The sequence below is a fragment of the Strongylocentrotus purpuratus genome, unplaced genomic scaffold (genome assembly GCF_000002235.5).
Source record: "Strongylocentrotus purpuratus isolate Spur 01 unplaced genomic scaffold, Spur_5.0 spur5_scaffold_9, whole genome shotgun sequence".
NCBI classification, from domain to species: domain Eukaryota; kingdom Metazoa; phylum Echinodermata; class Echinoidea; order Camarodonta; family Strongylocentrotidae; genus Strongylocentrotus; species Strongylocentrotus purpuratus.
The window spans coordinates 25,873,094-25,945,182 of record NW_022145615.1 but is presented as its reverse complement, the minus strand read 5'-3'; the positions used below and the strand labels follow the sequence as shown (position 1 = coordinate 25,945,182).

Here is a 72,089-nt window from a genome sequence, read left to right as displayed (position 1 = left end):
CACATCATCATATCTGTAGTTTCCATGTGACAAGCCTAGCTACGTTTGTACAACAATTCCAGTCAATCTACGATATCCTCAAAACAAAAACTAAATTTGGCTTCTTATATCTTGATCCTTACATTCCTCCCCCCAGTTGCAGCTAGAGGATGCAACGATTAACACCTATTTAACCAAAACTTAATTGTCCACCACTGATGTAAATTAACAAAATATCAACTGTTATCTACATGTACATGTATTATCAAATGTTTACAACCATTTTCTACATATTGTCTCATAACCTAGGTAAAATTAAATTCAAACACTTTCTATTTATATAATACCTAACTGTTTCCAAAACAAATCATAATCACAATAAGATGTAACACTTATATCTCTATACTCTGTCAATTTCTACTATCTAAATGCACAGAATACACTAAATTCTGCAAAATCAAGCTTTATCCCTGGATTACTATAAACATTCCTGTATCAACTCAACAAAAGCATCCAATACAAAATAATCATGAATCAATGATAACTTTAAATCAAAATATTTTCAATGTTTACTCATAGCTGTCAAACTTTTGTCAAAATATAATACCTATGGTAATTAAATTATCAAAAACACAATTTTCGTTATAATTGCCTTTCAAAAAATAACTCTGGAAATAGACCAGTAATATGAAATCCAAACACAAGAATTGTTCTTCCAAAACAAGAATAATTAGTGGCTGTATTTACTACCTTTAACATTTTTCCTTTTGTTTTTACTTAAACATAAAACAATTTCTGAACACCTTCAATTGAACTGAACTGATGTACATGTACATCAACATAAAGGAACATCGAAATAACGTAGATGCACATGTACTTTCAGACAATAGAGAAAAGGAAATATTTAGCATTGTGCATAATACCATCTTCATACATGTAATACTTATACTTCCGCTTGAACATTAACCTTGTTCTTTCTATTTGCATATATCAATCTATCCGAAGTTTACCTGCATGACTGAAGTCACATTGTGGATTGACGACTAAGCACATGCAAATATCCTTGCCATTTGCACATAAACTAAATAACATTCCTTACTTCACTTAAACATGTTAATCCTCAATTTAAATATAACACAATCTGAACTTCCTTATAATGCTCTACACTGCAGAGTGCAGCCACATATATTTAAATCTTTTCATTCATGTTAATGTTCTGAACATCTAATAAAATGAAATTTCTAACTTTCTATGTCAACAAATACACTGTTTTCATAACACTTTCTCCCTTTAACCCTATTTGAGTTCTCTCTTTCTGGTATGTTTTATATTAACAAAATGTATCTGATTTTAACTCTGAGGCTAATTCAATCATTACTTTGAACAAATTTTAACAAAATATTCTCTTTTAATTATTTGTGTACATGTATGTTCAATCATCCTCAATTTAAACATCCCAATTGTGATAACACAAAGAAATATTGAAACTCAACAAACTTACATAATGTACATATATGAATATAAAACATCAAATTTCAAAACAAACATTTCAGTCATGAATAGCATTTCACAGAGTTCAACTTAAACAGTTTGAAAGTTCACTAGTTCGTTCCAGGTCATGTTCATATCCTTTATCGTTCTTGCAAAGCATAAACAATATTCGGTGCTGACTTATCATAATTAAATGTCTTAAATTGACATCCTTTCATGGAAGCGTCCTCTCTTGAAATCGCGTAAAACTTTGCTCTCTTGCAATTCGCGTGTTGACAAAATCATCCTGTGTAAATTCGCGACTTGACATATGTTGATCCAATGCAAATTCGCGATAAAACATATGTTAATCCAATACAAATTCGTGATTAAACATGTGTTGATCCAATGCAAATTCGCGATTAAACATGTGTTGATCCAATGCAAATTCGCGATTAAAGATGTGTTGGTCCAATGCAAATTCGCGATTAAACATGTGTTGATCCAATGCAAATTCGCGATTAAAGATGTGTTGGTCCAATGCAAATTCGCGATTAAACATGTGTTGATCCAATGCAAATTCGCGATTAAACATGTTTTGATCCTGTATTGGCTCATTATCACAAATGATTACCAATTACTAGCCAAAGGGCTATTAATAATTTACTTTTCACTTTAACACAAACACAAAATTTCACTGGCGCTCTGAATTCCACTTGTTCGCTTGATCCAAACACAAATTGCTTCATTTGCTTGATATCCTCCTCCAATAATGATTCAAAGCACATCCATTTAAAGGCACTTTCACATATTATACATATAGATCCTTTCATAAATTTGAGACAAACTCCATTCAAATTTCCTGCTCCAGTAGAATACACAACTTGGTTACTGGTCTTACTAGCGATGTTGTTGCAGTTTTCACTTTCGCTCTGCGGACGAACCCCTTGTTGTCTGGCATAACCTCTTGCACTCGGGCCATGGACCAGGAACATCTGTGCGCTGTTTCGTCTATGACGAGTACAATGTCCCCCACCTGAAGGTTACGACTTGGCTGCAGCCACTTTTGTCGGCGTTGTAGAGAAGGCAGGTACTCTCGCACCCACCTCTTCCAGAATAGGTCTGCCAAGTACTGCATCTGTTTCCACCGCTTCTTTGCGTAGATGTCCTTGTCGTCGAAGATCCCTGGAGGTAGCGTCGTTGAACCCTTCATAGTCAGCAAGCTGTTTGGTGAGATTACATCCAGATCATTTGGGTTGTCTGAACATCGGGTAAGAGGCCTACTATTTATGACGGCCTCCACTTCACACATGAATGTATGGAGCTGCTCCTCATTCTGGTAGGACTTTAGATACTGCTCTCTCATGACTGCACACAGTATCTTTCTGACTGTTCTAATTTGGCGTTCCCATACTCCCCCCTGATGGGAAGCAGCAGGAGGATTGAAATGCCATTTCATGCCATGGTTTGCATGAAAGTTGATCAGCTGGTCTTGATTCAGCTCCTTTAATGCCTGCTTCAGTTCCCTTTCAGCTCCTACTAAATTTGTACCATTATCCGAGAACATCTCTTTCATAGGTCCTCGGCGGCTGATGAAGCGACGAATAGCCTCAATACAGGAGCTTGTGTCTAGACTCGATGCAACTTCAATGTGCACCCCTCTGCAGGACAGGCATGTGAAGATTACGCCATATCTTTTCCTTATGCTTCTTCCACACTTTATTTCAAAAGGACCAAAATAGTCCATGCCAACTCTGGTGAACGCCGGCTCGTCGCTCTGAACTCGACTTCTTGGAAGTTCTGCCATTTTCTGATGACCAGCCTTTCCTTGGTTCTTTCTGCAAATGATGCATTTCCTTGCTATGTTTCGTGCTAAAACTCCAGCTCCTACCACCCAGAATTTCTGTCGTAATTCAGCTACCATGTGATTTTGTCCCTGATGACCAACTCTCCTATGGATGTATTGCATTAAAAGAGTGGTTACATGGTGCTTCTTTGGTAGGATGTATTGATGTTTAGCACTGCTTGGAATCTGGGCATTCTGCAATCTTCCACCTACTTGAAGTAACCCATTGCTCAATTCTGGATCAAGGTTACTAAGGGTAGAGCGTTTTGGTACTCCTTTCTCTTCTCCGTGACCAGCCAGTCGTTTCATTTCCTCTGGGAATGATTCAAGTTGCAATTGTTTAACAATTGCGACTTCGGCATCTTCAATGTCCTTATTTGTCAGGCTGAACATTTCACTGGAATTGCCATCTATTCCTTTCCCCTTTCCTTGTAGCATTTTCTTGAACTTCAATATCCAGGCAACTCCTCGTTTCAGCTTATCCCAATCAGAATAGTGCGACAGGAGTGCACTTATTGGATCCTCCTTGTTTATCATTGTGGCATGAATGTGAGTCTCATCCAAATCTCCTGACATAGTATCATCAGCTTTCTCCATTCTTGCTGGAGCTTTCACACCCTCAGATGGCCATATTTCTTCAGACTGCTTTAGGAATTCTGGGCCTTCAAACCATTCCTTCTTCTTGGTTAGCTCACTGGCATCCAATCCCCTGGATGCATGATCTGCCGGGTTTAACTTGGTAGGAATGTACTTCCACTGATTTGTCTCTGATCCATCTCGGATGATACTCAGTCTGTTTGTCACAAATACTGGATATCTGGCAGTTTCGTTGGCAATGTATTTCAGAACTGTTTGACTGTCCGTCCAAAATACTGTCTCATCCAACTCCATATTCATTTCCCTCTTGATCATACTGTCTTGCTTTACTGCGAGTGTTGCAGCAGTTAACTCCATCTTAACAATAGTGTGAGGCTTCAGTGGGGCAACCCTGGCTTTGGCTGTCAAAAATGCCACATGAACCTCTTCATTCTCATCTGTCTGTCTCAAGTAGGTCACAACACCATAGCCATCCATGCTAGCATCGGCAAAGTGGTGCAGCTGTCTGTTTGTCACTATACCAAAGTTCTTTGGTTTTAGACATCTTTCAGTCTTCACCTTGTCAAGATTTTGTAGCTCATTCATCCAATGTTCCCATTCCATTTTCTGCTTTTCAGGGATTGACTGGTCCCAGTCCAATTTAGCTTGGCACAATTCTTGCAGAATTATCTTAGCCTTCAGAACGAATGGTGCTGCTAGCCCGAAGGGATCATAGACTGAGCTCATTACTGATAGGATGTTTCGGCGAGTAGCCTTTCTTGACATTTCTTTCAATTTGAAGCCTAACTGGTCATTTTCTGGATCCCATCTCACACCAAGAGCTCGTTCAGTTGGAAGAACTTCCCTTTGTAAGTCCAAATCCTTCAATTCAACGGCATGTTCCTCCTTTGGAATGGAATCCAAGACCTCTCGTCTGTTGCTTGACCATTTGGTTAACTTGAAGCCTCCCTTGGACAACACTTGTCTTAATGATTCAGCTAGATCAATGCCTTCTTGGGGTGTTGATACTGACTTCAGAAAATCATCAACGTAAAAGTCTTTCTGTATGGCATCTAGGACTTCTTCCTTTGCACAACCTTCATTGTCCGTTGCTGTTCTTTTCAGGGCATAATTCGAACAACTGGGAGAAGATGTAGCCCCAAAAAGATGGACTAGCATTCTGTAGGCTACTGGCTCTTTGGTGATATCCCCCTCAGGCCACCACAAGTAACGCAGCATGTCGCATTGGTCTGGTGTAACTTTCACCTGATAGAACATAGACTGTATATCTGCCATTATAGCCACTTTCTCTTTCCTCCACCTGAGGAGAACACCAAGCAATCTGTTGGTTAGATCTGGTCCTTGTAGGAGTTCCTGATTAAGAGACTTTCCTTTGTAGCTGATAGGACAATTGAAGACTACTCTAATCTTTCCTGGCTTTTGGGGATGATACACCCCATGGTGAGGGATATACCATACCTTCCCATCATGTCTGTCCAAGTCTGCTTCTGGAACCTTCTCTGCATAGCCTTGCTTTTCCAGATCATTCATGAATGTGGTGTACTGTTCATGGATTTCCTTGTTCTTTGATAACTTCTGTCCTTGTCTTTCCAGAAATCTTTCAGCTTGGTCCTTGTTGTTAGGCATAGCCACATCTCTCTGCTTTAAGGGCAGATCCATCTGATAATGATTGTCTTTCTTAGTGATAGATTTCTCCATTATGTCCAAGAAAGTCTTGTCGTCAACTGACAGGCCCTCTCTGTGATCACTTAGTCTCTCTGTAAATTCCATATTGCAGAAGTCTTTGAATTTCCGTTCTAACTCCTCTTGTCTAGGAATGATGGAAACTTCTTCCTGTTTACAAAAACAGACTTTGTGAATATCTGCTTGCTCTTGAGCTTGTATACCATACACGAGCCAACCTAGCCTTGAGCGGATAGCATATGGTTCTTCGATGTCACCAGCTTTAATTTCTAGAGGCATCGATGCTGACGGAACGTTGGCTCCAATCATGAGAGTTACCCTTGAAATAGAGTTGCGGTTACTTATTTCGGGCAATTCTATGTCCTTCAAATGTTTCCATCGTTTCAGATCCTTTTGAGTTGGAGCATCTGAAACTGTCACTGGTATACCATCTTTGACATAGATGGGCGGAAGATTGATGAATTCCTTCTCCTTTACTCCTGCGATCTGCAGCTCATCTACAGTGACTTCTGTATCTATCACTTCTTCAAGATTCAATGTCTTGACTATTAGCTTGGTTTTCCTGGTTCTTGCATGCAACCTTTGGGTAAGTTCTGTGTCACAGAAGACTGTTCCACATCCATTATCTATGAATGCATAAGTTGATATGCATCTGTCATTTCCTTTGTGCTTCACGATGACTGGAACTATCGTCATGCACGTCGATGTCTGGGGTTTTCCTCCAACACTTTTCTTCACATTGGTAGACCCTGAAGAGATCCTTCCAGCTTCACTTTGCACATCGGTAGATGTTGAAGCATCATTGGTGGTTTTCCTTGTATTTCCTTCTCCGTCTTTCATCCACCTGGGATCATGCATTAAAGTGTGGTGCATCCTGTCGCAGACATCACACTTGATCTTACTCTTGCATTCCCTTTTCAGATGTTTTGGTTTCAGGCATCGGAAGCAGAGGCCTTTCCTTTTACATTGCTCTGATCTTTCTTCAACTGTCAAGGCTTCAAATTTTCGGCACTCGTCAATAACATGCCTTGAGTTGGTGCCACAGAAAGTACATGTACAACTTGGTTCCCTCTTGTCCTTCTGCTCCCTATCCTGTTGTGTAGCTGTACCAAATGCCTTTGTGCTTCTTGATTTTTGTAGTTTTTCTTTCTCATCTTTATTGTAGGAAGCATTTTTCTCAGTCCTCTGATATCCCAATCCCTGTACCATGGGATCGTTAATGTTTCTTTCAGTCTGTATGACGAACTGTGCAAGGTCGTCCAGGGTGGGATTCCTATTGGCAATATCACGAGTCAGACCTACTCGTGAGATCCACTTCTGTTGGAGATACAAGGGTAGTTTGCTTGCCAGAACTCTCAGAAAACTTGCACTATCCATGCCTCCTAAGTCCCCTGCTGCTCTAACATGTGAGCAATTATTGAGGTATATTGCGAATTTTCGCAATCCTTGCCTATCTCCTGATCGTATCTGCTCCCAGGCAATTGCCCTTTCCTTGTATGCATTTATTATGTTACTCTGCTTTCCATAGTCTCTGTGTAGCATGGACTTGGCAGTCTCATATGCCCTCTTACTTGGTTGTATGTGGGGGCATTCTCGAATAAGCTCATGCGCTTCTCCTCGTGTGTATTTTAGTAGAAGCTCTAGTCTTCTGAAAGGTTCATCAGTTCTCTTTTCAACCACATATTCAAAATTCCTTATAAAGGTCAGGTAATCAAGTGGATCCCCATTGAACGGCTCGAGATCTGGCGATGGTAGACTGTTTTCTGCAGTGAATCTAATCATCTCCCTAAGCATCTGTTTGGTGGCTCCTTCTTCATTGCTCACAGGTTCCTTGCGAAAGGCTTGTTCTTGTTCTTGTCTACGACCACCGACAAAATCACCTCTAACTCGTTCTTGTCCACGATCACGGAAAGAGTCACCTCTAACTTGATCTCCTTCTTGTCCACGATCACGGAAAGAGTCACCTCTAACTTGATCTCGTTCTTGTCCATGATCACCGACAAAATCATCTCTAACTCGTTCTCGTTCTTGTCCACGATCACCGACAAAATCATCTCTAACTCGTTCTCGTTCTTGTCCACGATCACGGAAAGAATCACCTTCCACTTTCCATTTCTGTAGCTCTTCCTCTGAGTCTTGTTGTAGAAGCTTCAATTCTGCTTGCAAGAGAATAGCAGTCCTTTGTCTTTCAATCTCCGCTTCTTCATCCTTCAAAAGCTGACTCTTTCTCAAATTCTCAGCCTTTTCTTTTGCAATTCGTATTTCTTGTTCGGCTTGTTCCATTTCATGTTGTTTTTGAAGTGTTCTCAGTTTCTTCTCAAGTTCACTCGTTTGATGTAAGGCTATCAACTTTGCTTTAAGTTGTCTTTCCTTCTTTCTCTCTCTTTCTCTCCTCTTTGCAGTACTGGCAGAAGAGGCCGATGATCCACATAATGACAATGTGGATTCTGAGTCATCTTGATCTTCTTTCCCATTCTCTAGATCTCTTTCTCTAGTAAAGCTCCTTGTTGCACCACTCTCCTTATCATCAACATGATCAATATCATTGCCACTGGCATTGCTCAGTTCCTTATCTTTCACGACATGATCGATATCATTGCCATTGGCATTGCTCAGTTCCTTATCTTTCCCACCTGGGGATTTGGGAGTAGTATTCCCATCCAGCATAATTGCAATTTACTTGATAAACATTCCTTTCAAATCAGCAGTAACGTGTAGAGCTATAGAGTCTAGCCGATTTCACTTCAAAGTTTCATTTCATTCAGCCGATTTCACTTCTGAGTTTCATTTCATTGAATTACTCACTGTGTCACGTCACGTCAGACTTTAGTACTTGTGCGGTGTTCGCGAGTATCACGCCCGGGGGCTTTGCCGTGTCGAATTCCTTCATCCATGCAGTATCCGTTGAAGAATCGACTTTGTTTTACTAATGTAGAGATATCTACATATGATCCTTGAGACAATGTGGTAATTTCATGGTTCTTTGTTTATTAACACTCAACTGAACTCCAATCATTTCCATACACCGGAATGTACAAAGTAGCAATAGTAGTAGTAGTTTAGTAGGTAAAACAAAGTTTTCCTTCCTTGAATCCGTGCCCACATCATCATATCTGTAGTTTCCATGTGACAAGCCTAGCTACGTTTGTACAACAATTCCAGTCAATCTACGATATCCTCAAAACAAAAACTAAATTTGGCTTCTTATATCTTGATCCTTACAAAAGTCATAGCCAGACTTAGAATTAAATCATGACATGATGACATGGTCATGAAAGTCTGCCGCAGTGTGAGTGTTAGTGACTGTTAGTGTTACTGTTACTGTGCTGTGTTAGTCACAGAATTGCAGAAAGAGTCACAGAGCAATGTCAATGTCCAATGAAAACGACAAATGTCAATAGTAAGAATAATGTATTTAATATGTCCATTGTAGTAATGTTAATGTAAAGTTGTGACCAAACGTCTGTGTGTATTCCTTATCGAATGCTGTCTTTCAATGCGATGGCCTTCTCATGAAATAATCCACCCCTCATCTAGTGTATTCGTTGCATTGACATTGTGAGCACACACACCCTACACTGGTAAATGGACATGGAAAGCACATTACGGTAAGAACTAAAGGGTAGCATTGCCGTAGACGATGAACCGCAGGAATGGCACTAAACGTAGTCCCTCTCCCCCATCAATTGGCAAAAAAGAAAAAAAAAAAACCTGAAGAAAGAGGGAAAGGAAGGAAGCTTGTAAATAACCTGTGTGACATTTAACGTAACCCACTACTAATTATTACCCACTACCTCCAACCAACTACCTTGGCTTGGTATTTTTTCGCATTGTCTGTGTGTGAGACGTGCAAATGATTCAACTCCGGAGGGTGGGGAACTTTGGGTTGACCTTTACTTACCTAGTTACCAAATTTGTTTGTGTCCACTTTCCCCCCTTTTTTCACGTGTGCAGGCTTGACGATAGAGCCAGGGAAGCACTATTCCCAGACTGTGGATCAGTCGTTTCATGTGTCGATGGCAGCTCTTGAAAGCAGAGAAAAGTCAGGTTAGTAATCAACAAGTATCATTACCATCACTATCACTACTGCTGTCATCACCATTGTAATCATCATCACCATCATCTCTTTCAGCATCATCATCATCATCACCACAACTATCAATCATCAATCATCATCATCATCATCATCATCATCATCATCATCATCATCATCATCATCAATCATCAATCATCATCATCATCATCATCATCATCATCATCATCATCATCATCACCACCACAACCATCAAGGCATCAATCATCAGTCATCATCATCATCATCATAATCATCACCAGAACCATCAATCATCAATCATCATCATCATCATCATCATCATCATCATCACCACACCATCAATCATCAATCATCAATCATCATCATCATCATCATCATCATCATCATCATCATCATCATCATCATCACCAGAACCATTAATCATCAATCATCATCATCATCATCATCATCATCATCATCATCATCACCATCATCATCATCATCATCATCATCATCATCATCATCATCATCATCATCATCATCATCATCATCATCATCATCATCATCATCATCAATCATCATCATCATCATCATCATCATCAGCACCACAACCATCAATCATCAATCATCATCATCATCATCATCATCATCATCATCATCATCACCACAACCATCAATCATCAATCATCATCATCATCATCATCATCATCATCATCACCACAACCATCAATCATCAATCATCATCATCATCATCATCATCATCATCATCATCATCACCACAACCATCAATCATCAATCATCATCATCATCATCATCATCATCATCATCATCATCATCATCATCATCATCACCACAACCATCAATCATCATCATCATCATCATCATCATCATCATCATCATCATCATCATCATCAGCACCACAACCATCAATCATCATCATCACTTTTACCATTGTAATCATCATCACTTTCATCACCATCATCCCCATCATCCCATCATCTTCATCCTCTTCATCCTCAGCACCATCACCATCAATCATCATCTTCTTCATCACCTTTATCATCACCGTGATGAAGATCATCATCATCATCATCATTTTCAATCACCATAATTATTTACATCTTCTCAATATGATCTCCAAGTTCAAATCATCTTCATCACCACCACTTCATCATCAATTTTTGATTATCATCATGCGTAATCATAATCATCGTCATCATTAGTATCATTACCATCATCATTACCAATACCATCTTCACCATCTTCATCATCACCATATTGGAAACTGTCTAATCTAAGATAATTACAAACTAACCACTTAATTGAAAGGAATGTGAAATATGACTCTAGAAAATATGATGGGCTAGACGAAACATAGCACTCTTCATTAAATACAAAAGTATGAATTCATTCATGAAACTCTTTCTTTGTCTATGTAACTAACAATGTGTCATGTACAGACAACTGAATTATTCATACCCCTTGTAAATGTTATGATTTTGTTGTGTGTGTTTTCGTAACTCAAGAATGGAAGGTGGACTGCTGGAATTAGGACCTTATTTGTTGAATACTTTTTGACGTAAGCTTTGATAATGTCACATTCTCAAGAAACATAAATCGGGACAAGTCAACTTTTCACATACTGAAAAAATTAGAAAACTTGGTAAGGGTATGTTGATATAATGTTACATCATTACAGGTACGACACAACTGTTGGTACGCCATGAGAAAGCAGAGTTTCTCCTTTGCACTCTACAGTATGGTGATGATATTCCATATCCTTGCCTTCAACAAACTCTCGAACTCAACCTGTCAGAGGGGTCAGAAATCAGCTTTTATTCAGAGGGCAAAGGTGAGTGTAAAGGCTTGTTCTCCTCGTTACGAGAAATGCCATTTCATTTAAAGCCCCACTGCACTACTTATAGCTACTTGTGCCCTCTATATAGCAAATAATGCCTAAGCGGTACTTGTCGGTCCCCCATGGTCCCCTTTGTGTTAACTGAGAGCTGATTTGATGAGATAACCACCTATCAGTGACTATGCAGGGAGGTTTAATCCCTCCTGGCCAAACTAATGCAGATAGGCTTTAAAAGAGAGACTAAATTATATCTGTTATCTGAGCAATAGGTTGTCATCATTTTACCAGTTTGAATATTATTTTCATGTTCAATACCGTACCTCAAATCCCTTTTTTATACCTAATGTTACAACTTGTCCTTCCTTTTATTCTAAGGCTAAATGTTGTGTGATGGAATGTGAGAAGGAAAGGAAACAAAAACCAACATTATCATTTAATTGGAAGGGTTTAAAGTTGTCTAAATTTTCATTGACATGTTGGTGTAAAAATACAATGATCAGTATAACATCTTTTTAACATGTGAATACCTGTATGGTGTAAAACTTTCCATGGAGTGCAAAGTTAATTTGTCTTTTATAATGGTTGGTGTTATCAAGGCACGATTCATCTGACGGGGTACCTAGTGACCGATGAGCCCCTTCTGGAGGAGGATCCTGAACTTGTTGCCGAGGCCAACAGTCTTCTGGTTGGGTCTGATGAGGAAGAGGACTTCGACAGCGAGGAGGAGGATGATGATGGTGAGGAAGATGATGAAGAGTATTCCGATTCGGACATGGAAAGCACTTCCTCACAAGGTAAAGTAGTTGTTCCCTTTCTTGTGTGCGTAGCAAATCGGTTTTAGCACAGGCACTCCAAATACATTTTTCAATCTGCTGTGTTTCCAGCAGAAGAATGTGAACAGATATTTGTCAAATTTCAGAAATGCCTAGTTTTGTTTGCTGAAGTAATGATATCTCTGCTCACAATTTGGCTGATGTACAGATGGGTTGCAAAGATGGAGTGGAAGAGGGGAGATCCTGGGCCTTTGGTCAGGTACTAATCCTGATTACTTTAAGAGTCCCTCAGAGAGGACATAAAGCTGTCGGTCCCCCCAGTTGCTTACAATCATGCACATGCTTTCTTAGCAGTCAGATTCACACAAACTATCAAACCATTTAATCAAAGTCCAAAGAACTTTCAGAACACTTGTCTGCATGACTGAAGCAGGACCAATTTGCTTTTTCTCTGACATTTCTGCTTTCAATTGTAGAGGAGCAAGTCAAAGGTCTTTCTTTGTTTGCTTCATTTGCTTGCTGTGACATACATTACCTCAAGAAGCTGGAGAAAAAAACAATGTAAGAGCTAGGTTGCCTCCACTTTTATCATGCATGAAATTAATTTTATTGATAATTTTCTCTCATATTTTTGTCAGATGCTTCATGTAACTGGCAGCAGCTGATCAATGAGTTTGACGGGGAGGATGATGACGACAGCGAAGAGGAAGAATGGACTCCTGAATCAGGTGAGAGGTCAAAGGTCAAACTATCACAGAATGATGTGAGAGGTCAAAGGTCAAACTATCACAGAATGATGTGACAGACACATTAAACCATGCACTTGTTTAATAGGAAAGAAGTCTGTGGCAGAAGACTGTTTAGCCCTTTTCGTGGTTCACTCTGTATGTCCCCATGGCTGTTGTCTTTTTAGATGAAATTTTAGCACGTCATGTGATTGATTGTGTTAATGCATTTCTTGCACTCAACCCACAATATCATCTGTTGAGTATGTTTTCTTTGCATGCAGCACTAAATGGGGATAAATATCTGAATGATAAACAGAAATTAAACTTGAATTTTTAATTTTCCATCTTGAGGAAGGAAACATTCAAGTTCCATCTTCAGTGAAAGGAATAGGCATTTTGTTCAGAGTACTATATTCTAAATTAACCCTTTTGTACAATCTTGACATCTTTGAGTGGACTCTTCGAAAAACACTGTTTTTTCTTGACTTGTTCCTCCTTTTCTTGTTTCAAATATAACTACAGTAAATGCATTAATAATCAAAACAATGATAGTATAATAGATTTTGTGAAGTGCACATATTTGCATAGATTTGGCACCAAGGTGCACAAAACTATCAAGAACTTACAAGAGAATGCCAAAGTTAATAAAAATTAGCAAAATGACAATAATGGCAATACAATAATCTGATACATTGTCACTGTTATCATCATTGCGCCGCTGTAGGTTTGAGTGTCCACGAGGGAGAGTATTAATGTTTTTTGTGTGGAAGATCTAGCCTTTGCAGGATCAACATATCTTACAACTTGAAATCATTGAACCCATATTTTCTCTCAAACCAGCAAAGAAAAGTGCCAAGAAAGCAGGGCAAGAGAAGAAAAGGAAATCTCAAGATGATTCTATTTCAGATGATTTGAGTCTGTCGGCTTACAAGAAGAAAGAAAAGGTAAGTGGGCAGCCCGTACATATCCAGCATTGATCCGGGTCAACTTGGCACCAAGGTCAACTAACTTGTCCTTGGTGGAAATTGTGGTCAAGTTATCCGAGAGAGCTGACTTGATCCCAAATGCCTGCATCAGTTTTTGCATCGATTTCGTCTTTTTGACAACTCAAATTCAAAATTATTTGATGTGTTATGTAAAACAGTTACTAAAAGGGTAATGTTGAAAATCAAAAGTGGTTAATTTGGTGAAAATCATGAAAATTATAGCTATTTTATATTGGTTCGGTATGAAAGGAACATTTCCACTCGAGAAACCCTATTGCCTTGCGAGGCCAAGTTGCACCTAGTCTCCAGTAAGACTGAACGCTCCGGCATATACACTGACACTCTCTTGTATTTAACATGTTGAGTTGGCAAAGGCCAAGTCTTCTTTTGGTGAAAAATAGAAAGCAGGACATTGCACAAACAAGCTTCTTTTTTTTGGGGGGGGGGGGGAACTGCACCCATCTAATGAGGGTTGCATGCTTGATCTTGTAATTGAAAAACAAGTCAGAAATCTTGGATCCAGTGGGATTTGAACCTGCCATCTACTGCTTGCCGGCAGTCACTCAACAAGCTATATGTGGCGGTAGATGGCAGGTTCAACAACTCCTCTCTCACTCTACAAGCAGTAGATGGCAGGTTCAAATCCATGATTTTTTTCTGACTTGTTTTTTCCATTACAAAATGAGGCATGCGATCTTTATTTACTAGGTGCAAGCCCCCCCCCCCCCCCCCCCCTCCAAAAAATTCTTTACAAATTGAATTTACTCTCAAGAAGCCTGCATTCAAAGTAAATGTTAAATACCACACGTAACTGGGCACAGAGCTGACTGTCGATAGGAAGTAGTGATGGAAGAAACACTTAAGTGTTGGAGATGAGTTGAGCGAGACTAGTACTTTTGGTGTCACTTTGATTCCTGTCAATGCACCATCATAGTGTCAATTGTTGTTTATGCAGGCATTTTATTTCAGGTTAATTTTCATCATAGATTGATTTTAAAAGCATAGAGAATTACATCATGCATTTTAGAGTGCTGTGAAGGAAACCTACTTGTGCTGAAGTATTTTTATGCCTCCGTTACGAAGTAGCCGGAGGCATTATGTTTTCGGTTGTCCGTCCGTCCGTACGTCCGTACGTACGTCCGTCCGTACGTCCCGTTCTCGTGATAGCGTTATCTGAAGAACCGATTGATGGATTCCTGGCAAACTTTGGTCATGTATGTATCTTGCAGAGCCGATGAACTGATTAGATTTTGGGGTCACGAGGTCAAAGGTCAAAGGTCACAGGGCTCATTAGGTATGCAAAAACAGCTCGTGATCGCGTTATCTCAAGAACCGATAGATGGATTCCTGCCAAACATTGGTCATGTATGTATCTTGCAGAGCCAATGAACTGAATAGATTTTGGGGTCACGAGGTCAAAGGTCAAAGGTCACAGGGCTCATTATGTATGCAAAAACAGCTCGTGATCGCGTTATCTCAAGAACCAATTGATGGATTCCTGCCAAACTTAGGTCATGTATGTTACTTGCAGAGCCGATGAACTGAGTAGATTCTTGGGTCATGAGGTCAAAGGTCAAATGTCATGGGCTTATTATGTATGCAAAAATAGCTTGTGAACGCATTCTCATTAGAACTGACAGATGGATTACTATTTAACTCAGGACATCTTGCAGAGCCAATGAACTGAGTACATTTTAGGGTCATGAGGTCAAAGATCAAAGGGTCATATATGTATATGAGAAATTGCTTTTTGGTTTGTAAACTTGCTCTATGACGGAGGCATCATTTTCGACTGCGTGCAGTCGAAGTTCCATCTAGTTTATTAACTTTTAACCCTCTTTATTTGTTTATTAAAATCATTGATTCTCATGATTCCTTGTCTTTTAACAGCGGCTGTACAAGCAGAAACATTATCAAAAATGGAAATAGCTACAGATGAGGGCGGTGAGGAAGAGGAGGATGGAGACTTCAATCCAGTCGAAGAGAATGACAGCGATGACGACGAGGAAGATGAAGAGGAGTATGAGGAAGATGAAGAAGAAGTTGAAGGTTAGAGCACAACAAAAATGTTGATTGATGTCGCTCAGAGGCACTGGCTTGTGTACCGTAAATCTCTGTATATATGACACACTTTTTTCTGCCGGAAAAATTCAAAAGTCGTGGGTGCGTCTTATACACAGGTACAGGATATTTTGAGTCCTTAAAATGCTACTTTTTAGTGGTTTTCGAAAATCTCTGTGTCTCAACATGAATTATATTATGCGAATAAAGAATAGGATCTACTGAAGTTAAACTACATTTCTAATCTGAAGGGAAGAGGGTTTTTCTTTTTTTTTCAGTTTCGATAGATTATGACTCTCCACATGGGCAGTCCAAATTTCTGTTTGGACTTGGAGGAAAATTTCTCTGTAATCTTTAGTTTTAAAAACAGCATTGCTACTATTATTTGTGACAAGTTCACAAGCACTTCAAATGCATCTCGTAATAAATTAAAGTCCTTCCCTGCATGGCTTGGGTTTCCGAACGGGCTTACCGAACGCCGATATATGACGCGATCTGATCTTTCTTGTTTGTGTGTGTATTTATTTATGCAGAGGAGAAGCCCAAATCCTCTCCAAAGAAGAAAGCTCAGACTCCTAAAGGCAAAGCTGAGAAGTCACCTGCCGCCAGCCCTCAAAAGGTAACTGTAGTGTTGTCTTTGTGGTTGTACATTAACCCACCTGGTTATGGAATGCCAGGGTTTCCAACTGTCCTGCAAACCAACCAAAAACATAGAAAATGAATTGTGTTCTTCCAGTCAGGGAAGAGTCAGGAAATGTAATAAAATCCTTAAAATTGTGGGAAAATCTGGGGAATTTAGAAAGAAGATTTAGTTCTGGAGAGATGTGAAAAATAATTTGTGAGTGTTATCATTGTTTATTATGCAAGTGTGGAAGAACATCAGAGAAAAAACGTTCCCTGAAAAGCATGGCTCTTCAAATGCCTTCATATTCTAAATATGACAAGTAACAGCTTAAACTGAGGCCCACATTTTTATGCCACATGTTTGTGTAGTCCCACATACATCTTTCTTTGTGCAGTGCTCATTACTTGACCAAGACTGGGCCAAATTTCTATATCATTTTGAGTTTCTAGAACCTTGCAGTACACACCAATACATATATGCTAAATGATCAATTTTTCTCTGATCGATTCCATGCCGTTTCTTTCACAATGCAATCGCATGACCAGAACTCAACTTTATCTTTAATTCTTAACTTTATTTTTTCCTCAACACACTAAATGATTATCATTATGCTTGAAACTTCCATTAGGAATTATAAGATAAATAAGATAAAAACCATGCTTATAAAGCGCTTACCACCAAAGTTTTGCATAATGTTACTTCTTTCATTATTTCCAAGTAATTTTAAAAAATACTTAAGGGTCCATATTCATTCTAAAGAAAAACTGATTTCCCTTTTATTGTTCCAACTATTCCCAACACATCACTAATACATGTTTCTTTTGAATCCTTCTTATATATATATATATATGTACACACATGTTGATTGTATTTTTATTTTTTTAAACCGAAAATGGAAATAAACTTGAATTGAATTGAATTAAAGTATTGTAGGTTATGACACAGGGTGAATATGATTTGTATATTTGCTTTGTTAGGTTATCAAGAAGACAGAGGATGCCGATTCAGAAGCTCAGGAAAAGACAGAATCTCCTCTCAAGAAGAAAAAGAAGAAGAAGAAGCAGCAGGTAAAGGTAAAAGCTTGCCGAGAACATATTTTATTGGGTTCAGAGAAGAAGAAAAAATGAAGTATAGTGGTTTATCTGATAGGAAACATTGTTAACCCAACAGCAGTACAGTGACTACTTTTAGTGATGTTTTTGCTCATCTATTGAGCTAGAAGGGTAGGAACTACACTTTCATGAACAGAAAAAGCAAAAATCAATTTTAAAAAAATAGTATATTTCCATTGTTAAAACTTATCATTACACCGCGTAAGATATAAAATCATTGTTGCTTTACAAATTGGCAATTTTTGAATTTTCTTTCACATTGGTTCATTTGATAAACATTTTGTTTTCCTTCAAACTATAAAGGAGTGGAAAATATGTATAAAGGCGAAATGATATGTTGTCACTATAACTACGACAAATTTGACCCCTGTTGACCCATAATTTGGAGGGGTGGGGAAATTAGGTTTTTGCTTTTGTGCAACATTTAAAGGGAAATATTTGTTATTCCTTTATATTTGTATTTTACATTCATTCAGCTTTCTATTGATGTAAAGCTGTATTTTCATTGGATAAGGTATTTAATTTGCTCTCCCCCTTTTTTTCTTCCTGTATGCAGCAGGATGAGGAAACCAAAGAAGGAGAGCTGCCTTTGAAGAATCTCAAAACAAATAACAAAGAGAATATTGTTCAACAAAAGGAAAAACCTGCGAAGAAGGCACAAACTCCAGCCAAACCAGTGAGTATTGGTCAGATGTTGTTTGCAATGTAGTTCTGCTGTAAGCAAAATCTCCTAAATAATCATCTTTTATCCAAATGTACCATTTGAGGATGAGGCCATGTTTGTTTAGGTTTCAGTAAGATTCAACTAAGATTTTATCATAAAAATCATTTTTTCTGAATCTAGTATGCACCAATAGATTATTCATTGTCGCATAGTAATTTCATTATATATTAAAAAATGTACATTTAGAGCATCACTCATATAATTTTTGTGTAAGTTGTTTTCAGTCTATTCTCGAATGATATAAACCAATGTCTTAGAGTGTAGAACATGAAAGAATTAAAACTGTTTCACTAAGTAGAAGTTAGGTTTACATTGACTTGTGTCGGTACTGAATTTGTTGAACAAGCTGTGCAAATATTTGTTTCTTTCCCTTATTTTTTTTACAGAAAAAAATAAAATTACAAACAGGAACAACGATTGAAGATCTAAAAGTTGGAGAGGGCAAGTTGGCCAAGCCAGGCAAAAAGGTATTATTGTATGTCAACTCTGTGTAAATAGGTATTAGTTTATACAACTCATGCCTCAATCCTAATCCAATGATTGGTCAAACAAGGTCATGTGTGACTCATTTACTGAGACTATCACATGTTTTTTCATGAAAAAGTATGTTATAGTTTCCAGTACACGATACTCAGCATTGCATGTAGAGGGTAATGTACTTATACTGTGTGTGGGTTATTACATGCGCGGCACTGGGCGTTGATGCGTGTAGAAGTAAGTGCGCTTATTTCTGTGTGTTCATTAAAGTTTGCCTTTTAGATTGGGAGTTTATTTGTCAGCGATAATGACACATAATATATTAATAAATGTATGTATGACGATATCGCGATAATTCAAATTTTATTATTTTGCTTGTATGTTTTTTTTTCTTCATTTTTTCTTTTTTTCTTTTTTGCATTGAGAACTACCACTAGTACTTTCAGAGATTCACTTTCAAATGGGTATGGAGGGGCTTTATGGATTACACAGCGATTGGGACCAACCGGAGGATAATTGAATATGGTTATCACAGATGATAAGGCCATTAAAAAAATATACATGTTTAGCATCTCTGCTTGCTTTCTTTTTGGGGGCCGCCTCCTATTTGTTGTTGTTGTTGTTGTTGTTGAAAGTTTTAATTTTTTTTGGGGGGGGGGGGGGAAGAAAAAAAAATTAAAAGAAAAAAAACATGAAAAACACTGCTAGAATGGATCTATTTCTGATTTAAAAAATAAAAAAAATGTCAGTGGCCATCTTGAAAAAAAAGGGCCGCCTCCTTCCTATTTTTCAAAAAGGCAGGAGGCTAAACACTGTTTCTTATTTGGCCGAATACTGATGTGGTATGATTAACATCCGGGTGGTATACTGAAAAATATGTTCCATGTCATCGAAAGTATATTATCCTTTAAAAAAAAAATTCAAATTGGGACAAGTCATTGGTTATTGTCTGCGCAAATGGCTGGCTGCCTACATGTACGTTAAGAGATAGACATTTGTGCAAACACCAATGGTAAAAGCGTCTTCTTTGAAATTTCAAAGCAACATACTTTTCACTAGCATAGGAGGTAAAGTAATTTATGGCACGAGCTTGGTAATAGAAAAGTTGTACAAGAATGCTGTGGCATAGGAAAAGGAAAGACTAATAACTAATAGAAGTTTTGACCTAAAATTCTACTGTTTCAACATGTTTTGTTTAAAGGTGTTCATGTACTATCGCGGAGTACTAGCTAACAACCAGAAGGAGTTTGATTCTCAGTTGTCAGGGAAACCATTCATGTTCGGTCTCGGCAAGGGAGAAGTTATCCAAGGATGGGATGCTGGTATTATAGGTAAGATTTGTTCTCAAAATGATTGTTCGTGAGATAGGTGTAGTTGTACTAAATGAGAAAAATAGTTCGTGAGCTTTCTCTTCACTTATATGTTGGTAAGAAGAATATAATATAAGAAATGTCTGCTGAAAAGGACTGCGTTTGAAATACCCTCGTATCAAAATATGACAAATATCAGCCAACTAATTTGGACCCAACTCTCATGCCACGTGTGTGTAGTCCCATATACCCATTTCTGTGTGCATTACCTGTGATATTTCTTCATATTTTGATGATTTTTCCAAAAACTTTGTAGTATCCACCAATCTTATGCATGACTTGATCTTTAAGAGCTAGGATGCCAGTGCCATAGTTAAACTCCATCTGTAAATTACATTTGTCAACATCCTCTCAGATTTTGATATTGATTCAAGTCTTTCCTATTGTCCAAGTGTAATTCAATAAAGATTTTATTTGGTATGTTTGATATAAATTGATTTGTGTACCGGTAAATATCTATAATCATAAATTGGTTGTAATATCATAAAACATGTAAGAAAATTTAAAGTGTGTCTTGCAATGTTCAAAACACTACTTTAATGTATGTAAGCCGACTTACTTTAAATGTTTGGTATGAAGTACCAGTTTTGATGAATTTTTCCCCCTTGTTTTTTATTTCCTTTTTTAGGAATGAAAGTAGGAGGCAAGCGCAGGTTAACTGTTCCACCATCACAAGGGTAAGTCTGCAATATTTTAGATTCCTCTTAGTCTGTAAGGCACCCTGAAATTCTAGTATAATATATATAATATATAGTATGATTTATATACAGTCAACTTGATTTAGTGATCACTTGTCTACAAAGACCACCTGTCTACAAGGACCACATTTTTTCCCACTTGATAATGGTTTCTCATTGAAACATGTACTAAAGGAACCCGTCTACAAAGACCACTTTTTGTGTTTCCCTTGGGTGGTCGCTGTAGACAGGTTTGACTGTATACATGTCAGCCTTGTCAACCCCTCTTCCTCAATACATCTCCTCAATCTTTCAGTAGTAGAGAACATGATCTGCACCAGCTCTTTCCCTTATCATTCCAAAATCTCGAAAACAGGCTGGCTTCAAATCCTTTCAATCAGTTACTTCATGCCTATGAAAACAAACTCCCTGCATTTCTAAGAATTGCAGGGAGCTTGTTCTCTTGACTTCTTTAAAAAAACCATTTGAAAAATTCCTCTACAAATCTTCTTAAAGGTAATACAAAGTTTTGGGAAATTTGAAAATTGGGTGGATAGTGATCTTTACAATTTTGATATATTTGGATGCCCCTGTGGATGTATTATAAGCACTAAAAATATTAGCCCCTAAAACACTTCTGTTTTCAAGAAAAATTGAATATAAAAATTTACCGGTGCTCCCGGTAAATTTTGATAAATTTCAAATAGCGCCTATGGCCGTACAATGGTAGCTGCGACCATGAAATTCTCAGAATATGTAGTTGTGATGTATAATTTCCAAACAGGAATAGATAATCGGTCGAATTTAGTCAATAAACATTGTTTCATAGCTAAATTAATATCTTGACCTTGAGAGGGAGCTATACAACACAGAGAGTTTATTATTTATAATTTCATAACTTTAGACTTGATTTCAACCGCGACAACGATCAATGAATATTGTAGGAACGCATATGCTTCCAATATGTTAATTTAAACCAAATTCATGACCCCATACCAAAACTTTGTAATACCTTTAAGGGACAGCTCCTTGTATCCTCTGGAAAAGGTGCTATTTAAATCCAGTTAATATCATATTATCTATGAGATAGTAAGAAATAGATCATAAAGTCTATATTTTCCTATTCTAGCCCCTGAATCCACAACACTGATATAGATTCAACTACGGTACTTAAAATGATTGTTTGGTTTGTGAATTTTCACAGGTATGGATCACAGAGAACGGGCCCCATCCCTCCAAACAGCACCCTGATCTTTGATGTGGAGCTGAAGTCGGTCAGATAACTTGGAGAGATTTCCATACAAGCAGGACAAGTTGGATATAGTAGGCCATTTGCCTAACAAGTGGGGCAAGTCCTAAAGGTAGCACAACTTGCTGACAATCAGGACATGTGAGATAATTTGGACAACTTGCCCAACTGGCAGGACAAGTCAGCTAACTTAGACAACTTTCCCGAGGTGCAGGACAAGTGAGATAATTTGAGAACTTTCCCTACAAGAGGGACAAGTTTGGCAGTGTGGAGGGTTCGCCATACAAATGAGACAAGGCAGATTATGCGTGAGAGGTGGACTAGTCTGAAAGTAGACACATTCCTGAGTTTTTGATGGAGCTTGTTGCGATGACATTGGGCATCGCGAAGTGGAGTCTTGATATGCGCAACCATACCTTGCCAGAGTTGGGCTTCCATTTTAGGGAGGTGTTGCGGCAGATTGGACGAAAGCCTGTGTGTCAGGGTTGTACTCTTGGAGGAGAAAATATTTATATAGATGTATCCAAGAGTTACCAACTTTAAGTAACAGATATTTTTCATCAAACTATCAATTTTCTAGCAGATTTCCATTAAAAATATATGCTGTTGAATCCTCAGTAATCATGAATGTTTCAAACTTTTTTACTCTGTGTGTTTGCAAGTGTAAATCCATGAAGTTCATGAAACCTCAGTTTTGTAATTTTGCATATATATGTTTAGATAGTCAAGTGGGTCTGTCAACCAAATGAACACCTGAATTTCACTTATCCCAATTTATAAAAGTTACTGTTTAGCATTAAAGGGATTGGGTATCTTTGTCTCAGATTCTGAAACAAAATCCTGGATTTAGCTCTTGCTGCAATGATAATTATAAACCTTTAGGTCGGTCAGGAACCCAATGACTTTTACAAGCCGATCGCCTGTCTGATTATCAAGATATTTATGATTGGAAATCGAAATTTCAAAAACCATTTTTATAAGACTACAGTCTATTGGGGAAAATGAGTACTGGTATGGAAAAACCTGTCACTTGATTTTATTTTTTGAGGCACTTCATGATCATTTTGAAGCGCATTTTTTAGGGCTTCAATATAACACCTCATCACAGACACTGATAATACGTAGGGCCATGCATCTCAGATTTAACATTGTTAAACGATGCATTTAAATATTATACAAGTATCGCATGCTCCTGCATTCAATATAATCACATAATGAATCAACAAATTCTGAAGCTGCAGGCTGAGGTTGAAATGTAAGGCACAAGGGAGATTCAGAGTCCAAGAGGGAACGCGAGCATTCGAGTGTGGGGAGTCGGGGTGAAATGCAAAATAACATGGCCGAGAGGGTGTCGGAGGGGTGTATTACCTCCTTCTTACTTTGTTTTATGCTGCAGCCCATCGTTCTCTCTATTTGTCTTCTCTCCCTCCCCACTCCCTCTCCCCCCCCCCACTCCCCCACTCCCTCTCCCCCCCACTCCCTCTCCCTCCACTCCCTCTCCCCCACTCCCTCTCCCCCCACTCCCTCTCCCCCACTCCCTCTCCCCCCACTCCCTCTCCCCCACTCCCTCTCCCCCCACTCCCTCTCCCCCACTCCCTCTCCCCCCACTCCCTCTCCCCCACTCCCTCTCCCCCACTCCCTCTCCCCCCCACTCCCTCTCCCTCCACTCCCTCTCCCCCACTCCCTCTCCCCCCACTCCCTCTCCCCCCACTCCCTCTCCCCCACTCCCTCTCCCCCCACTCCCTCTCCCCCCCACTCCCTCTCCCTCCACTCCCTCTCCCCCACTCCCTCTCCCCCCACTCCCTCTCCCCCCCACTCCCTCTCCCCCCACTCCCTCTCCCCCACTCCCTCTCCCCCACTCCCTCTCCCCCCCTCCCTCTCCCCCACTCCCTCTCCCCCCACTCCCTCTCCCTCCACTCCCTCTCCCCCACTCCCTCTCCCCCCACTCCCTCTCCCCCCACTCCCTCTCCCCCACTCCCTCTCCCCCCACTCCCTCTCCCCCACTCCCTCTCCCCCCACTCCCTCTCCCTCTCCCCCCACTCCCTCTCCCCCACTCCCTCTCCCCCCCACTCCCTCTCCCCCCACTCCCTCTCCCCCACTCCCTCTCCCCCACTCCCTCTCCCCCCACTCCCTCTCCCTCCACTCCCTCTCCCCCACTCCCTCTCCCCCCACTCCCTCCCCCACTCCCTCTCCCCCACTCCCTCTCCCCCCACTCCCTCTCCCCCACTCCCTCTCCCCCCACTCCCTCTCCCTCCACTCCCTCTCCCCCACTCCCTCTCCCCCCACTCCCTCTCCCCCACTCCCTCTCCCCCCACTCCCTCTCCCCCACTCCCTCTCCCCCACTCCCTCTCCCCCCCACTCCCTCTCCCTCCACTCCCTCTCCCCCACTCCCTCTCCCCCCACTCCCTCTCCCTCCACTCCCTCTCCCCCACTCCCTCTCCCCCCACTCCCTCCCCCACTCCCTCTCCCCCACTCCCTCTCCCCCCACTCCCTCTCCCCCACTCCCTCTCCCCCCACTCCCTCTCCCCCCGACTCCCTCTCCCCCCACTCCCTCTCCCCCCACTCCCTCCCCCCCCCCACTCCCTCTCCCCCCACTCCCTCTCCCCCCACTCCCTCTCCCCCACTCCCTCTCCCCCCACTCCCTCTCCCCCACTCCCTCACCCCCACTCCCTCTCCCCCCACTCCCTCTCCCCCACTCCCTCTCCCCCCACTCCCTCTCCCCCCACTCCCTCTCCCCCACTCCCTCTCCCCCACTCCCTCTCCCCCCACTCCCTCTCCCCCACTCCCTCTCCCCCCACTCCCTCTCCCCCACTCCCTCTCCCCCCACTCCCTCTCCCCCCCACTCCCTCTCCCCCCACTCCCTCTCCCCCCACTCCCTCCCCCCCACTCCCTCTCCCCCCACTCCCTCTCCCCCCACTCCCTCTCCCCCACTCCCTCTCCCCCCACTCCCTCTCCCCCACTCCCTCTCCCCCCACTCCCTCCCCCACTCCCTCACCCTCACCTTTCACCCATTTGATTAGGGACCCCATGTGCCCGTCTGTAGCTACACCATTCACCACTGACTGTATGTAATGATAATGAATTTTGTGTAGTTACCAATTTCAGTCAGAAGCAACTTAGGAATGTCCTTTGTGTCTGCTATTATGAACCATGTTATATATATGTTTCTGCATAATTTTACATGTTCAATATCCATTACTCAAGGACACTTAATGATATTATATTAGAGTAAAAGGGCTGTACATTGTCTCTTTCTTTTGTAAGAAAAAAAATAGAAGACACAAAGAAGCAATAAACTCAGAAAAAAAGATAAAACAGAATTCATTTGCTTGAAATATTGTGTTTTTGTACTTATGTGAACCTATTCAGTACTGAAGTATGAGAATGGCATCTAGGTTTTATTACAAAATTGCACATGGATTGGAAACCTATAGGGATTTCAAAATGGTCTGTCAAAAATGTTATTTGATAGGAATCCCCAAACTTACTCCAAGGAATTAAAGCAGTAAGTCCACCCTGATATTAAGTTGGTTTTATTGGTATCTTGCAAGCTCCCCTCCTATTTGCTTTGTGCATAACATTTTATAAACCTTCATTTTCTTTATTATTGATGAAATAGATTTGTTTCCATATATGGGTTGCAAAGAAACATATTTGCAATAATTATATTAAGGTTGCATGTATGATTGAATATGTTTTTTTTAATACAGAGCAGAGGGGAGGGGAGCTCGCAAGATACATCACAGAGTTGCCAATTTGTGTTTGATTGTTCAAAACTTAAAAACTTCATAACTTTCTTATCTTGAATCGGAATTTGCTCTAACTTTCATGGACCTGTTCTCTCATCTTTCTACTTCTATTAAAACCAACTTAACATCAGGGTGGACTTCCCCTTTAAAGATCATATTTAACATAGGAAACCTTTGACCTTAGACTAGCTGTTTTTGTTATACCTGATTTTGAACAAATTAGAATTGGGTTTGAATTTGAGTATATTTCACCTTTTTAAATGACTTAAATTTGTATTCCTTAAATTCTATTATAAACGACTGATGTGGAAGACTAATCACTCACCCTTTCGTCAAATCGGGGGGGGGGGGGGGGGGGGGGGGGGTCGGCATAAGCCGTTTTTAAGTAGGGGGCTTTTCTTGAAAGGGTGAGTTGACTAGTCTTCCACATCAAATGTTTTAATAAAATTTAAGGGCTAGAAATTTTAGTCATTTAAATTGAAATAATCAAAATAGAAACAGATTCAATATTAAATAAAACTAGTTTTTAAGTAGTCTTGCAGATCGGGCGTTAATAAGAATTAAATCAATTAATAAATTCAATAATTATTTAAAAATGTCAAATAAAAATAATATCCATTTTTTTCTATGTATGGAATTAATTTGTTTATGTAAACTATCATGCATAACAGTCTTCACAAATGATATAACAAATAAATAAATAAATAACGTAGTAGGCCTACTGCCTTCATGTACCCTTTCCGGATAAGCGGGCGGGAAGCTTTTCTGAATTCCATACATAGAAAGAAATGGATATTATTTTTTGTAATTTTAATAAATGAACGACTGATATGCAAGACTAGGTAAACTCCTTTATTTTACATTTTTAAATATCAAATTAAATATTTTCATTGTGTTGTTATTTATTGATTTAATTCTTATAAACGCCTGATCTGCAAGACTCCGTAAAAACTATTTTTATTTAACTTTGAATCTGTTTCTATTTTTATTATTTGAATTTAAATGACTTAAATTTTTATTCCTTAAATTCTATATAAACGACTGATGTGGAAGACTAGTCAAGGCACCCTTTCGGCACAACCCAGTGGGGGGGGGGGGGGGGGCTTTGGACGAATGGTCGTGTTCAAGTCAATGCGACGCTACTCACCCTTTCGGCATAAGCCAATTCAATCAGTACCTGCGTAATTAGCACACATTTCAAAACAAGTTACAGGTATAAAAGAATATACAGTAATCAATAGCATTCAACAGCAGTGAATGTTGTCCATTACTGATTTTAACAATTTACCACCACAACATACCTGCCAACCCTCCCGCATTTTCCGGGATATTCCGCATTTCTGGAATTTTAGGACCTTAAAATGCGGGAGATTCCGCATTTTGGAAATTTAAGCCAAATTGGGCTTTTATTACCATTTGCCGCGATTTGTGTGAAAGCTCTTGTATAGTATACTGTGTGTGTTGATGGCCGCGGAAGCTCATTTGGCTTGTAATGACGGTTTTGCAGCGTATTTGTGCCACTGATAGCGTAGAGATCAGCATTATGTGTGTGTGTGTGTGTGTAGCGTCTGGCCTGGCATGTACTTTCCATACACGTACACACACACACACACACACCCATACAAGCGATGTACAAGAACATGCACGCTTCACGTGCGATAAATTTTGAGCGAACGGGTTAGCTTCGACATGTGATCGTGAATGGTTACTAAACTTGCAAAAGTTTGTCAGCTTTACTTATAATGTCTTCCAATCCCAAGGAATACGCTTGCTTGATGGATTCATGGAGTTTACCGTACCGTACTAACTTTTCAATTGTCTAATCCAGTATTTGGAAGAAGTGTGTCGGAACTATGGTATACAGAGTGAACGCACGCTGCAGTGCGGTACCGGAGGTGAGTCGGTGCCAGTGGAGTGGGGCAGCGATGGCGAGGCGTACCGTACATGTACTGTGTATAGTTTGATCGATGCATGTCAAATGTTGCCGTAACTGAGCTGTGTTGGACAATCGCTACACCGAATTGAATTCAGCGTACCTGCCAACCCTTCCGAATAATCCGGAATATTCCATTTTCTGGATTTTTAGGACCCCAAAATCCGGAATATTCTGTTTATTTTTTCAAAATTTCGATTTTTTTTTTTTTTTTTTTTTTTTTTTTTTTTTTTTTTAAATTAAAAAAAAAAAAAAAAATTTTTTGTTTTTTTTTGTTGGTGTTGCTTAAGCCAAATTAAGCTTGTTTTATCCTTTGACGTGATGTTAGAGTTCACGTATTGCGTGCGTTGAAGGGCTGCATGATTAAATTCGCTTTTTTTGCACAGATTTACCGCGTATTGCCAGTTATACACTGCCGCTGCATGTGCCAACGCCTGTTAAGTGTACAGATTTCTTATTTTCGAAGACATACCGCGCTAAAAATTCTTAATTCTCATTTTCAAATGTTGGCAGGTATGCCACAATCCTATTACAGCAGAATTAAAGCAAACAATTCAATAATGTAAACAGTGGCGGATCCAGGGGGGGGGGGGCCCCGGGGGCCCGGGCCCCCCCCCCCCCCTTGAGAAAAAAAAATCATGTAAAATCACGTGATTTTTACCTTTTTGGGGGGGGGGTGCAAATTGAAATTTTTTTTGAGGATCAAAAAAAAAAAAAAAAGTGCTCACTACCCCCCCCCCCCCCCCCCCCCCCCCCCCCCCCCACTGAGCGAATTTTTGGCCGGCGCGTTTTTCAAATTTTCAGGAGCAAAAAAAAAAAAAAAAATGCCCCCACTGAGCGACTTTTCGGCCGGCGCGATTTTCAAATTTTCGGGAGCAAAAAAAAAAAAAGTTGGGCCCCCTCCCCTAAGAAATCCTGGATCCGCGCCTGAATGTAAATATGGATGATGATCATATATATATAAAAATGTAATCGTTGATATGACCAATTAGGCCGATGCAGACAAAATATATGAAGATGACAACACTTCATTACAAATATTTCCCTCTTGGTAGATCAAACAAATCATGTAGAAACATGCATGCTTCAGCCAGGCTTCCGACTTTATTATGGATAAGAATTTGATGTCTGTGCACTGTCCTTCCCGAATCCCTGCATTTTTATTAAAAAGATAAAACTTTTATTTAAAAATGTATAAAGATGAAATTAGATCCCAAATTAAAATCCACAGATTGTCTGTTATATAATAGGATTTTATTGAAATCAAAACATCAAAAACCAAGAGCAAACAGTCCAAAGACTGACAACTGTCTTGGGTACAAAAATAAAATTTAAATCAAATATACATAATAAAATAGCAGTAATGAATAAATACATAAGTTACATAAGTTAAAATATCAAATAACTAAACTATTATCAGTAAATATTGCAAAAAGGACATATAAACGAATGAGTATACATCATTACAATGACATCAAAAACGGGCTCTCGAGCTGTGCAATAACTAAATCAGGTACAGACCTAAAGACCAATAAAAAGAAGATTAAAATGCATAAGACTGGGCTTAAAAAGATCAATAGTAAAAAGAGGGGAATATGTCAGCTAAAGAATAATTTTTTAAATTTAAAGTATTGAGAAAGTACAAGTAACATACAATAAAAAAATTCCCAAGAGAGTATAGAGAAAGAAAAGAGTAAGATAGAGGGAGAGAGGGAAGAAAAGAAAAGGAGAAAGAGAGAGAGAGAGAGAGAAGGAAGGGGATAGGAAGGAAGTCACTGAAATATCAATACCAACTGTAGACTCTGTTAATCTGATTCAGAATTCGCCTAAAACATTTGTCTTCCTCTCTGAACTATCATATAGCCAAAGCTTTCTAAACATAATTCTAAGAAAGCTCAGAGCTAATACTTTGCAAACTATATTTTAATATAATTTTGAGCTGATCTAAATAATACAAGAAACAGAGTACAATAATATGAAACGAGCAAAATTATAATTTTTTAAGCAAAAAATTTCAAACAGAAAAAAATCTTGTCCTTTCACAAAAGTTATTTTTACGACATCTAAAATTGTAAAACTTCTTTTCTGATTAGATGATAGCAAAACAGCATCACATTGGAGGGAAATAATATTCTTCGTAGCATTAAAGTGGGAAATATGTCTTCTTAGGAACAAAATACTGCAAGGAAAAATGTAAACTTTGGAGCAAAATGCTGGGGGAAAATGTATTCGGTGGGATATACATCAGGTGAATCCCAGAGCAAAATGCTGCCTGGAAAAATGTATACTTAGTAGCAAAATACTGGGGAAAATGTATGCTTTGGGATATAATACTGGATGAAACCAGGGGTGATAATGAGAGTGAAAAGAAAAGAAAAAGTTTTAGAAATCTGAACGCCTAATTCTAGTAATGCATATTCCATGACTGAAATATCATTACTAATGGGGTGAAATTTTTACAGAAAAATCAACACACTTTCTAACTACATGTATACTAAACATAACGATGATCATGCCATAACAAGAGAGATATTATCAATCACACTTGAGTTTCCAAACTTTTTTTAAGGGGTTATAGTTACAACTTACATGTTTACCAAATGTAGATTGCCTTCTGATGACCCTACACAAAATGCATTGGTATTGAGAAAATTCAACCTACATTCATCATATATAGAATAGAATAGATACATCAAAGTTTTAAATGCATATACTTAATTACTTACTATCTGCTATACAATTGCTCACCCACCTAACACATTAATAGTGAAAAGGGATACACAGGGGAACATAAAATAAGGAGATAGTTTTAACATTAACATAAGGAGTTTCTGAAGCGTACATTCATTGTTCAATTTTAGCAATTTTGCAGACTTGTAAGCAATATTGGAAATGTAAAGACAGTAGCCCCCCTAAAAGATTGCAGTCTGCGGAATTTCTGTGATATAACACTGAAACATGACTGCCATTTTCAAGAGTACACATGTAATGAAACAAGCTATAACATTCAAGATTTTTGTCTGATTTGATTTTTTCAAACAGAAATTGCATTTAATAATAATGTTATCATTTAGAGAGTTTTATAAACTTTGATTATTGAATATTCCTTTGAATTTCCATTCACGGAAGAAACCTTCTGAACAAATGAATAAAGCAATCAAAAAGACTCTTTCAACAGTCTTGTGAATCATGGGTTAAAATGTAAGAGCATTACAATGTTACATTAATATTTATGTGATCTGATGAGAATTTATACAGGCATTACAACTGGATATTGAAAATATTTGTAAGTCTTTGCCACCACATCAAATAATTCATGTCCACAAGGAAAATAGGTCAATCTTACAGTACAAATAGACCAAAGGGAATAGAGCAGAAACATTCATGACCAACAAAGAAACAAACAAATCAAAACAAACATAACAAAAGGAAACAGACATACGGAAAACCCAAGTTATACATTTCACCTATTCTTTCATTTACAATTCAAATGTAAAAGCAAATAGGAATAGAGCAGAAATATTAATGACCAATAATTAAACAAACGAATGAACAATTAAACAAATAGCAATCATACACACAGACAACACTGAAAATCCCCATTCCCTAGTAAAACATTTTATCTATTCTCTCGTTTACATATCAAATGTAAAAATACATGGAATGATCAGTGAAAGACTATAGTCTTTCACTGATCATTCCATATACACTTACCATCTCATCTTAGATTTGGCAACATCGATATACAAGCATTCATTTTCTAAGCAACTCTACATTTCTACATCTAAAAGTTAGCAGTTCATCTTTTAAACTCAACATCTAGGGATATTTGCAGCATATCTATACAGTTATAAAGTTATGAAAATATATCAAAAATTTGAAAATTAAGGAGAGCTATGCATACATATTCAATCATGTTTGTAGGAGATCCCTACGTACTCAGAGAGTGCTATATAGGCAACCACAAAAAAAAATTCAATGCACTCGTCGGGACTCTTGGAAGGGGAAGGAAACAGATGAAGAACTAGAAATGCAATCGTGTCACAACGATGTGCGTGCAATGACGCCATGTTTCTACGTGTCGAATGAAAGAGCTTCTATCGGACTATATCCAGAGCAATTTGTACGAAGTCTGTAGCTTCTGTGATATTGGAGATAGGTAGGGCGAAAGAAAGGCCTCAACAGTGACCTTGATGGGATGGTAGTGACTATGCCTACGAAGTTTGAAAGAAATTGGGATAGGGGAAAGAATCTAGAAAGGGCTCGCAAGCACTTCGTGCAAAAACCAATGGGATTTGGTGCATGTTCGTCATTGCAATCAAGATCGATCTGGGGGCCAAAAGCGTGAACCCGATATGTCCCATAGACACTGCGTGTAATGCATGGGCGGAAAACGTACAGGATCTGTATTATAACCGCGGACTTAAATTGTTTTTTTCTTCCCTCTCTTTATGTCTTATTATGTACCGTATTTGGTATCAGTGGAAAGAGAATTTCATGGTTGTTATTATAAACCACTCTTTTTTCTGGCTATGATAATTTGAAAATATCAAACACGTAATGTAAAATAGATTTATAGGACAAAATGGCGTTTTGAATGGCCCCCTTGACCAATTTCAAACATCCGGCTACGAGGTGCCCTGCGTATTGCAACTCGGAATGTCACTGCAAATTTTCAAGGAAAAAATAGGACGTTTAGGGGGCGAAAAGCAGTCTGAAAAAATGACGATATAGCCGATACGTGTTGTAATCGGGCGGAAACGGCGAAATTCGTATAGTGACCCTTGTTCAAATGCGATTTACTCACAATTTTCTGTGTGAACATATATATACCATACTTGGTATCATTCGAAAGGGCACTTCATTGCGGTCAGTCTGAAACCATTGTTATATGCGCGCAATGTATTACACGCATTAAACTCGCTATTACGTAATGCATAGTAAATCCGTCATTTTGGGCGATAACTTTGCGCTGACATAATCGAATTTTATTAAACTTAGCAGACAGCTGTCACATATATAGATACATTTACATATTTCTGCCAAGTTTCCTTGATGTAGGTATAAAGATCGCAATTTTAGAGCAAGTTTAAGTTATTTCGGAATTTTCTTGAAAATGGCGAATTTGGAGGGCAATTTTCTCAAATTCGGTCAGTGTTAGGGTATGTAATTTTGTAAATTGCTGGAAAGGGCATATGTTCAAGTATCTAAATCCAACAAAGGGTACGGGTTTGCCAAGACACAATAGAGATACGGCCACAGAAAGAAAGCCAATTCCCAGAACTTTAGAGGGCGCTAATTATGTTTTGCAAAGCCATTGGAGCGTGAAATTTGGCATGGCTATGTGCAATTACGAGATAAAGATACTGTGAGATTTAAATACAAAACGGAATTCATTTGAGAAAGTTATGACAGCTTTAGATTATTTAGGGGGTCAATTCTTTCAATCGGTTTCAGATTTGAATTGTGAGTACAAAGATGGCATTTTGAAGGGAAAGTTATACGTCGCAAATTAAACTACATCTCTTGGACTATCTAGAGGAATTTGTTAGAAGGTTTTAGAATCTAGGATAGTGGAGATAGGAAGGAAGACGGAAAGGCCTTAAAATGGACCAGAAATGGACAAAATGGCGCCTGGACGGTTATGCATGAGTGATTCCGAGAATCGCAGAATGTAGTGACCTTGATGAGATGTTACGGACTATGCCTATAAAATTTGAATGGAAAAAAACATGAGGAAAGCACCTAACTAGGAATAACAAGCACTATGTGCAAAACGAATGTGATTTCCTGACGATAAGGAAAACAAGGAAAAGCGGAATATTAATGGGGCAGAATGTGAACGAAAACAAGGCAATGAAGAAGGTCGTCATTGCAATTATTAGAAGTTCTTTCTGATGACCATTAAGGGTACCTTTTCCTAATGCAATATGAGCCCCTAGTGGTCAATATGCATTTTTACCACTAGTCTTAAACCGGTGTGGTTAACTGGTATACTACGATATCATGTACCTGGCTACTAAACTGGTTCTTTTTCTTTCATGATTTGTCATTGTAGGATCCGGATGCACAACGGACCATGTTGGAGGAGACTCAAAAACTAGCCCTGTTAGACCAGACTCAAAAACTAGACCTGTTGGAGGAGACTCAAAAACTAGACCTGTTAAAGGAGACTCAAAAACTCTGAGCCCTGAAAGCCCTCGGATTCCGACTATCTATGCCATTACACCAACTTACACCAGGTCGGTCCAGAAGGCGGAGCTGACGAGGGTGAGCCAGACTTTTCTCATGTTAGCAGACCAGAATTAAGTTGTTTTTTTCTCTCTTATTATGTCTCTTTATGGACCGTATTTGGTATCATTGGAAAGAGAATTTCATGGTTGTTAATGTAAACAACTCTCTTTTTTTCTATGATAATCCTATCGAAACACGTGATGTAAAATAGAGTTATAGGACAAAATGGCGTCTTAAGTGGCCCCCTTGACCAATTTTAAAAATCCGGCTTCAAAGTGCCCTGCGTATTGCAACTCGGAATGTCACTGCAAATTTTCAAGGAAAAAAGAGAACGTTTATGGGGCGAAAGGCAGTCTGAAAAAATGACATCGTAGCCGATACTTGTTATAATCGGGCGGAAACTCGGCGGAATTCGTATAGTGACCCTTGTTCAAATGCGATTTACTCACAATTTTCTGTGTAAACATATACTATACTTGGTATCATTCGAAAGGGCATTTCATTGCGGTCAGTTTGACACCGTTGTGAACTACGCGCAATGTATTGCACGCATTGAACTCGCTATTACGTAATACATAGTAAATTCATCATTTTTGGCGGTAACTTTACGCTGACATATTTGAATTTACCAAACTTGGCAAACAGTTTTCACGTATATGGATACATGTGTCTGCCAAATTTCATTGATGTTGGTATAAAGATCACCGTTTTAGAGCAAGTTGAAATTATTTTTGAATTTTCTTGAAAATGGCGTATTTGGAGGGCATTTTTCTCAAATTTGGTCAGTGTTAGGGTATATAATTTTGTATATGGCTGGAAAGGGCATATCTTAAAGTATCTAAATCCAAAAAAGGGTACGGGTTTGCCAAGCCATTATGGAGATACGGCCACAGAAAGAAAGCCAATTCCCCGAACTTTAGAGGGCGCTATTTATGTTGTGCAAAACCATTGGAGCGTGAAATTTGGCATGACTACGTGCAATTATAAGATATAGATACTATGAGATTTAAATACAAAACGGAATGCATAGTAGTATGAAGTACGGAGATAGGAAGGAAGAAAGAAAGGTCTAAAAATGGACCAGAAACGGACAAAATGGCGCCTGGATGGTTATGCATGAGTGGTTTCTACGTGTCAAATGAAGGAGCTACTCTCGGACTATCCAGAGCAATATGTAAGAAGTCTGTAGCTTCTGTGATAGTGGAGATAGTTAGGGCGTAAAAAGGTCACCAAAACGGCCCGAAACGGAAAAAATGGTACCTGGACGGTCACGCATGAGGGTTTCCGGAGAACGAAGAATTTAGTGACCTTGAAGGAATGCTAGAGACTACGCCTACGAATTTTAAAAGGAATTGGAGTAGAGGAAGGGATCTAGAAAGGGCTCGCAAGCACTGCGTGCAAAACCAATAGGACTTGGTGCATAATATGAACATGTTGCGACGCGTGCTTTGGCACGAACGGCCGCCCATACTAACACAACCGAATAACAGTCTTAAAAAATGACGTCATGGCCGAAACGTGTTATAATAGGGCGGAAACTCGGCGAAATTCGTATAGTGACCCTTGTTCAAATGCGATTTACTCACAATTTTCTGCGTGAACATATACCATACTTGGTATCATTCGAAAGGGCACTTTAGTGCGGTCAGTTTGAAACCATTGTCATCTGCGTAAACCGTACTGCACGCATCAAACGCGCTATTGCGTAAAGCATAGTAAATTCATCATTTTTGGCGATAACTTAGCAAAGAGGGCATTACAATTTACTAAACTTAGCAGACAGTTGTCACGCATATGGATACATGTGTCTGCCAAGTTTCATTGATGTAGGTATAAAGATCGCCGGTTTAGAGCAAGTTGAAGTTATTTCTCAATTTTCTTGAAAATGGCGAATTTGGAGGGCAATTTTCTCAAATTTGGTCAGTGATACGGTATATAATTTTGTATATGGCTGGAAAGGGCATATCTTCAAGTATCTAAATCCAAAAAAGGGTACCGGTCTGCCAAGCCATAATGGAGATACGGCCACAGAAAGAAAGCCGATTCCCAGAACTTTAGAGGGCTTTTTATGTTTTGCATAGCCATTGGAGCGTAAAATTTGACATGGCTATGTGCAATTAGGAGACAAAGATACTGCAGGATTTTAATACAAAATGAAAATTATATGAGAAAGTTATGGCAGTTATAGATTTTTAGGGGTATATTTTTCAATAATTTGAGAGATTTTTGACCGAGTCGGTTTCAGATATGAATTTCGAGTACGAAGATGGAATTTTGAAGGCCAGGTTATAAGTCGCAGATGCAAGAACATCTCTTAGACTATCTAGAGGAATATGTTAGAAATGTGTAGGATCTAGGATAGTGGAGATAGGAAGGAAGAAATAAAGGCCTTAGAATGGACCAGAAACGGACAAAATGGCGCCTGGACGGTTATGCATGAGTGATTTTGAAAATCGAAGAACGTGGTGACCTTGATGAGATGTTAGAGATGATGCCTACGAAATCTGAAAGGAAAAGGGCATGAGGAAGATACCTAACTAGGAATAACAAGCACTACGTGCAAAACGAAAGTGATTTCCGGACGATAAGGAAAACCAGGAGAACAAGAATATTAATGTGAACGAAAACAAGGCAATGACGAAGGTCGTTATTGCAACAAGAATATTAATGGGGCAGAGTGTGAACGAAAACAAGGCAATGACGAAGGTCGTCATTGCAATTAATGGGGAAGTATGTGAACGAAAACAAGGCAATGACGATATTCGTCATTGATTTTACATTTTCCGCTTTCATATGGATTCATCATTTGACATCCACTTTTGGATCGATTTCAAATTTTCATTCTCATCATTTTCCATTTTCATCCACATTGTTTGCAGCGTGGAATTGCAACCGAATAAAAATTGTCTGGGAACATCTACGTTATTTGTTAGCTTTTTAAAGCAAGATGTTTATTACTGACCTTGAAATCATGTACGCATTAAAAAAAAGAAGGTAATTAATATCTTATTATTTCTTTTCTTGAGAGGGAATTTATCCCACTCCCTCCTTTCCACCTTTTAAATACGCTAGTGTTGGTCTGAGCATTTGTGGAGGTTTGAAAGAAAAACATAACGGTGTGGACAACCCTGGGTTTCTGGAATAATTGTCTCTTTCTATGGCGGATGCGCACAATTTTGAAAGCCCAATGGATGTGAGGTCATGGAGAGGAAAAGTCGACAGAAAAAAACAAAATGTGTCACAGGAACGTGCGGGTACATGAACGAAAACGGCAGGCTGTCGATCAGACAGTAATAGTTAATTAATACAATCTGAGTCATTCACGCGTATGCCTCTTACCACCGTCGTGTCATATTTCGAGCTCTCTCGCTTTCTAACACGGGACATTGTGTCTGATGTGTTTCTTACTCAGATTATGTTTTGCTACTGGTGTTTAGCAGGCGGCAAAAACTCAAGTACTTGGTCTTGTTTTTAATAGTTATTGGATTGTGTAACTTCTTAACTCTTCAAGTAACACGTGAGACAGATAAAAAAAAAAAAATGGACAACTCAATGACATTGGAGAAACGAGATGGAGTTTGGAAGACACGAAGCACGCCACAGGTGTACGCTCTCTTTTAAACGGATCACACCGAAGCACACCAGAGCAACAGAGTGGACACGTCAAACATGAAGTTCAACATTCCAATGTGACCAAATTGGTGGCGCCCCATGTGAAATTCACTTATATCGGTGAAGTTTCTTGCAAGGAGAAGGCAAGAGTAATCGCATTGATAGCCACGCTGCCTCAAAGCACGGAACTTCGACAAGCAATACGAAAAACGTGGGGAAAAGTGAGCCAGATCGAAGACACGGCCCTGCAAGTGATTTTTGGTACTGGAAAACAACCCCTCAAAGATAAGGAAGCGAGCGGAAACGAACAACTGTTGAATGAAATTAAAACTTAAGGTGACATTCTGCAAGGTGATTTTGTCTATGACATACAACATAAAACTACTTTACCACTGCTTTATGGAGTTTCTTGGCTTTTGGAACATTGCAAAGCTTTCCAGTATGTCATAGTGGTAAACGAGGGAACAGTCGTTATGGCAGAGAGGCTTCTTGACCGCCTTGATTACTGCGAAAAGAATGGTATATCGGACTCCCGGACATGGATGGGTAAGATAGTTCCAAAATCCAAGGTGCAGAGGCTAGAGAATGGATTGTTCTATGTGTCATTGGAGCAATACAGTGAGTACTCCCCTCCTTTCTGCACAGATGAGAATGGTTACGCCATCACTAAGACGGTTGCAGAGTTCTTAAATAAAGCGTACATTACATGGGTAACACTCACACTCTCTTTTTTTCTATGATAATCCTATCGAAACACGTGATGTGAAATAGATTTATAGGACAAAATGGCGTCTTAAATGGCCCCCTTGACCAATTTCAAAAATCCGGCCACAAGGTACCCTGCGTATTAAAACTCGGCATGTCACTGCACATTTTCAAGGAAAAAAAAAGGACGTTTAGGGGACGAAAAGCAGTCTGAAAAAAATGACGTCATATAGCCGATACGTGTTAGATTCGGGCGGGAACTCGGCGGAATTCGTGTAGTAACCTTTGTTCAAATGCGATTTACTCACAATTTTCTGTGTGAACATATACTATATTTGGTATCATTCGAAAGGGCACTTCATTGCAGTCAGTTTGACACCACTGTTATCTGCCTGCAATGTATTGCACGCATTAAACGCGCTATTACGTAATGCATAGTAAATTCATCATTTTTGGCGATAACTTTGCGCTGATATATTCGAATTTTACCAAACTTGGCAAACAGTTGTCATGTATATGGATACATATTTTTGCCAAGTTTCATTGATGTAGGTATAAAGATCGTTATTTTAGAGCAAGTTGAAGTTATTTTGGAATTTTCTTGAAAATGGCGAATTTTGAGGGTATTTTTCTCAAAGTCGGTCGGTGTTAGGGTATATAATTTTGTATATGGCTGGAAAGGGCATATCTTCAAGTATCTAAATCCAAAAAATGGTACGGGTTTGCCAAGCCATAATGGAGATACGGCCACAGAAAGAAAGCCAATTCCCAGAACTTTAGAGGGCGCTATTTATGTTTTGCATAGCCATTGGAGCAATTTGGCATGGCTATGTGCAATTATGAGATAAAGATACTGTGAGATTTAAATACAAAACGGAATTTATATGAGAAAGTTATGGCAGTTTTAGATTATTTAGGGGTCAATTTTTCAAGAATTTGAGAGATTTTTGATGGAGTCGGTTTCAGATTTGAAATTTGAGTATGAAGATGGCATTTTGAAGGGCAGGTTATACGTCGCAGATTAAAGAACATCTCTTAGACTATCTAGAGGAATTTGTTAGAAGTTTGTAGGATCTAGGATAGTGGAGATAGGAAGGAAGATAGGAAGGCCTTAAAATGGACCAGAAACGGTCAAAATGGCGCCTGGACGGTTATGCATGAGTGATTTTGAAAGTCGAAGAATGTAGTGACATTGATGAGATGTTAGAGACTATGCCTATGAAATTTGAAAGAAAAAGGACATGAGGAAAGCACCTAACTAGGAATAACAAGCACTACGTGCAAAACGAAAGGGATTTTTGGACGATAAGGAAAACCAGGAGAATATTAATGGGGCAGAATGTGAACGAAAACAAGGCAATGACGAAGGTCGTCATTGCAAAGAAGTACGACTAGAAATGCAATCGTGTCAGAACGATGTGCGTGCAATGACGCCATGTTTTTAGTACGTGTCAAACGAAAGAGCATCTTTCGGACTAGTTACGCAGAGTATGAAGTAGTATTTAATGTCATGCTTAACCGATTTTAAAAATCCGGCTTCTTGATGCTCTGCACTTGGCCACTAAGAATGTGCCTGTAAAATTTTAAGAAAAATAAAGATCGTTCTGGGGTTTAGAAGCGTGAACCCGATTTGCCCCATAGCCAATGCGTGTAATGCATAGGCGGAAAACGTACAGGATCTGTATTATGACCGGAATTTAATTTTTGTTTTTCTCTCTCTATGGGCCCGAATTCACAAAGCAAGGTTTGAGCTCAAACCTCCTTTTGTTTCGCCAAACCTCCTTTTGTCCTTTACAAACCAGGTTTGTAAAAAAACGCGTAAAACGCGTCATATGACGTACGAAAACCAAGGTTTGTCGACAAACCTCCTTTGTGAATTCGGGCCTATATGTCTCTTTATCGGACGTATTTGGTATCATTGGAAAGAGAATTTTGAGTACGAAGATGGCATTTTGAAGGTCAGGTTATTTGTCGCAGAAGAAAGAACATCTCTTAGACTATCTAAAGGAATTTGTTAGAAGTTTGTAGGATCTAGGATAGTGGAGAGAGGAAGTAAGATAGAAAGGCCTTAAAATGGACCAGAAACGGACAAAATGATGCCTGGAAGTTTACGCATGAGTGATTTCAGAAAACGAAAAAGTAGGTGACCTAGATTGGATATCAGAGATTACGCCTACGAAGTTTGAAAGGAATCGAGAATGGAGAAAAGGACCTGGATAGGAATAACAAGCACTACGTGCAAACCGAATGGGATTTTCGGACGATAAGAATAAATAAGAATATTAATTAATAATGTGAACAAAAACAAGGCAATGACGAAGGTCGTCATTGCAAAGAAGAAGTAAGAATATTAATAAGAAGAATGTGAACGAAAACGAGGCAATGACGAAGGTCGTCATTGCAAACAGTTTGCTCAAGGCATCACTAACAAACTTGATCCTCACGATCATAGTACTCGAATCACACACCATGAAGACTTGATTAACGACGATCTCCATTCTGCTCGCCCAACCGATTCAATCTGTCCTGTCACTTTCCCTCCTTGGGGGTCCTGTGATACAGATTGACAATGCCTTGCTCGTCTAAGAATTGCCAGAGCTTATTTTCGGAATTGTAGTCATGATTTGCATAGTTGACATGCTTGGAAAATGTCTTGTCGTAGTAATATTCACTGTAGTCAGCATAGCTCCCTGCAAAGCCATATATACTGACCTGAAAGGAAAAAGGTAAAGAAAAGGGGTACAAAATAGATAGACAAACCTAATCACTGGAGTTACAATGTCTGTTAACATTCTGTTCACATATGCGGCGGTAGACTGCAGCAGTAACTAAATTAATAAATGGATTAATGAATTAAAAAAAAAGTGGCTGCGCACAACAAAGGTCCTACGTACACACATTCATCTGTGTCTTGTAAGATACAGAAATGTGGAGCATAGTAAACTTAACCCTTAGCCTCTGGGTACCGGGTGGCTGCAGTATTAAACCTATAGGATTGACAACATTCAGTAGTCAAGGGGGTAAATACCCCCTTGCAGGAGACAATCACGGTTACCTCCCCATATGTGAACAAGCCTTCAGAGACCGAGGTATCTTGGGAGTTACATTACACGAGCAAAGAAGTGTCAGCTGTCCCACTGACAAAGCATTCACAGACTTGTGTTCATATGTCAAATTAAAGTTATTAAACCTCCTCATTTTTACTTTTACGCAAAATATCTGTTCAAAATATTTAGGTTCATGGTGCTCAAGGAGGACTCAGATCCACAGTAAAACAAAATACAAACACATTCTCAACTCTGTGTACTATGTAAGAATATATAGGAAAACTTGACCACAAGAAACATATACTTTTTAACCTGTTTCTATTCCTGTCATGATTAAGATTTAAAGAAAGAAAAAAAAATGGCTTGTATGCTTAAAGGTGGACTAAGTTAATTCAGGTTTAAGTTAGTCCTTTGGTTTATAGAGCACTATAGGGGTCAAGCTATTTATTCAGCACACATTACTGTAACTGCATCAAAACGAATTAATAAACAAAATACATCCCATCACGAAATGAAAATGAGATATTGATTTCACATAGAAATTGTTTATGCTTGTTCATTTTATTTATATGATTTTGATAATTGTTATGTGATGAGTTGACACTTGGCACTCTATAAATCACTGGACGGTTATGTAATCACTAAAACTGTTATGGAACATTGTGATAATATTGTGATTTACCTGATCACATGTATGTAAGGCTGCTAGTAGCATGATTGCACCTGTTGTAGGTCTGTGGATATCTTTATGTTGAGCTGATGAATTCACCCAACTACAGGAATTGAAATAAAATGAAACATTTCAAAAATCATTTCAAATCAAATAGAATATCACTGATAATGCCTACCATATATACAAACAAACTAGTACACAAGGACCCTGTTTTATGAACAGTCGCGGCTGATTCATATTGATTGCAATTTAAAATTGTGATTCCGTACTGGAACGAAAGGAGTTTAAAAGTTTGCGATTAATTGGTGGATTTACTATCAATACCGATCAATGGTAACTCCTTATAATAAAATTCTACAGTATTTCAACACTCCACGGACGCATGCGCACATGATTGTTTAGAAATTTTGGTGATTTTACTCACACAAAGTTGCTAAACTGATATTGATTATCAGGTCATGACAACACATCAGTTTTCCATGAAAAATTGGCTTCTATTAAGAGAATACCGCCATACTGCACAACACTCGCTACGATAAATCATATTTACGTTTTTTTTTTTTAATCGTAATTTTAGACAACATTCCATAATTCCATAATGATCGTTAATTTCCGTACCAGTTATGGGAAATCCGTACTAGTTGGCAGCTCTGTGTCAAGCCCCAACTTTAAATAGTATTAATAATCTGGTATATTTCATTTTTTTTCAAGACTTGAATATTGGAATTACAATGTACATCAGGTTATCTAAAAGGACTATCGTTAAAGATTTACAAAAAAAAGAAAACTATACACATCTACCAGCACAGACATAACTATAAATATAAATTATAAATAGAGGCCTCGATCATTCATTTTCATTTGCAAGAATATACACCGTTATGATTTATAATAAAACATAGTTTTAGATGCCCATGGAAAATTGTCTCAATGTTGATGAAAATAAAAGTAGTGGACATACTAACCTCCACTTCAGATATCTCTCAAAATCTGGATGTAAAACTTTTACATTGTCTGCTGTCAGCTGCTTGGGAAATGCTGGGGGACCTCTGTTGTGGCAAATAAATCAAAGACAATTTGATGTTAACTTTTAAATTATTTTCCATGCCTGACTAAGGGTCATTCCATTGTGTTGGGGCAATTTTTGTTGACATGTCAGAAGGGAGAAGCTATGTCTCCTATTAACCATGACTGTTTGCTCAAATTGAGTTTAGCATAAAGTATAACCAACTATCTTTAAACGTATTCTAGCTTCAAAAGTGAATCAATATTATAGACCTAAAGTTTATGTCATATTACATAAATGTGATGACTATGTAACACCGTCAAAAAAATATATTAACAAAAAATTAAAAAAAGAAGAAACGCATATTAAGAAGAAAGTTGGAAAGACCAAGAGGAGAAAGAAGAAGAAGAAGAAGAAGAAGAAGGAGAAGAAGGAGAAGAAGAAGAAATCACCAAGCACAAATGAGAGGAAAACAACCCTAAAGATACGAAGGAAGGTGAGCATTTATTGCAGTCACCAACAGTGCATTGCATCGATTATTTTGGCTGAACAATGCAAACAAACCTTTAGCACTAAATACATATCCCCTATTACACCTGAATAAATACTGTATCACAAATATGACAATATAGGTCACTGCCACGGGAATTAAAATTTGTTTCAGTATTCAAGTCTACAATGATAGATGCATGTATACGTATAATAGTAAATGTTTTCCAATAATTGGAGCAATTTGACAATTTATAAATAATGAAACAAACTTTTATGATTTATCCACATCTGAATAAATACTGTATCACAAATATGACTGTTGTGACAGTTGCATTTAAATACTTTATCACCCAAGTCATTTGTTTCTAGTACTATTGATGCATGACATGAATACACATATATTTGTAATAGCACTTCCTCAGGCAAGGTGCCATCTATTGATAACCACTTGATATCAAACTCTCAGAAGGCTACATTAACATGATTGTGCTGAGGTCCAAGAATCCCCTTTTTGCCAGAGCATCAAGGAGATTTCAGTTCTAAGTTTGTCATTATGTCAGGGAAAGAGGTTAGTTTTGTTGTATATTGAGTCTATTTCTATGAAAGTGTAAATTAGTGTGTGTATTTTGTACTTCATACTTAGAGATGTTGATGTTAGTATGCAATGTAATGTAAGACATGCACGCCTATGCTGTTATGATATATGTATATTTGACTCTATATTAAGAACAGTGATAACTAATGAAGATATTGTTAAATACTTTGAAGATTATTATGAGAGTGCTGAAGCACTAAGTAGAGATTTGGAGTTTATAATTGTTTAGTTCATTGATTCAAGCTATAGTTAAATCTAGTTGTGACATTTGTAGTGTGAGTTTGTATTTATGTAAAGCCATTTAATGCAGATGGACAAGAATAGTGACTGGGGTTATTTTAATGAGTTATAAAGATCATGACACAATGTACATTATTTTATGAGTTTCTCAAAGAGACTGTGTTTATTGCGATATTGATGATGCTATGATGTACTTATATTTATTATTCTTTAGCTGTGATTTATCCACAGTTTTCACGGAATATACTAGTACGGAATGTACTGGTACGGAATGAATTGGAACGACATGATTACTCCAATTAAAGCTATGAATTCCTGTAGAAGCCTTTGTTCAGACTTTTGATTTATTATCGACCTCGCTACAGCCACAATGACGATATAGGTCACTGCCACGGGAATTAAAATTTGTTTCAGTATTCAAGATAGTCTACAATGATAGATGCATATGTATACGTATATTTAGTAAATGTTTTCCAATAATGGGAGCAATTAGACAATTTATAAATAATGAAACAAACTTCTATGATTTATCCCTTCTAATGCAATATTGATTTTTGTTTCTTTCTTCAAACTTGATGTGCTACTCTCAGGCACGACATATGCTTCAGTGCTATTTCACCGTATTTCTCATATCTCCAAAATACCAGATGTTAAAGGATTATGATTTATTATATTTGCATTTGTGACTACAAAATTTAAATCGGAAACGCTTGTCATGCATTTCTATCTGAACCTAAATGATAACAAGAAATAGAAGAATGAACAAAAAGGAGCACAAAATATTTCCATTTCAAAGTGGATCGTCCAAAGAATAATCGCGTAACATCGAGGAAGTACGAACAAAATTAGGTCAAACTGAACGAAAATGAGTTCTAACTTACTCTCATTTAAATATAAAAAATAACAAGAGTAAAATACAAGAAATGCCCATGAAAATATTCAGTGATCATAATATATTGTGAGCTTTAAAAATAGAAAGCTTGATGCAAGTGTTCACGCCATAGAATATTGGAAATTCTAGCTAAGCTCTCGTAACATTCATTACTTTTTGTTTACAACAAAAGAAATGACATGAATATTACTTATTCAGACCACATGTAAAAAAAAAACATGCCGTAATGCCACCTTGTGGCCAAATAATGCACGGTAAACAAGTCTGGGTATATTTCCATCCAGCGGCCACATTGTGCGAAACTCTGAATTTGCGATCTATTTCCATCGAAATTGCCGCAATTTTTTTATCATTTTCGTGGACAGAGGTGTCAAATCATAGCTTGGATTGTGATTATTCTGGCCATGTATACCAAATGTCGATAATCATTTTCAAAGTAAGGTTTTCACGATTAAATCTGTGAAAATCATTGTGACAGTTCGGTTGTACACCACCCCAAGACCACAGGCAGCGCTAACAGTGCCTCTGATATCAGAACCAGGAGGTGTGAGGTGTTCCAATATGATATACAGTGTGACCAAGATAAAAGAAACCGAGAATTATCGATGTTTTATCATAACTTAATCCCAATAATAATGAATAAATGACACATATTTGTAGAGCTTAGACCCACCTCTTTCATTTGACGCAACTCGTATGATGCATATTTCACGCATGAGTGATTAAAAGCAATTTGAAGGAAGGAAACCAAAAAGTAATTTGGCGGGCGGTATCTGAATTTCGAAGAAAAATTCAGTTTCTGCCCTTTCATATGACCCCTCAATCAGGAAAAATGAGCAAGGATCAAGCGCGTAGCCAGGATTTGATTTTAGGGGGGGGGGCGGGTGCAGGGAGGGGGGGGGGGTTCGTTGTACCTTTCTCGACTCATAATCCTTGTCTGTATTCAGTCCTCCCCCCTCCTCCTGCGCGAAGCGCGGAAGCTGTGACGTATTATTAGACAAAGTATCTGTATTTAGTCCCCCTCTTTCGAAGCGCGGAAGCTTTGACGTTTAATTAAATTATTAGAGAAAGAAGACGATTCGTTGTTCCGTTCTCGACTCTTTATCCTTAATTTGAAATCAGTTTCTCCATTTCCGCGCGAAGCGCGGAAGCTTTCACGTTTCATTAAATTATTAGAGAAAGAAGATGATTCGTTGTACCGTTCTCGACTGCTTCTCCCTGTTTGTTTGTTTTTTATTTTGGGGGGGGGGGGTGGGGCGACCGCTCCCACCGCCCCCCTGAAAAGGGTCATTTACCAGAGATGAAAAGGGGCATTTATAAGTTTATGAGAACGGGAAGGGGCTCTTTTTTAAAATAGGGGTACTTAACATTAAGAAGAGGGGTAATTGTCAAAGTAAAAGAGGCACCTATCAAATAAATATTCATATTATTATTATTATTACTTATCAAAAGTGAAAAGGGGGACGTCTCGTTCCTAAAAAGGGGCACTTATGAGAATTGAAAATGGACACTTATTGCATAGGGAAATGGGAACTTGTCGAAGGAAAAAGGGCACTGGTCAAAATAAAAGGGGCACTTATGCCAAGGAGGGGCAATATGCAAAGGATATTGGATTTGAGAACATGGTCTAACTTGAGTTATGTAAATGAAAAGGGGCACTTGTCAAAGGAATGCCATAATTGTAGTTTTTTTATAACATTTTTCTAAGCAAATATACAAATACTTGCAATATCAAACGTCAATAATGTTATGAGAAATATTTTCATTTCTATTTTTATATTCGTATATTGTCTTAATGACTCTTTAGTACATGTATGCAATTCATATTTTTCAATGTACATATACTTTTACATCTTCCTATCTTACTTCTATTCTTCATGTTTCTCCTCTACGTTTTCTAATTTGTGCTGCCAAATCAATCTTACCATATTAACTATACATAATAATTATTTGTCAATATTGACAAAATAATTGTAACTGTATTTTATGTTTGAAATATGTAATAAGTCTTTTAATTGTACACATGACCATTTCAGCCATGGGGCTGCGACTCATGTTTTGAATAAACCTAAAAGAGGGGCACATTTCGGGTACTTGAAAAAGTAGGGGCACTGCCCCCGTCCCCACCCCAATCTGGAGGGCTGCATCTGATTTTGGCGCTCTCCAAAACAAAGATGGATGCCAGAAGCATATTTGCTAGATTTGCTGGAGGAAGAACATGCCTTGATCTTCTGCACAATATTGTAGGCCAGCTGACGTATCATGGTGCGCTCGTAATGCTCGCCCTACAGTCTGCTCATGCTCATACGAAACTCGCCGTAAGTCCCCGTAGTCGATCTAAACTCGCGTAAATCTCGTAGGCAACTCAACATGACGCGCCATGACTCGCAGCACGATCGTCTTGCTCGTACTCTTGGAAATACTCGAATAGCACTCGCGTATACTTCAAGGTGGCGAGTTGATGATGTGAGTAAAGCAGGCCTTTTAGCCGAGTTGGAACCTCGAGTCGTGGCGAGCTGGCGCGATCTTATGGCAAGCCGTTTTTATTATTAATTGATTTTCAAGAAATCAATTCTTGACATCAAGAAATAATTTTATGTTGTAAAGCAAAAGTAATTCTTGATATCAAGAATTCGATTTCGTGATATCAGGAATTCGATTTCGTGATATCAACAATTGAATTCTTGATATCAAGAAATATGTTTTAATGATAAAACTGCTTGCCATAAGATCGCGCCAGCTCGCCACAACTCGAGGCTCCAACTCGGCTAAGTGGGAGCCCTGCTTTATGAAAAGTGCATTGCGAGCTTGTTACGAGTAATGCGAGTATATTGCGAATGTAAGCGAGTTCATCTCGAGTAACAACGAGTCAGTAAATTTTTTGAACTACTCGCGACTTCGAGGAGAGTCGTGGAATGTTGTAAAGAGTTACGCCGAGCCGTAACGAGTTGTCGCGAGTTATTACGAGTGTTCTTTGAGGCAACTTACCACAACTCGCCATAACTCGCTAATACAACTCGGCTAAGGGGGAGCCCTGCTAAAGGCCCGGTCACACAGAGAGGACGCATGGGGAACGCACGGCCAGTGTGTGACACGTTTTTTTAAAGTGATTGATTTTGTTTGAATGAGAGGCGGAAACGAAAGAGAGGGAGAGATAGAAGGATAGAGGCGCGACAGATACAAGGGATGGGAATATCGAGAGAAGAACAGAAGAGAACGCGCATGTCGGCAAGTCTGGAATGGAGGGTTGATCGATGGCGTATTGCGTAAATAAAATCTGTGTGGCGCGTTTTTTCGAAAGTGATTAATTTTGTTTGAGAAAGAAGCGGAAACGAGAGAGAGAGAGAGAAATAGAAGGGGAGAGGCTCGACAGGTACGAGAGAGAGAGAGGGAGAGAGAGAGAAGAACGGTGGTGCACGCACCAGAAAGTCTGGAATACAGGGTTGATCGATGGCGTATTGCGTAAACAAAATCGGTGAGATGAGAGAGAGGTGAAGAACGGAAGTTCACGTGCCAGCCTTAAAGGCACCCTGACACTTGCACGATTTTGGTTCGCGCATGGTTTGCGCATGGTTTGCGCATTGTTTCGTGCTACGTTCTTGCCACAACAGGAAGCGTTCGCGGAACACGCGGGAGGATGAGGGCCAATGCGGCCAATGCGGGACAAGGCTTGAAATTCGTGGCACAATTTTCAAAATTTCTGCACGACAAATTTGGTGGACGACTTTCGGGAACACTTCGCGAACTATATGCGTATCCTATACGTATCCTACCCGTGTACTAACCGGTGCGTGCCAATGCCCGAGTGGCACGCATATGTTAACGACCAGTTCACGACAGAATTTAAGAATAAATTGCTCACAATTTGCGCATCGGCTGCGCATACTTCCCGCATAGTTTTCACATTTGCGCATGGTCTACTCTTACGCAATACGTGATCAAGAAGGTTGTGACCGCTGGAATGAAAGCATGCATGTCGTGACAATGCGTGAATAATGGCGGGAACAATACGTAAGTATATGGTGTAAGTATGACGTAAGTATGTCGTAAACGTGACGGGACAATGAATGTCATGTTATTACGCATTGCACGAACGATACACGGTCTTCGTGCAACTAAATAGGGGCTTTTAGATTTGCACGTCAACAGCTTTGACTGCAACGTGTGACGTCAATTTAAGGCACTGCACATGCGTTACGTCGTCTCAGTCGGCGATCGAGAATGCGTCAACCTTGATTTCCCTAAATCTAGTACATACATACATACATATTGATATTTATACAGTGCGTCCCAGAAAAAACGAAACCGAGAAGTATCGATGTTCTATCATAACTTAATCACAACTAGAATTAATGAATGATACATATTTGGAAAGCTTAGAGTCTCCTCTTTCATGTGATGTTACTCAGATAATGCATATTTTACGCATGAGTGATTAAAAGCAATTTGAAGGAAGGAAACCAAAAAGTAATTTGGCGGGCGGTATCTGAATTTCAAAGAAAAATTCATATTTCTAGAAAGTTCATTTTCTGCTCTTTCATATGATACCTCAATCAAGAAAATTGAGCCAGGAATAACAAAGTTCTGTTTGTTTAAAGTAGCCCTTATAGCGCCTTTACATGCTCAAGGTACTATTTTGCCGCGTGCGCATAACATATACAGTTCCTCAGGTAGACAAAGGAACATCCCTTCTCCGCTATTATGTAAAAATATGTAGAACAGGTGTCGCATGCATATTCACCTGTTCTACACATTTTTACATAATAGCAGTGAAGGGATGTTCTTTTGTTGAGGGTAGAATGAGGAACTGTATTTTGTCCTCTTTCTTTGTCCGTGATGTTCATAGTAATACTTCCTGCATGCATGCATGTCGTCGAGTGCAATTTAAAAGATTTCTAATTGTAGTCAACATGGGCAGTTGAGTACGTTGACACGTACGCACGATCAGTCGGCGTTCGTCGTGTACTCATCCACTCAATCTAAAAATCCCTAATATTACGCACTGGTACTCCTCAATTTGTGCATGTGTCAGGGTGGCTTAAGAACGGAGAAGCACATGATGCCAGCAAGTCTGGAATACAGGATCGATTGATCGATGGCGTGTATTGCGTAAACAAAATTGGTGTGTGGCGCGTTTTTTGACAGTGATTTATTTTGTTTGAGAGAGGCGAGACAGTATATGAGAGTGAGATGAAGAACGGAGGAGCACGTCCCAGCAATTAAGTCTGGAATCCCTTACAAAAAAAATCTCTATGGTACACCATACAAACACCATAGCAAATCTACCATAGATTACCATACAAACACCATAGCAAATCTACCATAGATCTACCATTCATTTACCATAGAACTAATTAAAATAATTGGGACAAATTTATTCATTTATTCAAATTAGGCCACACCTACATATTCTACCATAGAGCCACCATTCATATACCATAGAGCCACCATAGAGTCATCATTCATTTACCATAGAGCCATCATTCATCTACCATAGAGCCACCATTCATCTACCATAGAACCACCATTCATCTACCACAGAGCCACCATTCATCTACCATAGAGCCACCATTCATCTACCATATAGCCATCATTCATATACCATAGAGCCACCATTCATCTACCATAAAGCCACCATTCATCTACCATAGAGCCACCATTCATCTACCATAAAGCCACCATTCATCTACCATAGAGCCACCATTCATCTACCATAGAGCCACCATTCATCTACCATAGAGCCACCATTCATCTACCATAGAGCCACCATTCATCTACCATAGAGCCACCATTCATCTACCATAGAGTCACCACTCATCTACCATAGAGCCACCATTCATCTACCATAGAGCCACCATTCATCTACCATAGAGTCACCACTCATCTACCATAGAGCCACCATTCATCTACCATAGAGTCACCACTCATCTACCATAGAGCCACCATTCATCTACCATAGAGCCACCATTTATCTACCATAGAGCCACCATTCATCTACCATAGAGCCACCATTCATCTACCATAGAGCCACCATTCATCTACCATTCACTACCATTCAAAATACGCAACAAAATGTTAAGCTTAATTGTAGCATTTTGAAATGGTATATTCAGAATGGTAGTTTGGATCTTGATCTATGGTTAGCAGAATGGTGGCTGTAGTGCGTTCTATAGTACACAGAATGGTGACTATAATATATTGAATTTTTGAGAAATCTAAACTTAAATGTTAACTTACAATACACACATGATGCTTATTAAAAAAATGAATTGAATGAAAGTGGCAGGATGTATTTGGTTTATATCAAAAGTTGTATGCATGTACATATGCTAAAAACTAAAATAAAAGGCAAGTAAAAAAATATATCACATAAACATGTACACTACAAACTAAAATGAAAGGCAAGTTCGTAATTGCAACACATATTACTTGGACTTATTCTACTAAGATGTAATAAATACCCACATATATATCACCCTAGTTCCTCTAAATAATCGGCAAGTTAAAAAGAAACAACTGAAATGTCACATACAGTGTGTACGTAAACATGACTAAAATGAAAGGCAAGTTAAAAATATATAAACATGTACAATAAAAACTAAGGCACTGAGTTGCAGCACAGGATTGTTATAAAACATTGTATAAACATGTACAATAAAAACTCAAATGAAAGGCAAGTTCATAATTGCAACACATATTACTTGGACTTATTCTACTAAGGTGTAATAAATACCCCCATATATATCACCCTAGTTCCTCTAAATAACTAAAATGTCATATATAGTGTGTATGTAAACATGACTAAAATGAAAGGCAAGTTAAAAATATATAAACATGTACAATAAAAACTAAGGCACTGAGTTGCAGCACAGAAATGTTCTAAAACATTGTATTAACATGTACAATGAAGTTCAAGTCAAAGAGGTTGTATATGTGAGTTCGAAGAGGAGCAGAAAATACAAGCCTTGCTGCTCATTTTTGGAGTCTCTGAAGGCGATCAAGGTCCCTCTGGCTGAGAACAACCCTTTCTATACTCAAACTGTTTACATGATTTTGATAGACCTTCTGTGTCAAACAATCTCCCCTGTATCGATCGGTATCACTACCCCCACCCCATGATTCGATGTGTAACCTCGTCTATGCCATGTTCCATCGTAGGGCACTGCCACGTCCACATGATCATTTTCCCTGATGGTCAGATCCTTGTCCATGGCCCTTTGACGTAGGCATGCTGCCACCTTCTTCTTCTGATCCTTACTGGTCTGCAAAAAAAAAAAGAGTTTGTAATAAATAACAAGTAAATTTCAAGTTCCCTCAGGCCCCTTACTTATTAGACCCTATTACAAATATTTAGATTTGATTAATTTTCATCCCTTGATTTGACAAGAAGGGATATTGATGTACATGTATTATACTGTCTATCGACCATAACTAAGAAATAAAAATATGTTTGGATTAAATGTACGTACAGCTAAGATAATGTAATGAAGAAAACACAAGGCTGGTGACTAACCTCTTGGGATAAGGAAGATAAAGTGGCTATGTGCCTGTTGTAGCTAGGGGCTTCGACTAGTGGGGCTGTTCCGAGGATGGTCAGCAAGTCGCACAAGCTATCCCGTGCCAAACCAACCTCCGTTGCTGCCAGAGTAGCTCTGCGGTTTATTTCTGCAGACTTTCCACGTCCTTCGCATTCATTTTCTGATGAAGAGAATGTCCTCTCCTTCTTGCAAATGAAGCAACCAAGGACCATGGCGCAGTTCAACCCATTCCTCTTTGACAAATTCTCCAGAGGAATGAGATGCCCTGTAAAAGATATCCAAAACACTTTATGGAACAGGGAAAATATTTTGAAAAGCACAATCCCCAAATAATAACAAAGTGCTAGTTATGACATACATGTAGTATATTACACAAATACACATTTTCACAGATTTCACAACAATTCCGATGCCCCCACTTCGATTCACCATAGAGTAAAGGAGGGGTTTTTCGGCCACTTAAGACAAAATCCTATTTTTTGGACTCTTTACTTCCTTTTTATTATCATTTCTTGTTCAAATCATGAAGCAAATACTATTATTATTTAAACAAAGAAAGAATCCCAGAAAAAAAATCATGAATTGCCATGACAACATTCATTTCAATTTTCACTGTTTCGGAGGTAGTTTTCGGCCTAGCGAGGCAGTTTTCGGCCGCATGTACAAAGTCAATAGGAAGCAAGCAAGCGCGCCATGCGTTTCCCCACTGATCTATAGCACTAACGGCCGGAGCAGGTATCCCAAGCCGGAGCTTCCCGTGCTGAAAACTATCTCTGCGGTGATCAGAAATTGGAATCTGAATTAGACAGAGATATCGTGTGTGCGCTGCGGTATCCGGCTGCATTGATTAAATACATGCGATGAGATACTTTTGAGCTTGCGACTCACACAAAATCGGACTCTAAATCTGAAAAATACTTGAAATAAAGCTCATTTTATGGTACCCATAGGCCTATTCCTTACACGCTTAAGATACTGAATTTTTCAGATTCTGGGAGCGGGACCGCCGATTACATCGCTAAAATGTGATATTTTAGGATATATTTTCCATTGCAAATGTGGCTCTTCAGTGCATGACTCTGGCATGGTATGGTATGTGTGGGATATATGATATGCTGTTATGCGATGGATTTTACAGGGATTTTACCATGCATCCAACGGATCGGCCGAAAACTGGTGATGGTCGATTACCCCCTCCTTTACTCTATTCTTAATCATTTGATTTGGCTTTTTGAGCCATTCACCCCTTGAGCATGCAATACAATCTCAAAGTAACAGTTTGCAAACTAAAAATATTGTTTGATAGTAAGTACATACCTCCCAGACACACGTGAGCCTTTTGCAAAGCAGCTGCAAGTTGTGGGCCACTAATGACGTGGATCTTCACATGTGGGACCAGGGCCAAAAATAGGGCTGTCCAAACACTTATTCAGGGAAAGCTTCCTCGATCTCTGAATTAGCTGTTAGTTCTTCTGGCACCTCTCCAGCATTCATGTTACTCTTCTGTAATATCTGGTAATGATCTCCTTTGAACACCTTCCTCTTCCTCACATATTTTGGAGTTTTGCGAAGCATTTTCAGTGAGTAAATATTGGAGACCAACGGCTAGAAGAGTTATTCAAATCTTGGCACAAGGTGGCAGCAAACAGCCCTTGTTATCTACTTTCTGCTGATATACATTACTTGTTACAATTTGGTTTAGAATTTTTTATTTAATGATTTCTTTAATTGATTGAGACTAATTGAGTGCAAACAGAGGCAGTGGAGCGACTTCCTAAGTGGGGGGGGGGGGGGGGTGCCGGGGGGGGGGGGCACCAACAAAAAGGGCACTTTCTGGAGAAAATAAATAGGGCACCTACAAAGGGAAATCTCACAGCGAAAATATATATTAAAAAAAAAAAACATTTGTATATACCCCCTATATTGTGATTAGATTATCAGGGATGATTTCAATATTTTTGTTATCTTTATAAATAAGATTTGTGAGGTCGCAGTGCGAAAAATTACATCAATTATAAAGAAGAAAAACCCAATCCTGATGGGTTTATTACATTATCATAACAGAAGACTGAAAAGACCTTTGATAAGTACCATAATTATAACATCTAGAAATGCGGGTGTGCTTTGGGTGATATTGCTCTTAGTAGCTGGAAATTAGGGGCACGTGATGAGAGGAAAAGGGGACACTTATCGAAAAGGGTGACACTTATTAGAAGAAAAAAAGGAGCACATGTCAAATTATTACGGGTAATTATCAGAAGGTGAAAATGGGGCACGTACGTATCATTGTTAAAGGGTAATTATCTGAGGTGAAAAGAAAAGGGGCACTTATGAGAATGAAAAAGGGGCACTAATAATAAGGGGAAATGTTGATTTGTTGTACGAAAAGGGGCACCGATCAGTTTTTAATAGGGGCATTTAATACGAGGGGAAGGGGGGATTTATGAGAAGGGGGAAGTGCAGGCTATTATTAAAAAGAAAAGAGGCACATGTCAAGATAAACGGGGCACTTATGAGAGATGAAAAGGGGGTAATTATGGGTAGGAGATGGGGCACTTATAAAAGAAGGAAAAAGAGCATTTATGATAAAGGGAAGGGGCTCTCTTTTAAATGGGGCAAAATAAAAGGGGCAGTTATTGAAGATGAAAAGAGCACTTATCAGGAGGAAAAGGGACACTTGTCAAAAATAAAACGAGTACCTCTCAGAATTTAATAGGGTCATTTACTAGAGATGGAACGGGACTATGAGAATGAAGAGGGACTTAAGAATGAAAAGTAACTGTTTTCATAGATGGAAAGGGGGCATTTATGATAAAGGGAAGGGGCTCTCTTTTAAATGGGGGCACTTGTTAGAAAGGAAAGGGGGCACATGTGAAAATATAAGGTGCGCTTATCCGAGTTAAACAAGGGGTAGTTATTAAAAGGGGGAAAGGCCCCTCTCAGATTTGAATAGGGAAATTATCAGAGGTGAATGGGGCACTTATCAAAAGTGAAAAGGGGCACTTCTCGTATCTGAAAAGGGGCACTTATTAGAGATGGAAAAAGGGCACTTATGAGAATGGAAAATGGACACTTATTGCAAAGGAAAACCGGAACTTATCGAAGGAAAAGGGGCACTTTAAAAAAAAATAATAGGGGCACTTTTTAAAGTAAAGGGGCCCTTTTTATGTAAAAAGTGCCACGTTAGAGCCACCATGGGGTCACTAACCACTAGAAATATATCATAAAGTCATCATCCACCATAGAGCTACTGCTAAAATATCTTACACCACAGGGATATACCATTCAACGGAAATACCATATAATATACTCTACCATATATCATACCATAGAAATACCATACACCATACCCCGCACCATACAGCCACCATAGAGCTACCATAGATCTACCATTCACTTTAGAGCCACCATAGAGTCACTAACCACCATTAATGTACCATAAAGTCATCATCCCCCATAGAGCTACCACTGAAATATCCTCCACCATAGGGATACCATTCAACAGAAATACCATAGAAATATATTCTACCATATAACATACCGTAGAAATACCATACACCATACAGCCACCATAGAGCTACCATAGATCTACCATTCACTTTAGAGCCACCATAGAGTCACATAACCACCATAGATATACCATAAAGTCATCATCCACCATAGAGCTACCACTGAAATATCCTCCACCATAGGGATACCATTCAACAGAAATACCATAGAAATATATTCTACCATATAACATACCGTAGAAATACCATACACCATACAGCCACCATAGAGCTACCATAGATCTACCATTCACTTTAGAGCCACCATAGAGTCACATAACCACCATAGATATACCATAAAGTCATCATCCACCATAGAGCTACCACTGAAATATCCTCCACCATAGGGATACCATTCAACAGAAATACCATAGAAATATATTCTACCATATAACATACCGTAGAAATACCATACACCATACAGCCACCATAGAGCTACCATAGATCTACCATTCACTTTAGAGCCACCATAGAGTCACATAACCACCATAGATATACCATAAAGTCATCATCCACCATAGAGCTACCACTGAAATATCCTCCACCATAGGGATACCATTCAACAGAAATACCATAGAAATATAGTCTACCATATAATATATCATAGAAATACCATACACCATAGGACGGCATCAATGATATACCATTGACCATAGAACTCCACCATTCAGCAATTGTGTGGTATACCATAGAAATATATTCTACCATATAATATATCATAGAAATACCATTCACCATAGAGCCGTACCATAGGAATATCATAGATTTTTTTTGTAAGGGATATACAGGGTCGATCGATGGGGTATTGCGTAAGCAAAATTGTTTTCTGACAGTGATTAATTTTGTTTGAATTAGCGATTATTCGACTTACAAAAATCAACTAATACAGAGATTTAACACACGTATTAAAGTCTACAATGGAAAATTGGGACTTTTTATTCTCATCGACTTCAATGGTTATTCGACATAATAATATGAGATTGACTGTTCATAGTCTATTCATCCACAGATTAAAATTAAAAAATCTTACGACTTCAAGTTCGGCCAAACTGATTCCAAATAAATTTCACCGCCATTATATAATCAAGCTTTTCATCACACATTGGAATAATTTTTCAAGTTTTGTTTATTTTCATGTATTAACCCATATTATTTAGAGCTTATTTCAAGTTTATTTCAATTTATTTGTGTTTCCAACAAAACATTACAAATCAATTATAAATATTAACAACAAATATAGAAATACACATTGGAATCAGAGGGGTCCACTAAAGAGCAATGTTATGCACAGGTGAGTACACCTCAAATAATACTATAATGATAATAAAAATTATGATGCATATTTCACGCATGAGTGATTAAAATGAATTTGAAGAGAGGAAACCAAAAAGTCACTTGGCGGACGGTATCTAAATTTCAAAGAGAAAAATCACATTTCTAGAAAGTTGAGTTTCTATCCTTTCATATGACCCCTCAATCAGGAAAAATGAGCAAGGAATAACAAAGTTCTGTTTGTTTAAAGTAGTGCTTGCATTTCCATAATTGTATTAAACGAATTCGTTTTCACTAGCTGCCTGCCACAAGCAGAATTGACAAAAGACTTAACTCCGTTTCGTTGACAATCAGCCATGCATGAAGTCTTTCATCTATGGCTGATTGTCAACGAAACGGAGTCAAGTCTTTTGTTAATTCCGTTTGTTGCTACGGCAGGCAGCCAGTTAAAACGAATCCGTTTGGTACAATTATGGAAATGCAAGCACTACTTTAAACAAACAGAACTTTTTTTTTATTCCTAGCTCATTTTTCCTGTGATGTGTCACATGAAAGGGCAGAAACTCAACTTTCTAGAAACGTGATTTTTGTTTGAAATTCAGATACCGTCCGCCAAATGACTTTTTGGTTTCTTCTCTTCAAATTCATTTTTATCACTCATGCGTGAAATATGTCAATTTATCAATTATAATTGTGATTAGGTTATGATAAAACATCGATCATTCTCGGTTTTGTATTTTCTGGGACGCACTGTATATTAACCCTAATAAGGCCGGGTTATTTGAGGTCTTAGTATGGCCGGGGGGGGGGGGGGGCATTATGGCCCCCCTTAAGATCTCGGCTGTGAACAAATTTGTGTAACAAATAAAGTGTATAGAATAATATGATAATTTCAATTTCTAGAAAAATTTACTCATTTGCATATTTATGGTAATTTATGCAAATAAAGTCATAAAACTCACATTTTTACCCATAAATCATATATTATTCATAATTAGGCATTCTTTTTCACTACATATATTCATTAGACCATTTTGAATAATAATACAAGAAAAAAATTGAAAGAGCCAGCTTATTCCTTATGTTATCCCTTGTTTTGATAATTTCTTATGTATTTCCTTGTTTTTTTAACTTATGTATTTCATTGTTTTTGTTGTTTTATATCATTTCTTACTACAATTCAACTATTTTGACACCCAAAACAACCACCTAAACTTTAAACAAGACCCAATGACCCATGTTTGATCTGTTCTGTACACAAATCACGAAAATGAGCGATTTTCGGGCTGACATGCAAAGACAAAAGGTCACGTGACCTTGTAACCGTAGGTCCGATTTTCAAAAAAATTCTTTTAAAAGTTGCGCAAGACTCGAAAGAAAAAAAGTCAGCGAGTGGCGGGGCGCCATCCATATGCGTTCTCGAGCAATCAGAAAAATCTTGGAGGGGGGGGGGCCATAATGGCCCCCGGCCTTATTAGGGTTAATGGTTAACGTATTGAACATTGTCACGTTATAAATTATTTAGGCGTTTTGTTTTACGAAAATCTATCCTTGAATTGTCATATTGATTCAGTTACCAAAAAGATTTCCCGTAGTGTCGGTGTCATCGGTCATTTAAGATTTACTGTGCCACGTCGTATTTTATTTATGTTATATAATACCTTTGTTATGCCTCACATAATGTACTGCAATGCTGCATGGGCTTCTAAACAGCAGTCTAAATTATTGAAAATACACAGGTTACAAAAACGTGCATTACGTTTTTGCTCCCATTCTGATTACCGTGCCCCGTCACAACGTCTGTTTAGAAGATTTCAAACCCTTCGGCCCGAATTCACAAAGGAGGTTTGTCGATAAATCTAGGTTTTCGTGCGTCATTTATGACGCGTTTCGACGCGTTATTACAAACCAGGTTTGTAAAAAAACGCGTCAAAACGCGTCATATGACGTACATAAACCTAGGTTTGTCGACAAACCTCCTTTGTGAATTCGGGCCTCAATGTTTATGATATACACAAATTACAGACTTCTTTGATAATGCACCGGTTTACTACTGATACATTACCTGATGTTTAAAAAGAAATGTTCTGTACGAATGCTGCAATACACAATTACAATACAAGGAATGCCATAAAGTTTCACCAGTGGAAAGTATCTTACAGCACTATTGCAATTTCTCTACGCCATAATGGCCCTAAAGTTTGGAACACATTACCACATTCTTAAAAATCTATTCAGTTCCCCAAACCATTTAACCATAAACTTAAGCAGCACTTTTTGTCATTGTATAGTTATTCTTAAATGATATATTGTACACTTTGTTTATCCCTTTACTCTTCTCCAGCTGACTGAGTTTTTTTAATTGTTAATTATATTCTGACGCGCTCAGGGTGCGCCTATTCATCAAGCCCCTGTGGCTTTTACGGATGCATCTTTTTCCATCCTTTACTCTTGATAGATTTAATCATGACTTCTTTTTCTTTTTCTTATTTTATTATTATTATTATTTTTTTTTTAAATAAATAAATGTATATATTTCAATTTATTTTTCTTTGCCTATGTTTTACAACAATGTTTAATGTCATTTTTACTGTGATTGGAATCAAATAAAGTTCAATTCGATTCAATTCAATACTTTACATGACAAAGATAAAAGAACACGGCCATAACACAAAGAGTAGACAATACCAAAAAAAGAAGTGAGAGATCAGGGGTACAGAAAATAAAACAAAATGATGAGTTGCATGTGGGGTTGAGAAGAAGCTGAGGAAAGAGAAATGCGCATTAGAAAGTAGATAAGCATGAGAAGGCACAATATAATATATCAAATTACAGAGTTATCTAAAGGTCTAAATGAATCAGATTTTCTGCTTCAAATTGGCAACAATTTTTTGTATTTTCCACTTTTTCACAGTTAAAAGAAATACAAAAGTGTATATGAATAAATTGTATATGCAAATTACGAAAACTCAACAAAAAACAGCTGCTATATGGGTTTTTATGGAGGATCTTGAAGGAAGGTGCAATTTGAAGCTAACCTGTGGTATTTGCCTGTGCTGGCAGGTAAAGGTTTCCCTGACAACGCTGCATCTAGATATGTGTAAGTCCATTCAGATTTGGCAAAGAAAAGGTAACGAAGATTCTGTGGAAGGAAAGAAAACAGCTAGAAATATACAACATTTGATTTTAAACCTCTCATAAAAAGTTTGTAAAACTCAAGTCTGATCAGTGTTATATCTCTCTTGCCGTGGGATAATTATAGCTTTGTTTGCTATCATTTGAAAATATGTTTATTCCTCTTTACAGTGATACCACATTTGTTTTGATTTTCGCGCCATGGAACGAGCAGTACATTGGTATAAGGGGCAGGATAAAAAGTGAAAAGTTGTAAAATGCATTGGTACTCCCTCCCTCCCCTTTCCTATCCCCTGTCTCCCTCTCCATCCCCTTCCCCCTCTCCATCCCCTTCCTCCCCCTCTCCATCCCCTTCCTCCCATCCCCCTCCCCTCTCCCTTCCTCCTCTTCCTTTCTCCATCTCTATTCGTCCCTCACTCCCTCCCTCTCCCCTTCCCATCTTCCCTCCTACCCTCCCTCTTCCACCCTCCCTCTCCCACCCTTCCCTTTCCTATGCCATCCACTCTCTCCCTCCCCTCCCTCCCTCCCCCTCTCCCTCCCCCATCTCCCTCTCCCTCTCTCCCTCCCTCCCTTCCTCCCTCCCTCCCTCCCTTCCTCCCACTCCCCTTCCCATCTCCTCTATACCTAGGCCTACCTCATCATCTTTTGGTATTTCAAATCCTGTCTTGCGTCTCTTCGCCAGTGTGTTGTGGAGTGAGTGCATGCAGAAACAATAAAAGGACGTCCTTTTACCAACATCTTTCTCAAACCCTTTGGTAATTGCTGCATTTACTCTGGAATAGGAATTAAGACACGTGTCATAAAATCATCATGATAATCATCGTTAACAATCATCACCATCGTAATCATCATCAATATCATCATCATGTAAATCATCATCCCCATCGTCAAAATCATCAATATCAATATGATCATTATCATCATCACCACCACCACCACCTTCAGCTTTATGGAGATCATTTTGTTTCAATAACAATTTATTTGTATAGATACTACAAAAAGTATATAAAAGTAGAAACGAAAAAAAGCTCAGGTCATGTTTTGTTCCTAACAATGCTGTCTTTTGCTGTCTTTTAGACAAAGCTGTCTAAAAGCAATTGTGAAAAGTTCATTTCATAGTATACAAGAACTGATTTCTATTGGTATTCTTCCAAACTTACATACAATTAATGAGAAAGCTTACACTTCATTTTTAGTTTTTACCAGAAAAAAATCTCCTCTTTAAATGACGATTGACATTGACAATGACAATGACAATTGACATTGAATACAGCTTCTTTTCAATTGCCATCATGATCCTTGAATTTGAAGGGTTGAGACCTGATCAATTACTTCAACAATTTCAGCTCTGCTGAAAAATCTAATATGTACATATGCACATATAGAACATGTCTGAATATGAGAAAGGTGTTGGGAAGAGGGAAAGGGGAAGGGAGAGATTGAGTTTTGGGGTCTTTAAAAATACTTCCAACAACTTCAGCTCTGCTGTAAAATCCAATATGTACACAAGCACATATGGAACATGATGTCTAAATATGAGAAAAATGTTGAACAGAGTAAGGGCGAAAGAAGGAGATAGAGAGAGAGAAAAAGGAAGAAGGAAGAGAGGAGTGAGGGACTGAAGCTAAACATTAGAAACCTGCAAAACTTTGAGAAATAATTCTCAACGAGAGAGAGAGAAATGAAGAGAGAGGGAGTAAGAATGGAGAAAGATAGTGGCCATTAATGGAAAGAAGCTATTTTTTCTCTACTTTTAAACGCTTTTTAAACAGTTTTTACCAGAAATCAATCTTCTCTATAAATGACGATCGACTTTGACATTGACAATAAAATTGCCATCACGATCCTTGAATTTTAAGGGTTGGGGTATTTACAAATACTTGAACAACTTCAGCTTTGCTGTACAATTCAATATGTACATAAGCACAGCTGGAACAGGATGTCTGAATATGAAAAAGGTGTTGTACAGAGAGAGAGGGGGAGGGAGAAAGGGAGAGAGAACAAGAGAGAAAGAGAGGTACGGAGTGAGAATAAAGAAAGGTAGTGGCTATTAATGGAAAAGAGTTGAAGGTCTTCACTCCTCTTATCATGATCCGTTTTTGTTGTTGAAGTTACCTTGTGAAATCCCGTTGGTGATGCAAATGGAAAAAGGGAGTGGCCCTTAATCACCAAATTTTGCGTTTTCCTAAATAAATAAATTTCAAATAGCGCTTACGGCCATAATTATGGTAGCTTTGACCATGAAAATTTCAGAATATGTATTTGTGATACATAATTTCCAAATGGAAATAGCCAATCGGTCGATTTTAGTAAACAAACATTGTTTTTATGGCTTAATTACATAAAGAGTTGATTATTTACAATTTCGTAACTTTAGACTCAATTTCAACCACGACAACGATCACTGAATATTGTAGGATCGCATATGCTTCCAATATGTTCATTTAAACCAAATTCATGACCCCGGATACCAAAATTTTGTATTTAATACCTTTAATGGAAATGAACATTTAATAGATGTTCTTTGTTGCTTTTATCATGATGATTTTTTTTTTTTAAATGACCATGTGAAATCCTGTTTATGATGAAAATGGAGAAAAATATCTCTAAACATCTAAAAAAAAAAAAATGTTCTGATAGACTTGACCCCTTCTCCCTTTCACGTATTCTATACATAATGAAAAACAGATTAGAATGTTTACCTGAAGACATAGTCATGAGCATCGATTTCTGCTCCCTTCCCTGAGCCGTTGAGGATGCCTCCGTTGCCGATGACTGCACATGTTGTGCAATCGTTTGATGGAACTTGGCCCTTCTGTAACCTGTCATCAAACATGTACTGATTGCTGGGGGAGTTCAGTTGCCCTACCATGCCACGAATATCTGGTGAAAAAAAAAGGGGGGAGGTGGGGGGGGGAAGAGAGGATAGGAGATAACAGAAATCATGAGGAAAGAGGGGAGAGAGATAGTGAGTGGGGTGAGAGAAAGAGAGAAGAGATGGGATGAGAAGAGAAAGACGAGACAGAAGAGAGGGAAGAGAAGAGAAGAGAAATACGTAATACAATTTGTTTAACATATATTATATGCCTCATTTAGAAATCCAGCCATCTGATTGGTCAAAATTGGAGTCGTGATTTCAGCAATTCCCGTAAAGAAACGAAAAATGCCAAAACCAGTTAATAGTCCGAGAGTGAGATCCTTCAAAATTCCGGTTACCATGCAAATAGTTAAATTTTGCTGCGAAACTCATTGGTTTACGTGTTAAAATTGTCGTTGTGTGAGCGCGGACACCATACAGTGTTTTTTGTCTGCGATTCCCAAATGATCGAAACTTTCAGTCATTTTTCAAGTTAAGATTAACAGACAGTGTCTCAGATTTTCCGTGATGTTTTAACCAATCTTTACTCAATAAAAGAATAAAGTAAGAATTCTTGGTAGATTTTTGTTTCAATTCGGCATATAAAAGACATATCGACTGCTTTATTCGAGATCTGGTTGCTTTATATGCTCTCAGGAACTAGCGCATTTCCTTGAGCATATAAAACAGCCAGGCCTCTCAAAGCAGTCGTTATCTCTATAATATTACATGAAAAATAAACCTGTAATATATTGTCATTTGGGAACTTAAAACACCTCTGGCCCTGAGACTATCACATTTGTTTCTTTGAATGATATTGGTTTACCGTGATTTGGGTAATTTTCATTTCATGAGTTATCCACATCTTAAAATATTTTTTCCCTTGACTTTTCTAGGTTTGTCAATGACTGCGGGAACCCAACTACATGTTTATGCCGTAATCACCTGTATAATTCATGTCCTTCCATCCATTGATGGCCCTGAACTTGGTGAGTCTTCTGAACTCGCTGGCATTGAAGTGCTTATCCCACATGAGGATCGGGATGTCAGAAACAAACTTGGATCGAATATTGGGATTATCCAGCATCTTCTTCCGCACTGTGGTGGGACATTTCTGGAGAAGAGGGAAAAACAGGAAAATTGATTTCCATCAAGCGTTTTCTTCATTTGAAAACGCATAAAATTGTAAGAGGGAAATTCAATGCAAAATTGCATGAACTTGTCATCAGGCAGTCCAGAGTAATAGGGTTAATTGATAAGTTTATCAAGTCTGTTTGATGAGATAATAAAAGGAGGGAGAAAAGGGGAGAGATAAATAGAGATAGAGAGAGAGAGAGAGATAGAGATAAAGAGAATGGTGTAAGAGAAAGATACAAATCTTATAAATCTGTTCAAAATCAGAGCTGAAATCCTCTCTAAGTGTATATATCACCACACCTCTCAACATTATTATTATAATCGACTTTTACAAACAACTAAGAGACTAAAGTCATACAGGGAATACCCTCTGTCAAGAGCCAAAAATGTTATTAAGAGGTAATGCACTTCTCGCTTCAAGCAGGAAATACATTAAATGCTGAAAAATTCTAGCTATCATTTGAGAACACCTTTAAGGGAAACATTGGTGGTAAACTACTCTAAAAGAAAGCAACACAATCAGAGAAGCAGACTGGGGAAAGTTTGAACAAAATCAAACAAAAGATGAGATAGTTATGAATTTTTGAAATTTTTAATCACTACGCGTATGGGAATACACAATACACAAAATAACTAAAATATCAATTGTTTGAAACGTATGATTCAGGAGGGTCATTTTAAAGATCTTTTTATAACATTCTACCCACAACAAATTTGTATTGGTGCCCTAAGGGAGAAGGCGCTTTATTAGGAGAAAAACAGAAATTTTAGAAATTTTAATACATGACAAATGGCAGAATTATCCATCACAACGTCACAATCCACTGACAAAATTTCCAATTTGAGATTTGCACAGGTGATCTCATGTTTCAAGCACTTATAACTTTCTCATCATTCACCAGATTTTTTTCTCCAAACTTTTGCCTCTCTATGCCTCTTATTTGTTCCGTTTTCATACAGATGAAATTATTACAAGGGTTGGATTGGCCCTTAACCCATTGGCTATCGAAACCAGGTGGCTCCTGGTTAGGAGTGAGGGAACTCAGCAGTCAATGGCTTAGGTAGAATCACCGACTCACCAGGTACTTTTCAAACTGGTCATCATGGCGATATTTCCTCTCCTCTATGACCATCTGTGGTATGGATAGCTCCGGAGCTTGGCTGAAGTCATTGTCTAGGATTCCCTCTAGGGTTGACCTGAAGAATGACCCATTGATGGAGGTTTTCTCTCCATCTTCAAGCTCTGCTGCTGTCTTGGAGCCTCTCAGCATGCTCGATAAGCGGGGTAGGATCGCATCTTTAGAGTATCTAGGGGTAATGAAAAATGATAATCCAACAAGTTTTAATCATCATTCATCTTTTTTTTGTTCCTTTTTTTCATTGTAAAATATTTAGTTTATTTATTCTCCACATTCTTGACACAATAAATCACAACCGACAAACATCAATAACTCACAATTTCAGGTCATTTTCGATTCCTGTTTTAATTTTGTTAGACAAAGTGAAAATGTCATTTAGCTACGCACATGCGCCTATTGAATAAAAGCTTGATTTTTAAGCAGAAGGATGGAAGTAACGATTGATTGTCCGCTTTTCAGTTGCGGTTCTGAAAAATGCAAAAGTCACTGTTCATACCAATTGCAGACCAATTTAACTACAAAATATACCCTTTTTACCCTCGACAACATCTCCAGTACCCGCCTTTTTTACGGTGCCCGGTAAAAATGTCAGAGGTAAAATGTCAGGCATAAAATTGTCATAGATACAAAATGGACTCATAATTAAGACCTAGGCATAGGGAATTCTCACCTGCCGAAGTTTTTACGATGTGAAGTGACAGTCCTCTGCATGACATCGATACTGGCGTCGTTGATGACCAGAACAATGACCAAACCTACGAGACACAAGACTAAGCACACCAGAAACCTAGGAAAAGAACAGAAAAACAAACAAAATCAATCAAGGAAAAAAGGACAAGAGTAACCGATTTTACTAACGACATATAGTACATTACTGCAGAATACAATACAATACAATACAATATTATTATTATTATTATTATTATTATTATTATTATTATTATTATTATTATACATTTGTCCTGCGTGAAATGAATGTTATTATACTGGATATTCAAGACCTGCATATTGTATAGAAGCTAAAAATGAAGTTTCTGGTTACCGCACTGTCCCAGTTTTAGTACCTCACTCATAATCCGCATACTATTAGTTTCCATATTGAACAAAACTTATCTTGCACTGCCTAACTCCAGATGGACGATTGATGGGAAACTTAACAGTTTGTGTAAGTGACATACTGCATACATGTTCATGTGCATGTAGATGTAGTTTATACAAAGTATCATTGATTTTCAACTGGAAGGTTTACGATAATCATTTCAAAGATGAAGATGCTTTGTACGTTGGGCGATTGGGTGCAATGTGTCCCATAGGGAAACATGAACAATTGTGTGGTCTTTATTGAAAGGTGGTCTTTAACTACATGTTCCTTCAGTGAACGTTTCAATAAAAAGACAAATTCAAGGGAAACTTAAAATATGGTCTTTAAAGACAGGTGGGCTTTCTATACAGCCAACAGGTGGTCGCTCAAGCAGGTTTGACTGTAGTACCTTAATTAATCATTATTCAATAGTCAGATCAAGATAAATGGATACTTATTTCATGGGACACATTGCAGGAAATGCCCTATTGCCATTCAATAATTCTTGGAACATCCGACCTATTTGACCCAACAATACATATTCCTTTAAATTTCGTGACCCAAACCAATGCTTTGCAATGCTTGCATATTCTTTATCCAAAACAATATCATGCATGTATTGACATACTCCAAGTACATGTAGAGATGTGTATATGTGTTCTCTCTCTACTGTTTGCTTGTAGGTAGGGCTCTTATCGACAAAAAAAAAATATTTACAGAAAGAGAAAAACCTGGAGATGTACGTAATCGTACCACTAGAAAATCTATGAATTTGAGATGATCGAGGGAGCATTGATTTCAGAAGAAATGACAAAGACCCAAGCTTCTGGCAAGTTTTACTACAGTCTTCAGGATGACAGTAATAAATGATGGATCGTTCACTGAAGAAAAAAAAATCTCCAATCATTGCCATGGTTACAACAGACTTGAACATGTTTAATATTCCCATGTCTATTTTGCAAACCCATCTTCAAAACATAATTTACAGAAAGATAATCAACATTGAATTATCACTTAATTTGTTGTTTTTTGCTCTGACAAAATATAGCATATACATTCGAAATGATTATCTGCTTCACATATTTGATATTCCCACATTATAATGCTTTAAAAAAATTAAATGCAGATTTCATTAGTCTGATTTTGTAAGTTCACATGGTAATTTACTCCCCCCCCCCCCCCTCTCTCTCTCTTCTTTTTCTTTTTTAAGAAGTGAATGTTCATTGCACTTTAAGTTATTCATTCATCCTCTTCAGTTACAAAAAAATACATGAAACTTAAATGCACATTAAAAGGACTCACAAGTTTATATCTGATCATTTACAGATTTGTATTAACAGCCCTAAAGTAAAAAGAGATCATAAAAACACAACACAAATAAACGTGTACATGTACATCTCTCTCCCCCTCCCTCTCTCTCCCCTCCCCCTCTCCCCTTCCCCCTCTCTCTCTCTCTTATTGTTATGACTTACAAGTATCTAAACAAGTAAATACACATGAAACCCTTTCTGAACGTAGAAGAAAACTATGCCTTAACTTGTTTACCCAAATTCGTAACCCATAAGCTGAATCCTCTTCTTCCTGCTCCAAGAGAAACAAGATACTCTCTTCGGAACAGCAAAGACATGTACCCTCCCAAATGCAAAACTAATAGATACAAAAATAGCTTCATACCCTGGTGTCTGTAATCTACAATGATTTTGCCAAATATAATGTATTTTAATTATCCTCTTTATTAAGTATATTTTCGTTCATCGAATGTAATAATTTTATAAGAAGACATCAACCTTGTTTTAAACACTTTAATTATTACACGACACAGGTTTACCAGTTTCAAACTTCGGGTACTTGTCTTCAAGCCTTGCACACCGTCTTACATTTTATTAAATTTATTTATTATAATTATTTCCAATTTCATATTAAATTATAGTATCGAGTAGACTCTTTACTTCTTTTACACACTTTATTATAATAATTTTGAAATAATTTTAAATGCTAAATACAGATTAATACAATTTCCTTGTTATCATTGTGAACTTGAAATAATTAATTAATTAATTAATATATAGTTATATTTATAGCAATAATTACTCCATGCAATAATTAAGTGTTAGAATGATTGTATGGATTATACATCCAGTCGGTTTTCTGTATGTTTTATCGTTTAAGTACTAGCAATTTTATAGGTATATCTAATTCACTTTATTTATTATTTACCTGATTTATTTTTGATATACTTTTCATTTTTGATAGTATAAACTCTAAATATTGTATTTTGTTTAAAAATTACAAACTTGATATTAATTGAATTTGGCGGGATATATTAATATTTTGTATTCTTTTATGGATAATGCGTTATACCACCACTCAATTTGGGGCTTTACTCTCTTTCAAAATCTACTTTCCAATTCATTCTTTACATGATTTTCAAGTTAAACATCATTCCTAATTGTTCTGAACAATACGTGTCAGTTGATGTATGATTATTGGTCCTGTGAAGTCCCATGTACCTTATAATTATGTTTAAATGCGATTGTTCTGGAATGTTATTTTCTTGTATTTATGTATGTAAAGTGCCAATGTATACAGTTTCATTGTACAAAGTATATATATATATATACTTTGTACAATGAAACTGTATAAATTGGCACTTTAAATACATAAAATGGTTCACAATAGGTATATACATATTTGTTATATATATATATATATATAACAAATATATATATATATACCTATATTGTAAACCATTTTTATGCTTGTCTTTTTATTTTGTGAAATCCCACTCATGGTTTGCAATAAATAAAAGAATTATTACAACAACAAAAAACAAAAAAAGGCTGTATGTGTAGTTTGTGTACAGAAACATATTTGACATCAAGCAAGCTCATTACCAATTCCCCGAACACCAAGACACGTACAATTTTTCTTGCATACTTTATGCTGAGGGCTTACCATTTAGAGCAGCCTGCCATGATGGTGTAAATCTTCCACGGCCACCGACACCTAGAGCCGTCTCTTTAGGATAGAATGATGAAGGTGAATGATGGAGGCTCGGAACACAACATCTACTGCATGCGCTCAGCACCTCATCCTTGTGGAGTGTTCCTGATCATGGGAGCAGAGTGCGTCTGTTCAAACTTCCAAGTGACTGTTAGTGCCTGTATCACCATATGCGGCCAAATTGCCCTGCACACATCATTGCCAAAAAAAAATGTCTCTAATATATCGATTGGGCTGCCAATTAATATGGTATGCTCATTGTGCTACTGAGCAGAGCACAGCCTTCAGCCAATGAGTGACGAGTATTTCTTCTGTATGATGGAAGGGCTGAATGAATGGGATTGTAATGTTGACACATAGATGATCTGCAAAGAATGAAATCAAAAATCGATTAGACATGAATTGTTGACTATGTAATATATTTTCATGTATACAGGGTGTACATGTACATTATAATTTTTGTTCTCTCTCTCTCTAAAGTGTCACATGATTTGTAGTGCTTTTATGAATTCTTTTTAAAAGTTCTGAAAGAGAATTACATGTACATAATAGCAAAAAATTGTCTTAAATTGTGGGCTCTTTATATAATAATGTAAAATACTGGTCAACACCATAACTGGACTGTTTACTCAGCAAATAGATCTAAAACTTGTTTTGTTGGTTTTTCACAGGTAGTGGCAGATCCCCTGGCCAAAAAGATAAAATAGAAGACGGGGCCCCCTCCCCCTGGCGCAAGGGGGGGGGGGGATGGGTGTTGATTCGGCGTTAAATATTTTCTCACGAATCCCGAAGATATTAGTGCTCCACCCCCCCCCCCCCCCCCCCCCCCGCTTAGTCGCCGGCTGGCTGACTCGCCGCTCAACATTTCTCACGAATTGGGCCCCCTAGTTGCCCCCTTCCCTTGCCGCCGGCTGGATCCGCCCCTGCATATACTAACTGTATGTACCCCTGAAATAGATATTAATAATACTTATTTTTAAACACCCAAAACTAAAACCTCGCATACCTTGAAAACTTTTATAAAATATACATTATATTATAAATTATATTTACGGTTTCTCATGCTAACCGCCGGATTAACATGTTAAGATCTCCCCACCAGCGACTGCCTGCTCTGCCTGGAACGGAGCATTGACTATCATTATTTACTGCCTGTATAAATGCAAGGCTCACTGGATATTTGGATTGTTTAGAAATTATAGCACAATTGATCATATATATATTTCTTTGTGTGTGTATTACTTCACAATGGTCTTATTGATTTATATTTGCATCGTCGTAAGAGAATTTATTGTGCTTTTATTGATTACAGAAAAGCATTTGATGGTAACGTCATCCATGCTATTTATGACATGTATTCAGATGCCAAGTCCTGTATTAAGCATGGTCGTTATTTATGTAATTCTTTTGCGTGTAATATTGGAGTGAGAACAATTATCGCCTTTATTGTTTGCTATGTATTTAAATGACTTTGAATATTTTGTGAGCAGGAGCGTGCTTAAACTTAACCGTGGCACTGCCAACTGTATGGTTTATGGCGAAGTTGGTAGATTTGCTTTAGCTAGTAAAGTGGAGAAACGTATGATCAATTTAGTCAGGTCAAAAAATCTAAGCTTTCATACATTATTTACAGTCTGTTATGTAAGATACATGAAAGTTGTGATTTTGAATCAAGGTGGATTGTGAAAGTTAAAAGTATCCTAGACAAGAGTGGAATGTCATACTTGTGGGTTGAGGATACTCCCTTGAACCTTGGTTGGGTTAAGTCATCTTTGGACCTTAGATTAAAATATATGGATTTGCAAAATTGGAATAATGAAGTTTATAGAAATCGTTTATGCTTTAATTATAGGCTTTTTAAACAGGAATGTGGTTTGGAGAGCTATTTGTTGAAATTGGACATAGGTGATAGGATATCTCTTTGTAAGTTTCGTCGTGGTAATAATAAGCTGC

The 72,089-nt window shown here is 38.2% G+C and overlaps 3 protein-coding genes across 7 annotated transcripts in view; 1 reads left to right on the top strand and 2 right to left on the bottom strand.

Annotated features, from left to right (window-relative positions):
- LOC586862 (peptidyl-prolyl cis-trans isomerase FKBP15-3) overlaps nucleotides 1-23,475 on the top strand; it is a 24,002-nt gene extending 527 nt beyond the window's left edge. Inside the window, exons 1-9 of one of the 5 annotated variants that reach the window (XM_030976281.1) lie at nucleotides 13,808-13,911; nucleotides 15,844-16,002; nucleotides 16,548-16,633; nucleotides 17,617-17,706; nucleotides 18,311-18,427; nucleotides 18,862-18,942; nucleotides 20,154-20,283; nucleotides 20,951-20,999; nucleotides 22,204-23,475. In XM_030976281.1, coding sequence (XP_030832141.1) covers nucleotides 15,873-16,002; nucleotides 16,548-16,633; nucleotides 17,617-17,706; nucleotides 18,311-18,427; nucleotides 18,862-18,942; nucleotides 20,154-20,283; nucleotides 20,951-20,999; nucleotides 22,204-22,282 — 762 coding nt within the window. In that variant the 5' untranslated portion in view covers nucleotides 13,808-13,911; nucleotides 15,844-15,872 and the 3' untranslated portion in view covers nucleotides 22,283-23,475. Of the gene's footprint in view, nucleotides 1-9,529; nucleotides 9,623-11,307; nucleotides 11,461-12,062; nucleotides 12,261-12,877; nucleotides 12,968-13,807; nucleotides 13,912-15,843; nucleotides 16,003-16,547; nucleotides 16,634-17,616; nucleotides 17,713-18,307; nucleotides 18,428-18,861; nucleotides 18,943-20,153; nucleotides 20,284-20,950; nucleotides 21,000-22,203 lie in introns of those variants that run through there. The other 4 variants (XM_030976280.1, XM_030976279.1, XM_030976277.1 and 1 more) reach the window with 4 other exon arrangements.
- Nucleotides 23,476-41,010: 17,535 nt separating this feature from the next.
- On the bottom strand, nucleotides 41,011-70,496 carry LOC763521 (alpha-N-acetylgalactosaminide alpha-2,6-sialyltransferase 2). The gene is made up of 10 exons (XM_030976399.1): nucleotides 70,089-70,496; nucleotides 66,723-66,839; nucleotides 65,993-66,221; nucleotides 64,722-64,890; nucleotides 63,622-63,802; nucleotides 61,554-61,692; nucleotides 60,823-60,926; nucleotides 43,167-43,250; nucleotides 42,211-42,301; nucleotides 41,011-41,193 (listed from the first exon to the last, which is right to left on the bottom strand). The coding sequence occupies exons 1-10, from the start codon at nucleotides 70,106-70,108 to the stop codon at nucleotides 41,011-41,013; spliced, it is 1,317 nt and encodes a 438-aa protein (XP_030832259.1). The 5' UTR covers nucleotides 70,109-70,496.
- Nucleotides 51,696-54,572, bottom strand: LOC115920635. The gene is made up of 3 exons (XM_030976906.1): nucleotides 54,282-54,572; nucleotides 52,940-53,229; nucleotides 51,696-52,688 (listed from the first exon to the last, which is right to left on the bottom strand). The coding sequence occupies exons 2-3, from the start codon at nucleotides 53,174-53,176 to the stop codon at nucleotides 52,497-52,499; spliced, it is 429 nt and encodes a 142-aa protein (XP_030832766.1). The 5' UTR covers nucleotides 53,177-53,229; nucleotides 54,282-54,572; the 3' UTR covers nucleotides 51,696-52,496.
- Nucleotides 70,497-72,089: the final 1,593 nt, after the last annotated feature.

What these genes read in the sequence shown, in the direction of transcription:
- LOC115920635 (XM_030976906.1), bottom strand. Translation starts at nt 53,176, where the DNA reads ATGGTCCTTGGTTGCTTCATTTGCAAGAAGGAGAGGACATTCTCTTCA. An exon ending in TATCTTCCTTATCCCAAGAG is followed by an intron (nt 52,689 to 52,939) that starts GTTAGTCACCAG and finishes TTTTTTTTGCAG; the next exon opens with ACCAGTAAGGATCAGAAGAA.
- LOC763521 (XM_030976399.1), bottom strand. Translation starts at nt 70,108, where the DNA reads ATGGCAGGCTGCTCTAAATG. An exon ending in ACCAGTTTGAAAAGTACCTG is followed by an intron (nt 64,891 to 65,992) that starts GTGAGTCGGTGA and finishes CCTCTTCTCCAG; the next exon opens with AAATGTCCCACCACAGTGCG. An exon ending in GCTCATGACTATGTCTTCAG is followed by an intron (nt 61,693 to 63,621) that starts GTAAACATTCTA and finishes TTCCTATTCCAG; the next exon opens with AGTAAATGCAGCAATTACCA.